This window comes from Phascolarctos cinereus, unplaced genomic scaffold (genome assembly GCF_003287225.1).
Source record: "Phascolarctos cinereus isolate Bilbo 61053 unplaced genomic scaffold, phaCin_HiC Scaffold_1;HRSCAF=81, whole genome shotgun sequence".
NCBI classification, from domain to species: domain Eukaryota; kingdom Metazoa; phylum Chordata; class Mammalia; order Diprotodontia; family Phascolarctidae; genus Phascolarctos; species Phascolarctos cinereus.
Genome location: NW_027555514.1, coordinates 139,683,602 through 139,755,690, shown reverse-complemented (window position 1 = coordinate 139,755,690; position 72,089 = coordinate 139,683,602). Strand labels below are relative to the sequence as shown.

Below are 72,089 nucleotides of genomic sequence, written 5' to 3'. Positions count from 1 at the left end.
TCACAAAAAAAGATGAAGAACCCCTATTTTAAAGGATTGCAAGTTTCATAGCCTAGCACTCTTGCAGATACGTGATGCTTTTTTTTAAAATACTGCATGAGCATAAAATTTAGAGTTGGGAGGAAAATTAGAGATTATTTAGGCCAACACTCTTATTATATGATTAAGAGAAACTAAGCCTCTGAAATGACTTGCCCAAGATTATACAAAGTGTAAGTAGCAAAGCCAAAATTTGAACCCAGGTTCTCAAACTCCAAATCCATACATATCAATGAAAACTATTCTTTAGAATTATGAGCAAACTAGCTATATGCATTTACAAAGGTCATGAAACATTTTTGAAAATAAGCAAATAGCTAGCTTACCATAGAAAGCATGCTAATTGAATAAATGTGTGACATTAAAGCTAATTTTTTGCTTTTATTACAAAATATAATGCAATCTCTTTAATCAGTCAAAAAAGTTACCAAAATCATGAAAGGCATTTCTTTTAATTGACCCTTTCTGCATATACAGATAAGTGTTCGCTTTCTATATTAAGCAAAAAATGGTGTCTTAGGTTACATTGCTTCTTCATTTTTTACCTTTGAGTCAGATCTATGCATTCTTCACATAGTTCAAAGTAAAGAACAGGAAGGTGAGTGGAGGTTCAATGGCATGGTAAGATGAATAAGGATTTAGTGTATTCTCATAGAAAATGTAGGTTCATTCAGAAATATCAAAATATCATCACCTGCAGCTTATAGTAATGAGGTAATCATGCAATAGTGGTAAGAAATTTCCTGGTCTTCAATGTCCTTTAATTCCACCAAAATTCTTAGTTTGTGAGGGCTTGACTTGACTTGCTGAAAGCAAAGCATTGTGACTGAATTTAATCTCTAATAGGAAGAATTATACTTCTTACTTACAAATCCATTTTATAAACATAGAATTGTTCAAAATGAAAGTATGGGCAATATCACAAAATGGAACGAAAGACAAGCCAATGGTATTTGCAAAGTTCATATAACAATGGTCATGTGGTGTAGGCCCAGACCAAAGAGAAAGAGAAGAAAAATATTGTTATAATGGGTAGAAGGATGACTTTGGCTTAAGGAATACCTGGGTTCATGCCCTATCTCTGACACATTACTTTCTGACCATGGGTAAATATGAACAGAGATAGTATGGTGTAGTAGAAAGAATTCTGAGTTTCAGTCAGAGAACTTGCATTTGAATCCTAGTTCTTCCACTTACTGCCTATATTACTTGGGAGAAATCCCTTAACTTCCCCTTGCCTCAGTTTCTCATCTGTGAAACAAGAGTATTGGATTAGATGATCTTTAAATTCTCTTCTAACTCTTTATCTGTGATCCTATGCTCCTAAGCCACTCAATTTCTCAGTACCCTAGATAACCAAGTGTTTCCTCTGTGGATGGAGGGGATTTTCATAAAAAGAAACCTCCATACTAATAAAAATCATTTAGTCCATAACAAAACAAAATTAAAATTTGTCTAAGGCAAGGGCATAAATCATTCTTTTGTGTGTGTGCATTACATTTTGAGTTCCAAGCTATCTCTTTCCCTCCCTCCCAACCCCACACTAGAGAAGGACAACATTTGACACATATATACACACACGAAGCCGTACAATACAGATCAGTTCTTTCTCTGGAGGTAGATAGCGTCTTCCTTCATAAGTTCTTTGTAGTTGATTTGAATGATCATGCTACTCAGACCAGTTTAGTCATTCACAGTTATTCTTCAAACAACATTGCTGTTACTATATACAACGTTCTCTTGGTTATGCTTGTTTCACTTTGCATTTTATTTCATTCAAGTTTTTCCATATTATTCTAAAATCAACCTGCTCATCATTTCTTACAGCACAATAGTATTCCATCACAGTCATATACCACAACTTATTCCGCCATTCTCCAGTTAATGGGCATCTCAATTTCCAGTTCTTTGCCACCACAAAGAAAGCTGCTATAAATATTTTAGAAAACATAGGTTCTTTTCCTTTTTCTCTGATTACCTTGGGAAATAGATTTAATAATGATATTACTGGGTCAAGGGCTATACACAGTTTTATAACAATTTGGGCATAATTCCAGATTGCTCTCCAAAATGGTTAGATCAGTTCACAGTCCCACCAACAGTGTATTACTGTCCCAATTTTTCCACATCCCCTTCACATTTGTCATTTTCCCCTTCTATCATTTTAGCGTGTGAGATGGTATCTCAAAGTTGTTCTATTTTGCATTTCTCTAATAAATAATGATTTAGAGCATTTTTTCACATGACTATATATAGCTATGATTTCTTCTTCCAAAAACTGCCTGTTCATATCCTTTGCTCATTTATACACTGGGGAATGACTCATATTCTTATAAATTTGATAACGTTTTCTACATATTTGAGATATGAGGCCTTTATCCAAGAAACTGTCTATAATTTTTCCCCAAAATTTTCTGCTTTCCTATTTTTCAATTTCTCTTTTACTTTCTAGTTCTAAAACTTCAGGGAAATTTTCCTTAATAATCTTTGAAGTATAGTATCTAGACTGTTTTGGGGTGTGTGTGTGTGTGTGTGTGTGTGTGTGTGTGTGTGTGTGTGTGTGTGTTACCATAACTTTCAAGTAGTCCAACAATTCTTATACTGCCTCTGCTCAATCTGCTTTCCAGGTCAGTTGTTTTTCTAAGGATATATTTCATGTTTTCTTCTTTTTTTTTCATTCTTTTGATTTTGTTTGATCATTTCTTGATGAATTAGGAAGTCATTAGCTTCCTTTTGCCCAATTCTAATTCTTAAGGAGTTATTTTCTTCTGTAAGTTTTTGGATCTCTTGTTCTAATTGGTTGGCTTTCTTTTCATGATTTTCTTGCATTACTCTTTTTTTCCTCTAATTTTTCCTCATCTTCTCTTATTTGATTTTTAAAGTCCTCTTTAAGCTCTTCTAAGAACTTTTTTTGGGCTGAGACCATTTTGTATTTTTCTTTGAAGCTTTTCAAATAGCTGTTTTGACTTCATTGTTTTCCTCTGAGTTTGAACCCTGATCTTCTTTATCATCATAACTATGGTTGGGTTTTTTTCTCTGTTGCTTACTCACTTTTTTTAAATGGCCTATTTCTTGCCTAACTTTATGTTAGGGTAGGCTCTGTTCTAAGGGCATGGGAGCTAATGTCTCACTCAAGCTTCAGGTTTTTCCTACTGTTGTTTTCTGTACTCTATCTGGTGGCCTTTGACCTCTTGGTTCTTCCAGTGTTCTATGACCCAAGGCCAGGGGTGGTCACTGCTCCTCCAGCTCAGGCCTTGGTCTATGAGTGACTTCAGGTACTCTTCTCTGCCCCTGAGCCTCAACTAGGACCCCCAGCACCACTGCCACCCCAAATGTTCTTGTTCCCTGTTGTCCCTCCAGGATCCTGGGCCACAAATGTCAGTCCACTCCTTTGTCCTGGTACTGAAACCAGGGACTCTGCTCTCACTCTCTCCTGCTCTCACAATCAGCAGGGCCACCCACCCCAAACCTCTGCCATCACATTCACCAGTGTGTGCTCACTCCTCCTTACCTGCAGCCATAGGCTGGGACTGTGTCTGGTCAACATGCATAGATTCCATGTCCAGTGCCAACCAAGGGCCAGCTGCCATCTTCCTCTGGTCAGCTCACATAGTCTGTGGAGGGGAAAGTTTCCAAGGCTATTGCAGGTGCAGACACAGCTGCCCCCAGGGCTTGCTGTTTATTGACTCAACAGAACCTAGAACTTCACCAGACCACCACCCTGGGAGGTCAGATCTTCCCTATCCCAAGTTGTCTTAGGTTGGACAACTGCTTTATCCTGACGTGTAATTATTCCTGCAGCTTTAAATTTTACTTTGCAACATTTTTTTAAGTTATTGGGGGGCTAGGATTTGGGAGAATCAGATAATTTTCTGTCTTATTCTGCCATCTTCCCACAATCCCAGAAATCCACTTTTGGGTATAAATCATTCTCAATTGTAAATGTTATGCTTTTGGTTTGATTTAGTCAAGAGCTTTAATTAAGACTTTCTTTTCTTAATGGAAAGTGGGAATGATTTGAATTGGCTCCACTAACTTTTTTTTCCTGAGACTTCTTTTTTCTTGACTTCAGTTGCTTGAATTACTGCCAGAAAGCCATTTCTGTCTCATGATTTTGCCCTTTCAGAATTGCCAAAAACAAGAGTGGGAACATTCTCTTTTATTTGGGAATCTAAATTTTTACCTAAACTGAAAAATTCAGTAATTTAAATTTATTTTTAAAATATAGAAATGAGAACCAAAAATAATGTGAAAGAGAAACCTCCACTAAGATCTTCCAAACCTTCATTGGGGCATTGAAGTGTCCTTGGGTCCCCCAAAGCTATGCCAGCACAGCATAAGTTCTGGCAGATTTCAAGATGGAAAGGATTTAAATACTGGTACGGTACTTGGTTGAATGACCTTTGTCTAAAGATTGACCTCATTGACAACTCATGAATTTCTGGGGGTTTTTCCACTCCTAGAAACTTATGTAGAAGACTGGAAAGGTAGGAAGGGATCAGGTTATAAAAAGGCTTTACAAGCCAAACAGAGGATTTTTTTAAAAATCCTGGAGTAATAGGAAGCCACTGGAATTTATTGAATGGGTGGTGGGAGTGTTATGGTCAGATCTGAGCTTTAGGAAAATCACTTTGCCAGCTGAATGGAGGATGGAGTAGAATGGAGAGAGACATGAGGCAAAAAGACCAATCAGAAGGCTATTGCAACAGTACAGGTGTAAAGTGATCAGGGCCTGAACAGGGGTGGTGGTAGAATTAGAGGAAAGAAGGAAATGTAAACAAGATATGTTACAAGGATAGAATCAACAGGACCTAGAAACAGATTGGCTAGGGGTGAGGAGAGGAAAGAATTAAGGATGACACCTAGGTTGTGAGTATGGGAGACTGAGAAAATGGTGATGACCTCAACAGTAATAGGAAAGTTAAAAAGGGGGAGGTTTGGGAGAAAGTTCAGTTTTGGACATGTTAACCTTAAGATTTCAACAGGGCATCTAGTCTGATATGTCCCAAAGGCAGTTGGAGATGTGAGACTAGAGTTCAGGAGAAAGTTTGGGGTTGGATAAATAGACCTGAGAATCATCTGGATATAGATGACAATTGAATCCATGTGAGCTGAGATTACCAAGAGAAATAGCATAGAGAAAGAAGAGAAGAGCCAGTACAAAGCCTTAGAGAACACCAATGGGTTAGCAGGCAGAACCCGGATAAAGATGTGGCAAAGAAGACTGAGTAGGACTGGCTGAAGAGATAGGAGGAGAACCAGCAGTATCACAAAAACCTGAAGTGATGAGAGAATCAAATACAGGATGATCAATAGTGTCAAAGGCTGCAGGCAGGTAAAGAGGGATAAGGACTGAAAAGAGGCCAGATCATGAAATAAAAGAGCTTGACTCGTCTCTCTAGATGCCAGGCTCCTCCAGCACTGAACTTTATCTGCATGCCTGGGTCCAGAGCTGAAAGAGAGGCCCTTAGCAGAAAGCTTAAGGGCAAGCACTCCCATACCTAATTGCAATTTTTATTGCTACACTACAAACACCTACATGCATACCACAATCTGTAGTCTTCCATTGCTGACTTACTAATTGGAGTATTTCTCTATTGGAGAAGAAATGAGTCCTCTCTACCTGATAACATTCCAGAAAAAGAAGGCTTTCCTTGTAATCCTCATGATTATTAAGCCATTGAGATTTCCAGCTTGTTGGCTAGTTGCTTTTAGGGAATTTCACAGAGTATTGCTTTGAGAACATAAATTCATTTTTATTTGCACCATGGAACCTCCTTAACTTCCATGAAGTTGAAATGTGCAAGTGCATGTGCAAAGCTTACATTGATTACAGATAAGATTGAGTCTGCATAAATTATTTCTTTTTCTAATACAAGTCAACAATATAGTCTACACTGCATCTTTATCAAAGGAATGATCCTTATTAATTAGCATTTTGGAGTGCTATACAGTATTTCTACTTGTATGACTTGTATAGAAGTTAGAATAGAATGAACAAAGTAAACAGTGTGACTTCTGGGACACATTTATCAAATGCTTGGGCAACTACATAAAACAGTAATTCTAGGAGCATCTGTCGGCTTCTGAATCTATTTTGGATGGTGGTCAACTTCTTCCAGGAAGAGAACAAAATGTTTTAAGTGAAATCCCCCTCCCTCCGATCTCCTAGCCTGAAAAAAATAAATGGCATAGATAGTCTCCAAAATATTCAGATGAAATTAATTACTCAGTTGTACTTGAATTTGGCAAATAAGGGAGACAAGAATAAGCAATAAGCAAGGAGGGCAAATTTTTTCTTTCAAGATGGATTTGAATTTTTATTCAATGGCTATTATATTCTAATATTGATGAAACCTGACTTCACATTCCATATGCAAGTTTACATAAGGATGTAGAGAAAGAAATGATAGTGAAAGGGAGGAAAGCTTCCAGTACATTGGGCTCACCCATATACAGAACATATAGAAGAATAAGGGCAAGGATAAGAGTACTATAGGACAAGGAGGCATGGATGGGTTGTGACCTGCATCACTGGAGGAAACATCCTCATTAAGGAGATCACTGAGCCATTTGAGTACCTGAGGATCTAGATCACTCTAAAACATCTTTTACTGAGGAACTTTATGTTGGTACTTTGCTTTTCAAAATCCATTTTGAAGGTCACTGATGAGGCAGCTAGGTGGCGCAGTGGATAGAGCACTGGCCCTGGATTCAGGAGGACCTGAGTTCAAATCTGCCCTCAGACACATAACACTTACTAGCTGTGTGACCCTGTGCAAGTCACTTAACCCCATTGCCTATCCAAAAAAAAAATGAAGGTCACTAAAAGGATCTGTGATGATGCATGCCCTATTGTTTCAAGAGCTTCATTAATTTGATTGGTGCTGATTCTCCTAGTGATGCAATTCAATTCAATAAATGTTTAAGAGATTACTTAGTTGCAACCCCTTTGCAGTTTCACGACCCACTATGGCCAAAATAAATTGATCGCCTGTTGGTCATTGCTGGGTAATGAGCCTCTCTGACCTTAGCTAGGCAAATCCTCAGACAATAGATCACTGCTGAGCTGGCACGTGCAGCCTTTAGACTGGATATGATCTTTCCAGAGCTTATACCCTCCTGGCACAATCTTTGAAAACCTAGCATCATTTCTATTCCATGATGATGCAACAGTGGGTTGGAACTTTAGTGGAGCCAATAATTGAACTATTTTGTTTTTTTCACAAGATATGTTAGATTAGATAAATTGATAGAGCATTTATTAAGAGCTTATTATGTTTCAGGCACTGTGTTAAGTGCTGAGGTTAGAAATACAAGCAAACAAGACAGTTTTTATCTTCATGGAGCTTAAATTCTAGCTGGGGAAGAGAACACACAAAAAGGTGTTAGAAATGGTGGAGAAATGTCATGAAGGGGAGATTGAAGGAAGGTACAGTGATATAGAAGCATTCTTCCCAGAAAGATAAGATATTTATGGATGATGGAGAGTCAGGACTGGGGAGAAGAGAGCCAGGGATGGAGTCCAAGCTTCCGCTGGGGTAGAGATATTGCAATAAAGTCCTAATATCAATGCTAAGCAGCTCTATTAAATTAAGAGATATTTCATAGGAGGTAGAGCTGGAAGAAACTTTAGAGATCATCTAGTAAAGTTCAGCCTCTTCATTTTTACACCTAAGGAAACTATAGCCCAAGAGAATTTAAATAATTTTCCCAGTGTCACTAGGGTTCTTTACCCACATGGCTCCCTTATCCATCATTAAGCCCAAGTGTATTCAAGAAGAACCATTCCTAGGAATGAGAGTAACCTTCAATGTAGCCACCAACACTGAGCAAATGGCAACACCAGCCGTGGAAGTACACAGGAACACAAATACTCTTATTTTTCTTGCTTTCTAAAAATGCAGGGGAACAAGAAAATATCTATATATGACTTGATAAATTCTTCAGGCTTAGTTACAAAGCTGTGCTATTAGGGATTATCTTCCATGTCTATTATGGTCTTATAAAAAATTATCTTTTTTTAAAAATTTGAAATGTGGATTTATTAGCGCACGGCTGCAAGGGGTATGCACACCCAAATCAAGCCAAAAATTATCTTAAAGAAGAAAAAAGACATCATTGGTTTTGCTCTATCTGTATTAATAACTAGTTAGGCTAACAGTAGACACATTGGACATGACTGTCCTATTGTATTCATTGTATATTAAAAACAAGATCTAGAATGAAATTATTGTGAGGGAATTCAGATTTGAAGAAAAAAATGCCCTGTTAGAATTTAGGAAGGGCAGTTAAGAATTTATTGTAGTAATACGAGTATGAGATGACGAGGGCCTGGATTAGGGTGGTGGCTATGGAAATTCAGAGAATATGGTAAATGAGTACTGCCTTTTAACCAGGGGTTCTTCAAAGTACAGTAAACCTTAAGTGTACACAATTTTCAAAAATGAAAAAAAAAAGCAATTGGTTAACTAAGCCAGATTTCATTTCTTGACACAGATAAACATTAATTTATCTAAATGTGGGAGTTTTAAAAGGGAGAAAGGAAATAGTTATTAGGATCCTACTACATGCCACTCACTCTGCTAATTGGGGCAGCTAGGTGGTGCAGTAGATAGAGCACTGACTCAGATACTTAATAGCTGTGTGACCCTGGGCAAGTCTCTTAACTCTGTTTGCCTTAGTTCCTCTTCTGTAAGATGAGTTGGAGAAGAAAATGGCAAAACCATTCCAGTATCTTTGCCAAGAAAGTGCCAAATGGGGTCCCGAAGAATCAGACGTGACTGACTTACAAATATTATCTCATTGGATCCTCAAAACAACTGTGGGAGGTAGGTACCGTTATTATCTCTATTTTACAGTTGAGGAAACTGTGACAGAGGTTAAATGACTTGTATGGGGTCACACAGCTAGTAAATTTCTGAGGCTAGATCTGAATTTAGGTCTTCCTGACTACATCTACCATGCCAGCTAGCTGCCTAAAATATGAGCTCTTTGTCATTTCTCAAAAAAAAAAATCCTTAAATAACAAGAAGGACATTCCCTTAAATTCATTATTGCAATATGAATGGATAAGAGAAGCCAATATTCCATCAGGAAATTTTGTTGGTAACATTTAGAGAGAGTTGGTGTGAAAACTGAACTGAAAAATTACCAGAAATAATTTTTAATAGTAAGAAGGGATTTAGTACTGCCTTTTTGGTCCACCATGAACATCCATTCTAATTTCTTCTTTGATTAAGATTTGAATTACATACATAGAATTACCATCATCAAATTTTCAAGAGGATGGGAATTTAAAGAGAATTTTAAAGTTAAGTAAACCAAGGTTAAATTACTTGGCCAAGGTCACACAGTTAATATGACCAAGCTGGAATTTTAGAAACCAAGGTTTCTGACTCTTAGTCCAGTACTACAATCCACCTCTAACGTGATTACTATAAGATTGTGAATTTAAATGTAGAAGGAGGACTTAAAAGTCATCTAGTCCAACCTCTTCATTTTCCATATGAAGAAACTGAGGCCCAACATGGTTAAGTGACTTGCTCCAGGTCCTCTGATTCCAAATCTGGTGGGTGTCCTTTCCATGGCAACACACAATAGTTGATAGTTCTGTCATGCTTTAAATTTTACCAAGTGCTCCCTTCACAACATTTTGAGGTGGGTAGGGTATTATTAGCTCCATTTTACAGATGTAGAAACTAAGTTCATTTGCCCACAGTCATCTTGCTAAAAGTTGCAGGGCCAGGACTCAATTCCAGATCTCCTGACCAAATCCATTGTTCTTTTCAGGCCTAAGCTACCTCTCGTCACCTGCTCTACATGTGCTATCATAGAAAAGTAGGGCTGGAAGGAACCCTCAACAATTCATTTGTACATCATGCCAAATTATCTCACATACAGGAAAACCTAGCCTACTTTTAATGACTCCAAAAAAGAATCCATAAACTAACTCAGAGTTTAACAATGACCCTCTCTCAGAAAGGCTTCTTTTTATCTGCCTCTTCCTGAGAGGAAATCTTACCTGCTCCTGGACAAAGGATAGGATTGGCCTCATTATAAAATTAGAGACACTTCAGCTTAATTCTCTAGTTCTTTAAACAGCCAACTCCAAATTACAGATGACGACAAGACAGAAAATCAGCACTCTGCACAAATCTCTACATTCACATAAATTGTTTCTCCACGCAAAAGAAGAGTTGCCATATTCTTTGCTATGCACTTTTACCCTATGATTATATAATGGAATCTTCTAACTCTGGTGTTTGGGACAGTGCTCACACCCTTCTCATAGGTTATGTGGTATCACACTTTTATGGCTTGTGGTTATATACTAGGAAACATGTTTTTACTAGAGTATATCCTTTATTAGCTGCGTGACCCTGGGCAAGTCACTTAACCTCAGTTTGCCTCAGTTTCCTCATCTATAGAATGAGGATAATAATAGCACCTACCTCCCAGGGTTGTTGTGAAGATAAAATGAGATATTTGAAAAATGCTTAACACAGCAACTGGCACTTAATAAACATTGTTTTCTTCCTTCCTAACACATCAATTAAACATTCAGCAAGCATTACCTATTTACTGTGCACTAACCATTGTGCTAGGCAACAGAGATATAAAGACCAAAATGAAATAAGCCTTTTCTTACATTCTGTCAGAGGAGCTATATAATGAGCATTGTTAAGTTCTACTGCAGTTATCTATTAAATTCAGACTGCTAGACTTCCAAATATAGCAATATGACTTTTGCTAATATTTGTTCCAAATACACATATTGTTTTGTAGAATTGCCTATCTTCTAAACATTTAGCAAAACAGAAGGGAAAGCTAGGTATGGTTCGCACTTATAATCCCTTCCACTGGAGAGGCTGAGGTTGGTGGGTCCCTAGAATTTGGGAGTTCTGAGTTGCCATAGGGCTAAAGCTGATCAGGTTTCTGAACTGAGTCCAGAACCAACATGGTGAGCTCCTATAATGGAGGGGGTGGGCACCAAGATGCCTAAAGAGTCAGAAATGGACACGGAATAGGGCCAAGCTTCTTTGAGGATTAGCAGTGGGATTGGCTGGTCTGAGGCTGCTGTATTTCCAGCCTGGATGAGATAGGGAAACTCAGCCTCAAAAACAAATACATAAGCAAATAAATAAAACCAAAAGGAAAGGCAACACTTATCAAAAATATTATACATTACTCATATATGAAACCATCTATATTTTCTACAATTGACCTCCTACCATGAGACTCTTTAAAAAAATCCAAACTGCTGACATATCAAGTTTTTGCAATTGGCATTCTATTTCTCAGAAGAATTTTGGAAGAAGCAAAGTCCCACTTTCTACAGGAAGCCTTCTCCAATCCCTCTAAATTCCAGTGCCTTCCCTCTGTTAATTAAATCCTTCTTATCCTGTACATAGCTTGCTTTGTATAGATTTGTTTGCATGTTGTCTCCTCCATTAGATTGCAAGGTCCTTGCGGGCAGAGACTGCCTTTTGCCTCTTTTTGATTCTCAGTGCTTAGTACAGTGGCCGACACATAGTAGAGACTTAATGTTGAATGACTGATTGATTGAAAAGAGCTTTGGTCTTCAGTTTTCTCATCTGTTAAACAAGAGGCTTGTGATAAATTATCTTTAAGCTATTTTCCAACTTTAAAATTTTGAGTCTATGATTCCAAGATTTTCCTTTATTGTGCAAGTGGCTTGTAAGGGTAATAAGAAATTCATATTCTCATTTCCTATTACAGTGCCTGGCACTTAGCAGAAGCTAAGAAAATACTTATTGATCAACTAACTGACTATTTTCTGGATGCTTTACCCACTTATATTGTATTTCAAAGGGCCCTAAATGAGATGGTATAGGACTTAATATAATTGAATATATTTAATGGGCTATGCCCTAGAGAAGGAAGTTAAAATAACTTGAGAAAACTTTCTTCCTTCTTTTTAGATCTCCCTACAATTTGTGATGTTTTCTTTCAGTTTTCAATATAGTTTTGAAAGTGTAGAAGGGGACAACTTCCTGTATGCTTATATAAAATTCTGGGCCTGTACAGATGAGGTGAGGAGTCACAGCCATTTTAGACTTGAGGGTAAAATAAACTGTGGATCTGATTTGGAGGCAGAGGAGAAGGAAGGGCAGGAGAGCGATGCAGCAAAGGCCCTACTAATAACTGAAGAGGAAGCCAGTTTCAAGCAGGAAGCAGAAAAGGGAGTATATCAATCAGGACAAAGGTATGTCCTAATGTCTCCAAAAAAGTGGTTTTCATCTTAATTTAGTAATAACTTAGTTTATTATGCAGGGAGGCACAGAATTCAATGAACTAGACTGTAAAGAAATATATAGAAAGCCCATATTCTCTCATAGAATGTGCCCACTACTATGGTACATTACCATTTATGTTCCTTTTCCCCATGGACTACTGTTTGAGAAAAGACTTGGCATATTAGTATTGGTGTCAGCTGGGCCCAGAACATCTTTATCACATGTACTCTATTGAAATACAAGTTAGTGGTTCCTTGCTTTAATCCAATCATATGATACTGCCTTTTACTTTAAAAATACAGATCAGTTAAGAAAAGCAGGAGAAAAATGGAATTTCTCACTGGAAAAAAATGAAAAACTCCCTCTTCTCTTCTCGAATTCTTTCTTCATTGAAGTCTTTGGTGAAGAGACAGCTCTTCTCTTTACAAAGGGCAAGCACTCTACATACACCCTAGATCCCATCCCCTCCTAAGTTGTTCCCACTATTATCCTCTCTAATCTTCAGTCTCTTTTTTACTGACTCCTTACCCACTGACTGCAAACATGTGCATATCTCATCTATCTTAACCCTTACCTTGACTAGATCTTAACATCTCCAATCGTTTTCAATTTATATCCTTCATCTTTTATCTCTCTTCCTCTTAGCCAAACTCCTGGAAAAAGCCATCTCCATTCATCAGTACCTCTATTTCCTCTTTTTTTTTGGGGGGGGGGTTGGCAGTGGGGTTAAGTGACTTGCCCAGGGTCACACAGCTAGTGTCAAGTTTCTGAGGCTGGATTTTGAACTCAGGTCCTCCTGACTCCAGGGCTGGTGCTCTATCCACTGTGCCTACTTCCTCTTCTTTTGCTCACTTCTAAACCCATTGCAATCTGACTTCCAACTTTATCATTCACTTAAAAGTCTTTTCTGCAGCTACCATTGATCTCTTAATTGTCAAATCCAACGACCTTTTCTCAGTCTTCATCCTTCTCGATCTGTTTGCAGCGTTTCATGCTGCTGGATCTCCTTCTGGGTATTCTCTTCTTTCTAGGTTCTATGACATTGTTCTCTCTTGCTTCTCTTCCTGTCTCATCATTCCTCAGGCAGCTTGGCTGGATCTTCATCCAAGGGTAACAATGTCTTCCGCCATCTTCTCTTTATTCTATATCACTTAGGGATCTCATCGGCTCCCATGGATTCAATTGCCTTCTATGATGGTTATTCCTAGATCTCTATATATAGCCCTTCTCTCTCTCCTGAGTTCCAATCCTGCACCATCATTAGATGTTTAAGACTGGGTGTCTCAGAGGCATTTCAAATTCAACATGTCCAAAAGAGAATACCCCCCCCAAAACAAAACAAACCCCTTACCTTACCACTTATCTATGTCCTGTTGTATGTATGGACTTTTTTATTTTTTATTTAAGGGCTGCTAGGTGGCACAGTGTGATAAGAGTGCTGGGCCAGGATGCAGGAAGACTCATGTTTGTGAGTTCAAATCTGGCCTCAGACACTTACTAGCTATGTGTCCCTGGATCAGTCCCTTAACCCTGTTTGCCTCAGCTTCCTCATCTGTCAAATGAGCTGCAGAAGGAAATGGCAAACCACTCCAGTATCTTTGCCAAAAAGAGTTAGCCATGATTGAAACGACATAACAAAAGCTGTATTTTTATTTTGTTAAATTATTTATTTAATTAGTTAAGTATTTCCTAATTATATTTTAATCTGGTTAGGAGTACTAGGCATGTGATAGGGACTATTGCAGAATAACCCATGTATTTGAACCCCTCTTATCTAAAGGTCCTTATCATCCTAGATCAAACATATTTCCTACACATAAAATATGGGATAGCCAAAGTTTTCAGTCTAATTAACACGAAGAGTCCTAGTAATTAGAACACAGCCCATCAAAGTATACAGCATTTTGCTTTTACAGCCATTTCCTTGCCTCTGTTGATGCAGCAAAAGTTATACTGATCTAGCATTTTTTGACAGATTCAGAATCTGGCATAAAGCTAATGAATAAACTGTCAAAAATGTCATGTGTTAAGCTATTTTACAAAGTCAAGTTTTAATTCAGGGATATCTATTGATGCTGTAAACAAGAGGAAAAATATTGCTCTAACTTAAATATAATGGAACAAGTGATTGATTCACATTCTGTATTCAATCAAAGGCCAGACTACTCAGAAGTCACAATAAAAAAGCTGCCATTTTGAGAAAGGCTTATTTCTAAAATATTGATATTTTCTAAAAATATGAACTCATATTAGAAAACATTGCATGTTTCCTTGAAACATTGAATAATTATATCCAAATTGATTTAATTTTGGCTTTATACAATATTCCTTAGCAAAAGTATGCCTTTGCTTAATGGAAATATGGTCTCTATCATTGCTGAAGACACAACTGACTATGGACATTATGAACAAATGCCATCGTAATGCATTATTTTGACAAAACACAGTCCAGTTGAACATTCTGTATCTCCTCAGAGACGAACAATTTATTACTAATAATTTTGACCAGTTCAGTGACATTCTTAAAATTGGTCATTAGTGACATCTGTTTTGATGGTGCATCTACTAAGTCTGATGGTACCATAGGAGTTAAGTCAGATTGATAGTGTGTAAAATACTCTATGTCGCAACACACATTGTTTGAATCTCATAATACATGCACAGACTTCAATATGTGTGTGTGTGTGTGTGTGTATTTAGACAATTAACATTTTTGTGGAGGGGAGTAAAGCTTTATAAAACTCAGAATATTGGCAATTTCACAAAAAAGAAGGATCCCAGTTGAAGATGTTGAGGTCACTGTCAAACCCAAACAGGATTGGTCGATTCCATAAAACCAAATTATTACATTATTCTGTGAGCTTTATAAGAGATTGCCATAAGAACTTGCTTTGCTGATGATAAAATCCAGACATCTTATGCAAGAACTAAATTCATTCAAGTTCATCTCTCCTACTGATATGATGCAAAGCTAATTTTGAGCCGGTGGTGAAAGCAGGTAGGTAGGAATTTTTAAGCTCTAGACCTAAACTTAACTGCAGTAACAACGGGGTGAAAAGCTCATATGTTTCTTTGGTTGGGATAAGAAGTGACCTATAATATTTTCAACGACAGTGTGAAAATATGTATAGGGAAAGCTCTATTGATTCTGCCACTTACAAGGAAAACAACCACTTGTATTAGTGATGTACTTCAGTTCCAGCACTGCTTTGATAACAGAGAAAAGAGGCTAACTTTATTGTACCTACTCCTAGGTACAGTGATTACAAGAACAAAGCAGTGATTTTTAATAGTCTCATAAAATTGAAAGGGCAATGTAAAAACTGGCTGAGCTTATACATTGGCAGACATGATGTAAGAATCAATGTTAACAAATTTAAAGTGTCCTTAGATGAGTTGAAAAGTTGGGGGAAATTGTTTCAGGGTTATGATAGCTCTGTTCCTAATGACAAGTACTACAAAAGTCAGCAGAGTTGCTTAAGTGGCTAAAGTAATCAGATAAGGTGCTTTAACAAATCTACTCAATGCTTTACAGTTTTATCATGCTTAACATTTATTTTATATTATATTACAGTCTTATCAATGCTTAACAGTTGAAAGCTGTTCATGTGAGAGAACCTTTTGGAAACTAGCAACATGTAAAAAACAAAGTGATAAAACTGTCCTAAAATCACCTCCACTCACTGATTTTATACATTGAACACAAATCACCTTGTCAGATGTGATTAAATTATTTCACATCTACTGAAAGGTCTCATTCTCCAGGACAGGAATATGAATAAACTTTAATCAGTCTAAAATGAATGGTCAGTTTAAGGTAAAAAGATATCAATTATTATTGTATATGTTTGGTGTAGATGGTAAAAACTTGGTGTCATGTATCTCATTTTTTAGTTTGTATTTTTTGAGTAAAGTTTAGCTTAAAAGTTTTTTTTTAAATTAAGTATGTTTTAACTTTAGTTTGACAAATAAAATTGTCTTTTATGAGGTAAGTGGTCATTCATATTTTTTAAAAAAAAATTTGATTTCTAGTTTCATACTTCAGTGAGCTGTGTTGGGGTTAGGTTCTTGAAAAAACTATGGGTTAAGGTTCTTAAAATAAGTGCCATTGAGTAGAAGGGACTAATTTCTAATGCCCTTCTTTCACACCCTTCAGGCTATGTTGCCTTATTGTAATATCTTTTTCCCTTCAAGGATGCCCTTGATTTTATTTTGACATGATTTTAACAGGACAAAAATGAATAGGAGAGCACAGGACTATATGATTTGCTCAAGCTCACTGCCATCTGGGGACATTTCTATGATACTGTATTTAACATTTTATTAACCAGAGAGAATAGGCTCTGTATATAAAGAAAAGAATTACCAACCATATCAATGAATAATTTATTAAGAATTCTCAGGGCAGCTAGGTGACACAGCGAATAGAGCACCAGCCCTGAAGTCAGGAGGACCTGAGTTCAAATTTGGCCTCAGACACTATAACACTCACTAGCTGTGTGACTCTGGGCAAGTTACTTAACCCCAATTGCCTCACCAAAAAAAAAAAAAGAATGCTGAAATATCTACATTCATGTTTTTGAGCATCATAAATGTTTTTATTCTCAATATATTTTTACAAATCTTACCAAAAAACCCTCCAATTTTCCCAGAATAGCTTTTATACTTCTCTGCTTCTTATAGGTGGAAACTCATTTGTAATTCGTTTTTGTGTATAACAAATTTAAGACATCATAGTTCTACCTCCAAATTTTTCACTCCTACTTCTCAGAATTTGTTTTCCATATCACCATGTTCTAGGCATTTTAGAGCTGGACCAACACCTTTATTTTGTTGATTTTTTAAAAAGCTGAAGCCTAGAGAGTACAAGTGACTTTTTCAAAGTCACACAATTATGTTGAGGCCCAGCTTGAGTCAGGACCAGAATACAGGGTACTTTGAGGTGCTGGACTTTCTTCACAACACCACAATGCTACTTGGAAAACTGAAATCATTGCACTGGAACAAAGGATAGGCCTCACAGGTGGAAAATTCCAAGTTCTGAGAGGGCATTAAATGCAAGTGATTCAAAGTCATTGCTCCTTTCCCCCAGTAATGCCAAAGTCTTTAGAAATAGTGTCAAGTACTTTCTTTTTTCTGTAAATAATTACACAATGAATAGAATTCAGCTTAAAATTTATTAATACTTGCTGAGTATGTGGCACTGTGAATCATATAAAGGTGAAAAAAATGACACAGACCCTATCAGTATCCCATATGTTCTTGGCCACTGAAGGAACTAAGATACATTCATACACATAAACTGAACATAAGGTAGTGTGTGATACAGATGTGGACAGAACTAGGCAAAAGTGCTGTAGAAAAATTTTAGGAAGGAGAGGACATTCTCAGCAAGGCACATCATAGAGGAGAAGGCACCTCAGCTGAGTTGTGAAAAGAGAGTATTTCACATGGCAGCAATGAGAAGCTAGTGCATTCTAAGCCTCCTGAGGATGCAATGAGATGAGCCGGGATCAGGCAAAGATTTGGCTGGAATATGGAGTACCTGATGGAAGGCTGGAAGGGTAGGCTGGAGCCATATTGATGAAAACTATAAAATGCCAGGGCAAGACATGTGAATTTTGTTGTAGGGTAATTAATTTTGGTATCTGTGTGAAAGACGTATTAGAGAAAGGAAAGACTGGAGTACGTAAAACAGGAGGATACGGTAGAATAGACATGAGGTGATGAGGAATTGAGCTGAAGTGGTAGCAGTATGAGAAGAGAGAAAGGGACACATGCAAGAGATGTGAAAGAAGAATCAAGATGAGGGCCTTATGCCAAATTGGGTGGGGCTACCAAGGGAGGGAATAAGTAGCCATAGGACCATACATCTAGAGCTGGAAGGAACCTCAGACACCATCTAGTACAATTTCTTCCTTTTTTATTTCTTTCTTTCTTTTTTTTTTTTTTTACAGATAAGAAAACTGAGGTAGAGAGAGGCTGATTTGTCCAGGTTCACACAGGTACTAAATATCAGAGACAAATTCTGACTCTAGCGTCAATACTCTCTTCACGGTACCACCTGCTCCCAAAGATGACTGAAGTTTTAGTTTGGCCTGGCCCATGCGACTTGGGAGGAAGATAATGCCATCAATGGAGAGGAGGTGGAAGGACAGGCATGTTTTTCAGGGAAAGATAATGGAATCAAAAATATATAATTTACACCTGTTTGGGAGGGGAGAGTGAAGACTGTAGTAGGGAAGATATGTGCTTTTAGCTAACAAAAATAATACCTGACATGGTATTTGCTGACATTCACTGAATATGCCATTATTGCCTGACCTTCAACACTTCTCTATTTCATAGGTACTTTGGTACATAAATCCCTGAATTATTTCCCCAAAAGCACTCAGTCTATGTTGATAATTTAGCACTATTTGCCCTCAAAATCTTAGTAGTCATCTAGTCCAACTCTTTGCTACATGGACAAATTCCCCTTAAAAGCCTGGCTGACATAAGTTTTCCAGTCTCTGCCTTAAACAGTAATGGTGATGAAGAACTTATTAGATTCACAGAGCAGTCTGGAAATGAAATCAGCTACAATTAAGAGGTTCCTGGTTGTACTGAGCTGAACTTTCCCTCTCTATAAACAAACACTACATTATCACTTAGATAGCTTTGCAGGAAAGTGAAAGAGATGTGGATCCTGGCCAGAGGAAGTACACACCACCACCATTAGTTAAGTGCTGTTCACTCTGAAAGTGCTAGGATTTGCTTTGTTTTAGATTATTCTCGTGGTCTGGTGAAACTGGCCCAGCAGTCTACACAAAATACCAGTGAAACTCAGGAGGTGGCCTGGGGCTCCACATGCAGCTAAGTAGAACAATCAAGTTACCCTTCCTGAATTTTCCCTGGGGCATGCTTTCCAAACCAATGTAAACTTTCCAAGGCAAATTTTGAGAAAAACAGAGATGTTTTTGATCAGCAATAAAGATATCTTAAGTTTCAGTCAGCTGTATCATTGATTCTGGGTAAAATATGGACCTGGGTCAAATCCTACCTCTGACATTGATTACTTATCATTTGCAGTATCTCAGAGATCCATTTTCTTTATCTCTAAAATGAAGATCAAATCCTATATTGGCTATCTTAAAAGGCTGTTCTGAAGTTTTTTGGATATGACGCATGTAAACTTTGCACATCTTGAAAGTGCTACATCAATGTTATTCATTTAATAAATGATGTGAATTCTCTCTTTCTTTGAAACATTCAATCAGTTCAACTTCTACAAAACATTTGAATATTGCTAACATTGAAAAAATAACACTAGCCTTTCTGGAACAGATTACTTCAGGAATTTATTTTGTTATACTGATAGGAATATTTTCTTCAACCAATTCAAAGGATTAATTCTCAAACAATGAAGGGCTAAAGCTAGAGCTGATCTAGAAAAAAGATAGCATACCACTAGTATGTTGAAATCTCAGAAAAGCAGTGGTAAACTGGTGATATATTTCTTGAACCAAACTCTCTGATGATGGAAGTAAATTTTAGGAGATAAAATTATGTATTTAAAGTTTTTTTATTTTTTGTGAAAGGACTCTAACTAAATGTCCATTTTCATACATCCATTAAGAGAATTATTAAACTGAAATGTAAAAATGCACTAGAACAGATTCTTAGGAAAAATTTTGATTTTCCACAAAAAACCCCCCAAAACCACAACACAACATTCAAATAAATTCAACACGATCACGGTACCTTAAAGCAAAAATACAGTGTTTGAATAATTTCCAGTGTCTTGTTTGGCACAAATATTAACACACCTCAAAACTTCACAATAACAAAAACAGCACTGTGTTTACTAAAACCAAGTAGTACAATGGGTAAGTTCCTAAAGCTTATATAATTATTAACAACATAAAAACCTAATTCCAATATAAATTCTGAACTGTTCATGCTGGTCTGAGTAGTTTTTTTCCAGCACATTCTACAATTAACAAATATCACAGAGTTAATTTGTATGCTTATATGCATCAATTTTTCATAGAATTGGATAGCTCTTTAGAATAGATTTCACACTTAAGATGGTGCATGCAATTTCTTTTTCACAATTTAGATATAAATGGAAGACCTTCATACATATCTGATTTTAATTTCAGCCAATCAGAAAGTTTCTGTAGAGTTGTTTTTTCTTGGGTTAATATTTTTGCAAGCTTTTTCATTTTTTCTTCATTTCGCTCTAAATACTGAATCCCTTCCAACTGTAAGAAGTCAAGTTTTTCATTTCGACTTTCATCCAGAGGTATGTTTTCATGCATTACAGGGTTGATTCTAAAATAAGTATCAGGAGGTAAAAAGCCATCAAGCATTACATGGACTTCTGTTTAAAAACAAAAAGAAATAACAAGTTAAAAATGAAACCTTCTAAATGATTACCTACTAATTTTACCTTTACTTTTTGATGTATAAAGTTCTGCTTACTTCACCACTCATATTTTAATCACCAACGCAGTAAAAAAAATCTAAATACAATATATACCATTAGAAAGGACTCTTAATATTTTCCTTTTTCAAATGGCAACTATTTTGAATTATGTATAAAATGAATTTAGGAAGGCAAAGAGCAGAGTGATTAAATGAGCTAGGCTACAAACTGGAAATTCATGACGTTTTATTTCCAGTTTGCTCTATCACATTATTAAATTACCTGTCCTTCACATCCAAGATAAATTCCTACCTCAGAACTCTCATCTTTCTTCAAAGCTCAGCTCAACTGCTGACTCTCACAGCCCCTGTGCAACCAAACCTTTCCCAATTTCCCAATCAATCAACTAGTGTTTGTTAAACGCCTACTATGTGCCAGGCACTGTGCTACAGCACTAGTGATACAAATATAACAAATGAAACAAACACTACTCTCAAGGAGCTTATACTGTCTGTTAGGTGAGACAGTATGTGCATATGTTAGTGGTTGTGGACCAGGACACTAGTGAAACTGGGGGTGCTACTTTGAGCCAAGAGTAAACCTGGGAGTTGGAGTTAACTTTGCCCTAGAGTTGACTGATCTGGGCCACAGATGGCTCTAGGACTCTAGAAGGGAGCTTCTAAGATTCCAGTTAAACTTCTTTGTGGGCTGCTTTTATTTCCTTGCAGGTTTCTTTTATCTGCTTTTACTGTCTTATAGAATGCTTTTACCTGGGGCTTACTGAATATATTTTTATTAAAGAAAGTGAATCAACCGTCTGGCTCTGAGTGGCCCATCACATTAAATATGGAAATATGCCTAGGAAATAAGTATATATAGAACGCAAAATAAATAAAAGATGTTTAAATAAAAGTAGTTAGGGATAGCATTAGCAGCTGGAAACACCAGGAAAGGCTTTATCAGTGTAGCGGCTGGAGGAATTATATGAGGTAGCAGTGAAGGAGGGCATTCCAGGCAAAGGGGCTGGCCAGTAAAAGACAGAGATGTGACATGAAGTGTTGTGTGTGATCCAAACACAAAAGACCAGATAGGCTGGATTGTAGAGTGCAGGAAGGGAAGCAATGTATAATGAGGCTGGAAAGGAAGACTGCAGGGGGCAGCTAGGTGGCACCGTGGGTAGAGCACTGGCCCTGGATTCAGGAGGACCTGAGTTCAAATCCAGCCTCAGACACATAACACTTACTAGCTGTGTGACCCTGGGCAAGTCACTTAACCCCACTGCCTAGACAAAAAAATTAAAAATTTTTTTTTAAAAAAAGAAAGATTACGGAAAGGTTGTCAAAGGTTTTAAAAGCTAAACAGAGAAGTTTACATTTGATTCTAGAGGTAAAAGACACTAGAATTTACTGAGAGTGGGAGTGACAAGGTCAGATCTGCATTTAAGGAAAATCATTTGGGCAACTGTGTGCAGAATGCATTGGAGTGGGGAGAGACCAATTACTTGGCCATTGCAATCGTGTGAGAGGTCATGAAGGCCTTAACTAAGGTGGTGGTTGTGTGAGCAGAGAACACAAGGCAGATGAGAAAGAGGTGTAGACATGCAGAACTAAGGATAATGCTGAGGTTATGAACCTGGGGACCTAGAAGAATGCCAGTAAAGTTGACAGAAACAAAAACATTTGGGGGAAAAAAAGTAGAAATGCCTAGGACAGAAAGCCTTTTTATTAGTCATGATTTTTCTTCTTCAAATATCCCTCCAGCTCTTTGACTTTTCCTATGCCCCCTCTTCCCTTTCAACTTCGCATTTGATTTTAGATTTTCTTATTGAGCCTTGTGATATCATCAGCTTGGGGAACTCTTCCTACAGAAACTCCCCCCACTGATGTAGATGGTTGAATTGTTTCTAAGTTACAGTCTACAGAATGAGCTAGGTCACTGAGAGATTGACTTACTTATGATCATACAGCTAGTATATGTCAGAATCAGACACGAGCAAAAGAAGCACAGAAAACTTTAAGCACTAACCTTCTGTATCAGTAGCACTGCTGATAACAGTTGACAGTTTACTTCTCAGGCTTGTCGATGTTAAATTGCTCCTCACATCACCTTCATAACGTCCAGTGCCCAAGGATACTATACACTGTAATGGGGTATCTGGCCAAAGACACTTACACTCATGCATTGCTAAAGCTGTAGGATTATTCAGAAGCAAACCTCCATCCTGAAAGTTAATAATTTAAAACAAAACATGTTGAGAAAATAAAATTTATTTACAAGTGAAATAATTAAAAAGCATGAAAACAAAAATATCTTTTAAATATTCTGATAAAAGACTAAGAGCAGCCTGCTAAATTACAGATGGAGCCTAAAAAGTATAGTGTTTTAAAGGAAAAATTATTTAACATAATTATATCTAAGGAGAATTTCTCTGTTGGTTCCTCTTCTTTTTGAAAAGCTACAGATGTAATGGAAAGATAAGTGATGCAAAAATTTATTGGCCTGATGAGTAAGTTTCTTATTAAGCTTTCATTTCTATTTACAAAAGCCCTTTGAACTCTTCCTGGAGCACTCTCAATATTTTGCTCAAACTACAGAAATGAAAAGAATTACTTTTTAAAGGCACATTTTAATGGTTGTTTTAGATTCCATACAAGACTAACAGAAAAGTACAGTCATCCTAACAAATACAGCAGTTTTCCTCATAAAACTGCTTCTAAATGATCTTGGATTTTATTCATTGCATATTTTCAATTTATCATATCTAATGCTGCATAACAACTTGCAAATAGGCAAAAGCATTTCATTTCAAATTATTTATTAAGCACTGAAATTTAAGTGGCAAAAAGACAAAAAATTGAATATATTTTTATGGTGGATTTTTTCCTTTTTTCTTTTTGGCTGGACTTATGATTTCACTGGTCTAGAGAGCTTCCTGGTAAAGAAACTCCTTCTACCAATGGAAACTTTTTCAATTTCTTCAATGAACTCATTCCCTATATTTTTATATAAGGTATTCATCTCAGTGGCTTAGTAAAGACAGCAAAAAATCATAAATCTGAATCACACTATATCAGTCTGTCAATAAACATTTATTAAGCACCTACTATATGCCAAGCACTGTGCCAAGTGCTGGGAATACAAGTAAAGGAAAAACAAAACAAAACAAAAACCCCCCATAATAATCCTTGCTCTCAAGGTGCTCAGTCTAATAGGGGAGATATGTAAACAACTATGGACAAACAAGCTACATACGAGATAAATTGGAATTAATCAAGAGATGGAAGGTTCTAGAATTAAGGGAAAATCAGAAAAGGCTTCTTATAGAAGGTGTGAGTTTAGCTGGGACTTAAAGGAAGTCAGGGAAGGAAGAGATAAAGAATACTTCAGGATGGAGGATAGCCAATGAAAATACTCAAATTTGGAAGATGAGAATGTTTTGTTCTAGGAATAGCCAGTGGATCAAGTAAGATGTAAGAAGGCTGGTAAGGGCCAGGTTCTGAAAGGCTCTAGAGGCCAAACAGGATTTCATCTATGCTCCTGAGGTGGTACGGAACCACTGGAGTTGATACAGTTTGGTGACATAGTTGTGGATAATTGCCTGGGGACACTGAGAAGTTAGATGACTTTCTCAGTCAAACAATCAATGTGTCTTAATTCCAAAGCCAGATCTCAGTCCATTGTACCATAGTGATGTGAAACAAATGAGAAAGGATATCATGCAATGAAAGAATGCTGTAGCACTGCTTCATTTTATTTTTGTGATCCCACTGCCCAGCATTTAAATGTTTGCAGATTGACTAATTCATAAACTCAAAGATCCTTAGAGCAAATCACTCATCTAACCAAATCTTGCTCCTTTTACCAATGAGGAAACTGAAGAAAAGAAGTAAAGGAGAATTTGATCAAGGCCACATAGATAGCAGATGGCACAGCCAGAATCCAAACCAACTCTCTTAATTTTAGACAGGATAGAGCAATGAGCCAAATCTAGTAAGATAAAATAAACATCAAGTACTACACTTTAAAAAAAATTAACTTCATGTGACAGAAAAGGGGTGGCTAGACAATGATTTTCATCCAAAAAAGAGTTTGAGGTTTAAATGGCTCACAAGCTAAATATGAGTCACCAATCTGACATGAAAGCTAATAAACTACTGTGATCTTAGGCTATATTAAAAGAGAGGCATGGTACTAGGAACAGTGTCTAGGGAAAAGACCACTCAAGATGTATGTAATAAAAACAGCTAGTCCTTTTAAGATTTCCTAAGCTGTGCATTTTATCTCATATTATCCTCAAAAACCACCCTTTTAGAGTGTTATTATCCCCATTTTACAGATGAGGAGACTGAGGTAATCTTGAAATGACATCTTTCAAGTAGTAATTTAGCTTTTGCTCATAAATGGACACTTTATATCTCTTAAGGTAATCTGTTCCCCTTTAGAAAGTTCTAAATGTTTTCCTTACATCCAGACGAAATCTGTCTCTGCAATTTCTATTCATTACTTCTAATCATATTCTGTGGGGGCCAGAGATAACAAGTCTAGTACTAAACATTCTCAGTTTTTTCAACTTTATATGCTATGAACCCAAGATGCTTCATCATCCTGGACATTCTTTCCTAGGCACTCTCTATCAATGTCTTTCTTAAAATGGGGCATCCAGAATTCAATACAGTCACCCAGATGTGCTCTTACCAGGATAATCATCTCCCATGTTCTGGTCACTTCCTTTATTATTTAAATGAAGCTATCGTGTAATCCTTCACTTTGTCCTCTTGTGAAATTGTACCCACCTTTCTATCAGATTGTATTGTTTACTTGGGGAATGAGGAAAAAGAACTCACACTTTCAAGAATATATGCTAAATTGTCTCAAACATCTGTATTGTTGCCTCTTTTCACCATCACTTGTTTCACGTGTCTTTCCTTGTGAGCTTGTAACCATTCTTCTGTTTTCCTTTCAGATTTTTCCTTCTGCTTTTAAAAGCTGCCTCCTTCAAATTTCCTCATTTTATTAGATTTTCTTCTTTGTCCTGCTTCCACTAGGTAGCTTCTCCTCCATTACTTTCTATATAGGAGTGATGTCTTTTGTTTATACACACACACACACACACACACACCACACACACGCGTCTGCTTTCTGCCTCACGTTTCACTGCTTGAAGTGTCAATTTGCTGGAAGTGTTACTTTTCTGAGATCTCAATTTTAAAAAGTAGAATTCCATGAATTTAGTAAGCTTTACTTTGCTGCAAGCAAGAAAGTGGCACAGCATGGGATGGCACACAGGTAAGTCAAGAATCCTGAAGGATTTACCCAATAGGCAAGTAGAACATCCTTTCTTCAAAAGTATTCCTCTTCCTTATTCCCAATTTGTGAGCTGGTAATATTTCAAAATTTAAAATGAAAATATTCCAAATTATTTACTAAATGCTATTACAGAGATAGAAGGAGGTATAACTCAACCAGAATACCACATGTTTATTGAAACCATGCTACTCTGGTTATATATAATGCTTTTCCCCCTCCAAAAAACCTAAACATTTTCACTTATCTCATAATATCTAAATCATCTTTTTACTAGCTAAAAAAGACCAAAAGATTATGAGTATGACATGACTAAAATAAAGACAAACAATTTTAGTGGCTAAAAATGCATCTAGACTGGAGGCCCCTTGATTTCTAATACATGTGATTACAGGATAATGTGGCCCAGTGGGACGAGCACATGACAGGGAGTTAACACAACCTGAGCTTTAGTTCCAGTTCTGTCTCTAATTAGCTATATGAAACTCAGGAAATCACTTAAAACTCACTAGAGTGAAGTTTCCTCATCTCTAAAAAGTTCCTTCTCCTTTGGAAAGTGGTATAGAGGGAAGAGAATAGGACTAGGAATTAGGAGAATTAGTTGTAACTCAGAAAGTAACTCATTATATGGCTTTGGGGAAGTCACTTTACCTCTACAAGTCTTATCCCTTCTAGCTCCAAGATTCTGTAGTTTCATGCTTCTTCCCCTGGATTATGCTTCTTTCTCAAAGTTATTCTTTTCTGCCATGCTTCTGCTTTTACCCTTAACCAATTCTGTACTTTAACACTCAAATGTGGAACAACTTTAGCATGAAGTCAAAAGATGAAAACTGTCTAAGTAGGGACAATATAAAAATCAACGGAATATAACAATGCTAGCTAGCTGCTGGCAGATGAAACTCTAGGCAGGGTTTTAGCCATAGGGAGTCTCACAACAGGTCTTGTAGCCCCAAGGACTAAAGCAGGGGTTCATCTCAAAGCCCTCACATTTGAAGTAGATAGCAAAAAAGTTCAGACAGTTTTCTATTAATTCTTTTGATGCAAATGAGGTGAATTCGACTCCCGCCCCCCCCCCCCCCAAAAAGCCTACATGCTGGTACACTGCACTGGCTGGGAAAATCCATCAGTGACACCCAAGGGAAGTAATAGTATTGTTGAAAGAAGACCTTTTTTGATTTTTTTAGTTAGCTTATACGCCTTTTGGGTTTTCTATTTCCCTTCCTTTGTCTTTTCTACTTGTCATGATTTTACTATCAATTCAGAATACATTTTTTCATATTAGTAGCTAGCCACGGCTTTTTATGCTCAAAATTAAGACAATAGGTACTGAAATAATTCCTAGTTGAAAAGTAATGGATATTCAACTCCTAAATTAACAGCACCATTTTACAAAAGAGGGAAAAAAGCCAAAAGATTAAGTTAAACATCTTCTTAAAAAGAACTTCAGAATAAAACTTAAATTATATTTACCTACAAAGGAATTCAATGTTTTCTTTTTGTCTGGGGTTCTAATTTCATTAGTGTGGTGACTTTCCCAAGAGGAAATGCCCCCCTCAATGCTAATCAACAATTCTCCTGTAACTTAGAATCGTTAAAAATAATTTCAAGTAAAAACTTGCTTTCAGCACCAAACTTTAATGCATAACAAAGAGGGCACTGGATACATCTCACAGATTAAGAATCAATACTATTTAAAACTAGATAAAAATGTTTATTTTTAAAGGCCATTTTTTTTACCAGATTTTATAGCTTCTAACACTGTAAAATGCCAGTAATTCAGATAAATCAAAATACATAATATGTATAATAAATAATTTTATTAGTTACTTTGACTTTCTAGAAGTTATCTAGGTTTAAAAAGTGTTTCCTAGTAAAGGGCCATAAGAGACCCTTTGAGAATATATAAGACTGATTCACAAATCGTTATTGCTCATTTTTAAAGTGCTTGAAGGAACTTATTTTATTTGGTAAAAATGCATTACTACCACCTACATTTTGTCTACTTGTTCAATATGTTTGTGACACAAGCTAAGGCCCTTTCCAAATAATAAGAAATTCTAAATTACTGGAATATGGATCAGTGAGATTTTCTTACACTTTAGTATTTTATTTTCTAACTACTTCAATCAAACTATGATATTAAATAACATAACCATATAACTAAGGAAGCTAAACTGTAAAATCAGTTTCTTATCCAGGAAGTTTTTGAAATAACTTTAACAAATAAACTTTAAAAAATAAATAAATGTCAAGTGTGAAATTGCTTCAGTTAAAACAAACAATAGAAAAAAATCAGTCTAGCATTCATGTGACAACCTATTTTAGTAAGTTATTCTTTTAAAATATATGAATACAAAAATGTATTAAATATTAGCAAGTCTCAGAAAAAACATCAAATTCAATTAAAATAATCTTTTTCAAAGAGAATAATTTCTTTTAAAAGAATTAAAATATGAAATTAACTTGAAAAATTGATTAGATTCACTTTTTTCCCCTTAAAATAATGGCATGTTTATACAATGTTACAATGGATAACTGATGTACATCATTATTCTCAAGCACATAATTTATGCTAAAAATTCATAGGAAAGATTTCCTTGAAATGTAAGCTATTGTTATTAATAATTGCTCTTAATGTATATTTAGATGATTACAGCAATAGTTATCAGAGCCTTCCTAAGGATTAATAATCACACAGGGTTAATAGATCTTGACTTTCTTAGACTATCACTTATTTCCAGATGGTCATTAATCTGAGAAAAAAATGTCCTGATTCATTCACTCATCTTCAGTTAGAGATTGGGATGACACTGAAAAATAAATTTGCCATATGAAAACATTTAAAGTCACATACTTCCAGACTATAATACTATTTTAAAATGCAAATTATTTTTAAAGCTTTATAGTAAAACACGAAATTTGTCAGATGTTAGTATTTTTAAAACTGTATATTTTAAGAGTGCTCATTTCCCTTATAAGAATGAAAAAATAAATTAAGAAAGCCACCTTTGCATGGTAAAATGAATCAAAAGGGGAGACTAAAGATCTGTTGGCCGAATCCATCAAAAAACAATGAAAAGCAAAATTCGTATTTCTACATCACAGACCTTTGTCTATAGCAGGAATTATTTGGTCCAATTCTTATTTTACACATGATGAAACTGAGACCTCGAAGAATTCAATGAATTGCCAAAGGCCTCACAGTTAGCAGCAGACTCAGGTCTCCTAAGTCCTAGTGCAGGGCTCTTTCCATCATACACCACAGCTGTCTCTCCTGGCCATCAGTATGGTTTGGTGTTATCACACATACAGCTGTTTATTAGAAGTTTTCTTTAGGCCTCAGGAAATATAACTGCAAGAAAATTTAAATACTATCGCTACTAAAAACAAAAACATCAACCATTTCCATAAAAAAACACCCCAAAATCTGCCTCTATAATGACTCACTTTCAAAGCCAGTATCTTAAGATATGTCAATGCTACTATTTTGAAAAGGTCAAATCATTGAGGGTATCTAAAATACGTAATCAATGATAGTATTATTCTATTTTTCCAGAACTCTCTCAATTTTAATTGGGTTAATCAATATGTTGGGCTAATCATTAACTAGAGATAGGAGATGAATAACCTGAAAGCTGCAGAAATATTAAAAGAAGAGAAAGGACTTCAGGGCATGGGGTAGACCTTCTGTAGAGAACTTATGGGAGGAAATGTATAAAAATCAAGAAGGTGAAAGCATTGGATGGACTGCAACTTCTAGCAATGAAAGGAGTTAATGGACCAATCTATGCATCAAAAAGTCAATATTAAAATCAGAGCTTCATTTTCTGAAGCCACAAATTCTGAGTACCCCAATTTTGAACTTACACTTATCTATATTTACATTTATTTACATTTAATCACCTAGGTCAGCTTATCAATGCCCTTCCTAGAGTGGAGCAGTCAGAACTGAACACAGATTCCAGATGTGGTTTGATCTGTAGGTCAAAATATAGTAGAACTATCATGCCCCAAATGCTGGACACTATGCTTCACAATGCAGCTTAAGATAGCAGCTTTTTTGGCTTCCATTTCACTGCTGACTCTTATTGAGCTTGTAGTCCATTAAAACATCAAGATCTTCTTTCAGAAGGGATGTTGTCTAGCCACAACTCTATTTTTTAAACGCTGATTTTTTTAACCCAAATTTCAGACTTCACGTTTATTCTTATTAAAAGCCATTTTTATTAAATTTGGCTTCTAGGCTATTGAGACCTTTTTGGATCTTGCTTCTGTTACCTAATATGTTAACTAGCCCCAACTAGCTGTGTGCCATCTAAGAATATAAAAACAATTTATGTCTTTATCCAAGTCACTGATAAAAATGTAAACAGCAGTTTAATTTAAATAGATCCCTGAGGTACTCCACTAGAGATCACAATCCAAGCTGACATTGAACCAATTACCACTCTCTGGATTTGGCCATCAAACTAGTTCCAAATCTACCTAACTGTATCACTGTGTATTCCACATCTCTTCACCTTTCCATAAGAATAGTATGAGAGATTTTGTCAAATGTTTTGCTAAAATCAAACTAAACTGTGGCTACAGATTCCTTAAATCTGTTTGCCTGGTAACCCTATTAAAAAAGGAAATGAATTTAGTCTGCTATGGCCTGTACTTAAAGCTATGCTGGCTCTTCAGAATCACTATGTCTGTTTTTAGATAAGACACTAAGATCCCTTTTAATAATCCATCTTAGAATTTTCCAGTCAAATTAGAATCAAAACCAAGTATCAGTGGTCTATGATTTGCAGATTCCATTCTCTTCCCTCTTCTGAGAATCTGGACATTTGTCCTACTCTGGTACTGTGGCATATGCTAAATAATCGTTGAAAGATCAGCAATTACATTCGTTAGTTCATTCAGTACCCTGGGATGTAGTTCATCTGGGCTTGGTTACTTGAATATAAGAAGGACAGCCAAGTGTTAACTTACTGTCTCCCTATTTATCTTGGGTTTCAGCTAGCTTTTAATCATTTTTGTTCTGTCCTTTTTAGTCTAAAGCTGGTTCTTCTCAGCAGAGAAAACAGAAGAAAAATAAGAACAAAGAAGCTCCATCTTCTCTCTTTTGTTCATTGTCATCATTCCAACCACCCTACACAATGGTCCCAACCCCATGCTCTGATACCCCACCCCTTTCCCTTAATTTATCTATTTTTCCCCATTTTAAAGAATAAAATAACAATTGCCGTTATTACTTCCTCTTGCTTTTGAAGGAATCACTACATCAAATCAAGAATCATTATTTGCTCTGTATTTAGCAAAAGAGATATTCTGATGGTTGTCTAGTTAACTGAAATCTACTATCATTATTGTATAAGATACTTTAGTGCTACATTTGTTAACTATTTTCATATTCAAATCTCTTTCTCCTATCCAGATAATCTGTAGTATTTTCTGCTGATGATATCCCTTTTGTTTCTTCATCTATCAATCTTTACCCAAATTGTTCTCCACTACGCATCATCTTTATATACAACACTGCTCTGCCTATACCCACTCCTTTTATCTATTCTTTTATATTCTAATCATAGATCTCATTCCATAAATTCCTTATAATACTAAGATCAAATATGCTTCTTTAATATTAGGATTTCTCATTCACATTATTTCTTATCTTTATTTTGTGCATTTGTATATCAATATCCACGGAAATCAGTTTTATTACTAATATTAAATTTTATTTCCAGTGAATTTCTGTGTGTTTCTACTGCTAGTTTTCTTACATTATACTTATTCTCTATATAGTACCTACCTTGGGGGCCATAAGAAGACAGATTTTCCACTTCCCTTCATTTTCAGTTTAAAGTCCTTTTGATTAGCTTTGCAAAACTCTGGGCAAATGGATTTTGTATTACACTCTTCTCAGGAACACTCCATCACTGGCCCAAATCCTTTTTTTAATCTGGGGTCTAGAAATCCAAAACCTATTGCTAAACATGTATCTTCTTAATTAAATATTTTCAATCCTGCCTTTCTTTTTTGAAGCCCTTCCTTGTGATCAGCTACACGATGAAACTGATACCTATACTCCTAATATTTATTTCACTAACATGCCTTAGAGCACAGATTTCTAAATATCCTCACTGCTTAAGGGGAGTTAGGGGGCAGATAATGGTGCTAAAATTAGTGGACATTTTCCAGCATAATTCCAAATTATAATATCTACTTTATATCAAATAAGAACAACATTCAAATCAGTAAACAAAAACAAGACTAACACTGAGAATTTGCTCCAAATGACAATGAATGTACCTCAACTATTTAATACAGCATGTGCACATAAGGTCAAATTTGAATTGATGTATACCAAATGTCAATTTGGGTATGACATACCACCATTACTTTCAGTAACATGACATACAAATTGTGCCATCCAACTGCTGCAAGCACTTGGATAGGAAATACGCAAACTTGATATTAAATGATCTTTGTATGGAAGTTAAATGCACCCTCCATACCTGTTAAAATTCTAAGCAGAATTAATTTTAGTTAAGTCCAATATAAAAAGCTAGTTTCCAAAAAACATCCACAGCTTTTAAAATTTTGAAATAACTAGAAAATGGTTACAGTTCAAAATTTATTAAAAATCAATGGCTTAAAATGTTATTGCTTAATTTTTGAAGTGACTTTTTTTTTGCATAGATTGTCCTATAAAAAGTGAAAGGGCATGACTTTTTTTGTTCATGAAAAAAAGTAGGGAGAGAGTTGCAGTGCTTAGAAAGTACTGCCCTACAGCATCAGTTTCACTTCCTTTTCCTTTCTTATCAATTAGCAATCTTGGCAATATCATTTGTGTTCATGAGTACTACAAGAAGTAAACAGCAGCCCTTCAAATTTTACAATTCTTGGGAGGTTCTTCGTTATGTCTTGGATATGTGCAAGAGTTTATAATACCCACAGGATAAAGGAAGATTGGGGTCAGCATGAATCAAAATAAAGGAAACTAAACCTACTATTTTCCATATAGAAAAATACTTCTTGTAATAATTATTTTATGTATATCTAATTTTACATTTAATCACCAGCAAAGAATCTTTTTCCCAGAACCAAAAGCATTTTCCCACTAAATTTGAAAAGTGAACTGGCAACCATATTAAATGTATTACTTGTATAATTTATTCCATTTTAGTAGCTAAAATTTGGAGTTGAGGTAGGATTTTATGCAGGAAAATTACTTCTACTTGCAGCTCCTACCTAGGTGAACCAAGAAAACTTCTCAAGATTCAGCTTTTGACAACAGGCATGAGCATGTTTATCCAGGTGGCATTTCTTGGTAAGAACAGCTGAAGAAATGTGAACAAAGCTTAAGTACTCTTTTTTTTATTTTTAGAAATCAAGTTGCTACAGACTTCAAAATGTATTGAAGTATAATTACCAAGGTTTCAAATTAAATTTGTAGCAAAATTCTATTAATAAAATTCACAGAAATTGTCTCCTCAAACTGTGAAAGGTGGGAAAGTATATATGAAGAGGAAAATATCCAAGTAACAACTGTAAGATTTCTCACACATCGTACAAATCTTTTCCCACAATAATGTATTCTACATATTAATATAGACTATATTACAATTAAGTGCTTCAATTTTTAAGTCACTTAATTGTCCTAAGTTATATGTGCTGTGCATATATAAAGATCATATTAAAACTTCATTTTCATCTAATAAAGCTCAGAATGGATTTTGGATTTCAAAGGTTATGACTAAATTCACCAAAGTGGTCAACTATGAAATGAAACCCTAAAAACAATTAATTAGGATATTAAAGCAAGAGCAATAATGAGATATGTTGATTACTGAAAACCATTAGATATTTTCTAAGGGAATAGTTAAACTAGAGTGTGAAACTGGACTGAGAGAAGGTAGATTTGGGTTCTAATCCTCACTCTCCTATTAATTTGCTATGCATTCTTAAAGAACAACAAAACTGGACCAAATGATCTGTAAGATCTGTTCCAGCACTACGATTCAAAAATGCTATGATTCTGTGACACAGTGAAATTAAATAAATTCTTAGCACAATAATTAAACTCAGACATAGGTTACCAAAAGAGACTTCCAAGTTGTACACTGCAGTGTACATCTTGGAGTAAATTTAGCTCTTAGATATAATTTCTCATCATTCTAGACTTTCATAAACAGTTTAGCATAAGTAAAAACTGATTATAGGAACACCATATTTTAGATTTCATAACCCAAAGAGTTATGAATGAACTTATATATAATTTTGATATTAAGTATACTATATTTCATTTTAAGATTAATAAATATCTGTATTGCCTCTTCTGATAAAATGCAAAACTATTAAAGGTTTTAGGAATTATTCCAAATAAAATTCTTCCTTCTGGTATTACAAACATTCAAGAAATGTAATCTACAAAGGATGGCACATTATATGAATGATTTAATTTTGAAGACTATAACAGGACTCTTTCCACACCACCTCCTTGTCCCCCAAGTTGGGGTATTCTAAAAACATGCAAGTAAAGATTTCGTGGTATATATTTTTGTAATCAAAACATTTTAACATGTTAAATTCCAACCAATCTTACATAGACATTTATTTTCTTTTAAAAGCCAAGCTTACAAAGGATGCTAAGTATAAAGGATTATCCCATAGAAACTTGCAACTTTAAAAAATCTTATAAACACTTTGCATACTTTAGACAGTATAATTTCAAGACTATTTGAGCATTATATATAAGAAGCATTACAGCACCCAATCTCTTAAGTTAAAGGCTTTGAGTAAAAATGATTAAGTTTAACATAGACAGAATAATGGCTTTTTGATAAGTTTTAAGCAATGCTACTTAATGATATGCTTCTATTCAAACAAATGTATTATATAATTCTTTCTGATATTCCATAAATATTATGATCAACGGAAACTGTAAGCTGCTTACTACTATTTAAGTGAAAAGGCTATTTTAAGTAATCTTAGCAAAAAAATCCATGCTAGAAATAAATGCCTAGAGAGTTAATGCTCCCAATGGAGGAGGTGGAGGAAAGAAGAAAGGGAAGTGACTTGTATAACTCAACAATGACTGATACATTAAACTAAGAAATGATTGAGGTACACTGTAGAGATAAATGGAATCTTATTTAGTTCTCTCACTAAAAGGAGCATATCAGTCTCAAGAAGACAAAGATATGAAGTAAAGGAAATATCTTTCTCAGATGATACCTTTTAAAGGTATCTTTAGATGTGGAAATAAAGTACTTTAAGAGATGAGGAGAATGTGATACTTAGCTATAACAAGAGTACTTCTTCAATGTTAGTAGAATTCATGACAAGAATTGGCAAAGGCGTCACATATTAACATGGCTTAATGTTAATCAGTTTTCTTTTGGATCGCTTTTGAATTCTACAGAAGCAAGAAAAAATGCTTCAGTTATACGTGAGGCCTCTTTTTTTAAAAAAAATTTTCTCATTTTAGGCAACTGGGGTTAAGTGACTTGTCCAGGGTCACACAGCTAGTAAGTGTCATGTTGTGAGGCCTCATTTAAAGCTACTCTGAATTCAATAAAATATCTCAATGTTCTACAGAAAAAAGGTTGTTTTTAAAAAATTAAGTTTTTTTAAACATCAGAAAGCTCAAATATTTTACTGACTTTACCTTGATTTTCTACAACGAGATGTTAACATGTTTATGTTACAAAGGGGAAAAATGATAGAAAGAAGAAGCTTTTTATGGTATAGAATAAGACTACCAAAAAAAAACCCTTCTATTTTTAAGAGCATTTTTCATTTTATGTAACCATTCAACCTTAATTTAGTATAACAAATTATTTGGTGTTTAAATTTATAGGTTTATTAAGTTGAATTGTTTATTGAAACAAAGAGAACAAGGAGTGCCAATTAATCAATCAAAACTCAACAATTAAGAATCCACTATGTGCCCGTTATCTGTGCTGGATGTCAAGAAATCGAATTCACTATAAATCTTTACCCCATGTACAAAGTCAAACACTCATCATCACTTCATATTTTTTTATCATTTTTTTTTACTGTTGAGCATTAATCAGTTCTAAATAAAATAATGTGTGAAGCTCACAAGTTTATTAAAACAAATGAATGTTTTAGTTATTTGGCCATTACATAGTCTTACAAAAAACTTTATAAAGCCCTATGAAAGCTATAGTGACTCTCTTCCATTCCCCTTCCCCAATGTTTTGGGTTTAAGTTCAGTAATTTCCTTAGTTTTTAAAATTAACATATATAATTATTCAAGTTAAAACTTACCTGATGAAGGTCATTTCCTAATACACATTCTGCAAAGTAACCAGGTGCAGCAGATGATGCTCGAATAGCTTGCCATATTTTGTGATGACATCCTCCTAAATAGTGTGAAGTGACTCCAGGAAAATGACCATAGTTTCTGAACACAAACGCTTTTGGTGTTACTCCTCTGTTTACAAGAGTACTTACTGCTGCCACCTATTAAAAATTTAAAAAGAAAAATAGCTATTACCTATCCAAAGGCTCTAATTGTCTAGGGACTGAGATAAAGATACTTCTTCTGGGGAATTAACTTTATAAGATAGAAAACTTTTGAGTTTTATCTAACATATGCTTGTATATAGAGAAATAAAACAATACTTCTGAGAAAGTGGCTATAAGAAATACAAGCAAAGAATTGTTTTGCCCATACGAAAATGATACTTAAGAAACACACACTAATACACATTTCTAAAACTTTTTAATAATAATTCAGTTATTAGTAGTAATAAACACTTTTTAAAAATCAGTGCATAATTGATTTTTAAAAGGGAATATAACTATACTCAGAATAGCATTTTATAAAGTAGTCTTTATGATCTTTGACATGAACTATATTATAAACTCATTTCTTTAAGACTATATTCATTAGGAATATGGTGAATCAACAATAATTGTAAAAGAAAAGAAAAATTGTGTGACTGATAACACTAGCTTTTAGAAATAAGGAATTATGACAAAAAGTTGTAAATTAAGTTGGTAAAACATTTAAAAAACTATTTAATATGCTGATTATCTGCAATATAGTTGCAGATTTTTTTTTCCAAATACCAATTTGCTTTCCTGTACTCCTTAACTCTTCAATTCTTACCTGCTTTTCACAAACTACCATTTGTGTATCATTGGTTATAAAATGAACCTAGTGAAAAAGACTTGATGAATCAAGTTAAAACCAAACCTGCTCCTAGAAGAATATTTCAAAGTTGTATTCATCTTACTGATAGTGAGTCCAAAAAGTCATTTTCTTTTATAAGGGGGAATATATTATAAAAAATAATCTACATTGTTTGCCTCTGATCACATGTCTATATAAAAAACAAAAGTTATGCTGGTGGTAAGACATCATTTTTGGCTAAATGAAATAACTTCACGGAATCTTCTCCCTATAAACCACAATTTCTGACCTAAACTTTATTAATGAAACAAGCACAAGGCCTGTTTTCTGGACATTCCTTTCCTCTGCTGCTTCTAGCTTTTTTTTTTTTAAGCTCAAATCCTGGACTAAGAATCTCTATTTTCAGAATGACAAAGTCCCAGTATCTCAGAGTTGGAAGGGATATCAGAGGCCATTCAATCTAACACATACCTAAACAAGAATCCTTTGTACAGCTTAACTGACATGATCATTTAGCTTCCCCTTAAGACACAGAAAGGAGGAACTCCCTCTTTGAGTTGCAAATTTCCTTTTTTGCATAGATCTTATTAAAAGTTTTGACTTCAACCTATAAATCTCTCTCTTTGTACAACTTCTACCCATTCAGGTCTACTCCTTTTCTAAAAAAGAATCCTTCAAATATGTAAAGACAACTATCCTATCACTCATAAATCTTCCTAACTCAAGGTCAAATATTTGTTGAACTATTCCTCAAGTGACATAATATCAAGGCCTTTCACCTTCCTAGTTGCCCTCCTACAGGTTCTCAATGTCCTTTCTAAAGAGTGGCACTTATAACTAAAGACAACAACTCGGATACTTAAGACGGCAGAGAAAAGGTAGGGACTTGCCTAGGCTCCCCCAAATTCCCTTCCGAGCAACTTTAATAATGTTTCAAAATGAATTCTGAAATGGCAGAACTAACAAAAGGATGAGGTTAAACAATTTTCCAGCCCAAGACAACTTAGAAGGTCAGCAGAAAAGATCTGTCTCACTGAAATGAGAGTGGAGCACAGCCCAGCACAGGCTGTGCCCCAGCAAGCCTGTAGCAAGGCTTGGGGGTGACTGAATCAGCAGCAGGCAGCTTCCGTAACTCTTAACGTATGGATAGTAAGGGGACCTTTTGCTGGCACTGGGTGCAGGACTCTGTTTCACTGCCCATGCATGGCTCCTTGTCACAGTCCCAGGGCAAGGTGGAGCACTAGTACACTAGAGCGTGTGGCTGCAGGGGAGCTGGGACCCTGATCACAGTTCTAGCGTAGAAAAGAGTGCTTGTGGTCATTCACAGATCAGACCACAGGCCAGGAGAGCAGTGACCACACCTCTCCTTAGATCATACCACCTTGGAAGAACTAAAAACTTACAGACCCCCAGAACTAGCTCTGAAAATAGCAACACCAAAAACCTGAAGCTTGGGACAGTGCCTTCTCCATGCCGGGAGCATAGCCCAACTTTAACATAAAGTTGAAAGTCAAGAAATAGGCTGGAAAAATGAGCAACAAGAAAAGAACATGACCACAGAAAGTTACTATGGTGACAATGATGATCAAAACACAAACTCAGAAGACAACAAAGTCAAAACAGCTTCATCCAAAGCCTCAAAGAAAAATGTGAATTGGTCTCAGCCCTTGTGCTGTGCCCACCAAAAATTCCTAGAAGAGTTCAAAAACAATTTTAAAAAATCATGAAGACAGAGGAAAAATTGGGAAAAGATATGAGAGTGATGGAAGAAAATCATGAAAAAAGAGTTAACAGCTGATTAAAAGAGGCACAAAAAAAAATACTGAAGAAAGTAACACTTTAAAAAACAGAATAGACCAAATGGTGAAAGAGGCACAAAAATCCAATGAAGAGAAAAAACTCTTAAAAAGCAGAACTGGTCAAATGGAAAAAGATATACAAAAATCTCCTGAAGAGAAGACCTCCTTAAAAAACAGAATTGGTCAAATGGAAAAAGAGGTACAAAAATTCACTGAAGAAAAGAACTCCTTAAAAAGCAGAACTGGCCAAATGGAAAAAGAGGTACAAAAACTCAACAAAGAAAATAATTTCTTAAATATTAGAATCAGGCAAGTGGAAGTTAATAGCTCCAAGAGACACCAAGAAACAATAAAACAAAACCAAAAGAATGAAAAAAAAATAGAAGAAAATGTGAAATAACAACTGACCTGAAAATTATATTGAGGAGAGATAACTTAAGAATGATTGGACTACTTGAAAGCGGTGATCAAAGAAAAAGCCTAACCATTATATTTCAAGAAATTATCAAGAAAAACTGCCCCATTAGCTTAGATCCAGGGGGTAAAATGGAAACTGAAATAATATACTGATCACTTCCTAAAACAAATACCATAATAAAAGCTCCCAGGAATATTAGAGCCAAATTCCAGAGCCTCCTGGTCAAGGAGAAAATATTACAAGTGGCGAAAAAGAAACAATTCAAATGTCATGGAGCCACAGTCAGGATAACACAAGCAGCATCTACATTTAATGAAGGGAGGGCTTGGAATATGATATTCTAGAAGGCAAAGGAGCTAGGATTACAATGATCACCTACCCAGCAAAACTGAGTATAATCCTTCAGGGGAAAAGAATGAGTACTTAATGAAATAGAAGACTTTCAAGTATTCCTGATGAAAAGATCAGAGCTAAATGGAAAATCTGACTTTCAAATACAAGACTCAAGAGAAGCATAAAAAGATAAACAAGAAAGAGAATCGTAAGAGATTCAATAAGGTTAAACTGATTACACTCCTACATGGGAAGATGATACTTGTAGCCTAAGAACTTTAACTTTATTCGGGCAATTGTAAGGAGTGAACATGGATAAAGGGCACAGGTGTGAGCTATGATGGGATGATATCTAAAAAAAAAAAATTAAGGGGCAAGAAAGAGGGATGCACTGGGAGAAGGGGGAAGGTAGAATGGGGTAAATTATCTCATATAAAAGAGACATTAAAGAGCTTTCACAGTGGAGGGGAAGAGGGTGGTGGTGGCAGACAACACTCGAACCTTACTCTCACTGGAAATGGCTCAAAGAGGGAATAACATACACACTCAATTGGTCATAGAAATCTATTTTACCTGACAAGAAAGTAGGAGAGGAAGGGGAGAAGAGAAAGAGAGAGGGATTGATAGAAGAGAGGACAAATTGGGGGAGGCAGTGGTCAGAAGCATAACACTTTTGAGGTGGGACAGGGTGAAAGGAGAGAGAGAAGGCTAAATGGGGAAAATAGGATGAAAGGAAATGCACAGTAATCCTAAGTGTGAAAAATTTTTTACAGCAAGTTTCTCTGATAAAGGCCTCATTTCTCAAAAATACAGAGAATGCAGTCAAATTTATAAGAATACAAGACATTTCCTAACTGATAAATGGTCAAAGACTATGAACAGGCAGTTTTCAGATGAAGAAATGAAAGCTTACTATAGTCATATGAAAAAATGCTCCAAATCACTGATGAGAGAAATGAAAATTAAAACAACTATGAGGTATACCTATGAGATTGGCTAATATAACAGAAAATGAAAATGACAACTATTAGAGGGGATGTGGAAAAACTGGGACACAAAAGTACTGTTGGTGGAGTTGTGAACTGATCCAATCATTTCGGAGAGCAGTTTGGAACTATGGGCTATACAATGGCTAACATATATAACATATGGATTGAGAAAAGTCCACCAGATTTGGCAATTGAGAAATCACTAGTAACTTTGGAAAGAGCAGTTTCTTGATGTTGATGTCAGAAGCCAGACTATAGAGTTAAGAGAGTGTGAACAAATGAAGATGAAGCATTGACTGTAGTTTACCTAAGAAAGGGAAAAGAGATATGAGGCAATATCTAGTGGAGATGTGACTGTTCTCTGAGGACAGGAGAGACACAGGCATATTTGAAGGCAGTAGGAAAGCAGCTAGTAGATAGGGAAAGATGGACAATAAATAAAAGACTGGAGATGACAGAGGAAGCAACCTGCTGGAGAAGAAGTGATGGAACAGGATCACTTGTGCATGTAGAGGTGTTTGCCTTGGTAAGGAGAAAGGCTACTTCTTCATGTAAGATAGGTGAGGGAGGAGGTAGCAGCAAAAAATCATCTGAATCATGTGAGATATGAGAAGAGAGCTCTTGGTAAATGCCCTCATTTTTTTTTTAGTGAAATATGAGACAAAGTTCTCAGCTGAGAGGGTGGAGAGGGGCACTATGGGAGGTTTGAGGAAGGATGCAAAGGTTTCAGAAAGTTTGTTCAGTGAGTGGGCCAGAAAATCAATTAGCGATAAGTCAATCAATCAGTCAATAATCAATCATAATCAAAAGTGAAAGGATTCAAATACTTTGCTAAAATTTAGGTAAATTATATCTATTGCAACCCCTCGATCTACTAAAAAAGGAACTGAGGTTGGCCTGGAATGTAATGCTTTTTCTGTTACACCACTCTAGACCAACATAAAGTTTACCACTTTATACTGTTTTTTTAAAATCACACATTTACAAAGCCTAGTTAGAACTGGGATTCAGAAGAAAGTGTTATTCTGAAGAACTCTGTTATTTCTTTCCTTTAAAAAGTACTTATAAATAATAAAATATTTTCTTATAGTTTCACAGTCATATGACTCTACACTTACCTTAGGAGATTTGGAATTTCTTGCTGTTTCAATCATTAGATCAGATCCCATTCTATCCCTTTATAAAATAACAAATAGTAAATTATATCCAAGTGATTTCATTTAAAAAATGTAAGTGACATAAAAATCTATTTTAAAATGCATTTAAAAAGCGATTACATTTTAAACTATCACATATGAACAAGTATTTGCTAAACAATATGTTTGTACCCCCAAAATATGAAGACATAACAAAAATAGCTATGTCTCTTTATAAAGCTTAAAATTTAATAAGCGAGATAGGACTAAAATACATGAAACAATTCTTTATGCCCCAAGTATTTCTGTCTAGAGGGAGGATGAATGTTGAGTTGCTAAAAAGAAAAAGCTACTTCATTTAAGGATTCCCATAGTCACGTACATAAAAGATACCGAGTAGATGCTTCTTAGTTGAATAATCTAGAGAATCTGGTAAGCAAAGTATTCATTTAATTAATTGAGGTTAGTTTTAAAATTTGCCTTCTATCACATTTAATATTATCCTACATTATGGAAATGTGAGCCATCTGATTAAATTTCAGGAAAAGAAAGGCTTTAGAAGATAAAATAAGTGAATGGGAACTTGGGGGGGAAAGAGTAATCAACTTATTAGTGGCAGATTTTAAAAGTAATTTTTTTAAAGACCAAGAATTGAGCATAAAACTTTGTACTGTATATTAATATATTTTAGTACCAGTGCACATCTGAATAATCTGTGTGCTGTTTTGGCATTTTTTTCCCAAGCCTCTTATATAGAAATCTTATATTAGTTTAAATGTAAAAGAGACTTTGAAAAGGACCTGAGTTCACTTATACTGGGCTTGGCATCACGCCCTGGAGTTCATTAGGTTGGGCCTTTGTGATCAGTAATAAATTGGACATTCTTTTAATGGAGAACTCCTTTTCTCTGGTTTCTTCAGTATGCAAATCCGAGATAGTTAAGTGGCATACTTCAGCTCAGCTCATCTCTAATGGTGCTGGAGTAATTGCTCTCTAAGAAAAATATGACTTAAGCAATAAAGGGCTTTGAAAGTGTTTGTCTTAGTGTGCATAAAGAATTCTACTGAACTAAAAACCCTCATTTGGATAGTATAATTAATGAAGGCAGTGAGGTATAATTAGAACAGCAGCTGGATTGAGCTCAGGAAAAATATGAGTTCAAATTCTACCTCTGACACTGTACTAGTTGTGTGACCCACTGGCATAGTCACTCTCAGCCTTAGTTTCCTCATCTGTAAACACAAGGATAATAATTGTATAGCTACTTCACAACCCTTTTACAAGAATCAAATGAGACAATACATGTAAAATGCTTTGCAAAATTTCCAACTACTATACTATATAGAATTTTTTATATAAATGTCTATCAGATAAACATTCAGGAATCAGGTTTCACTATTAACTCGAAAATAATAAAATCAACAAACCACTATAATGAGGAGTTAGGCAAACATTTTAGTTTACTTTGCTTCAGTCTCAATGGGATTATAGAAATTAACCCAAAATTTTATTATTTCTTTGCTATTTTTATATGAAGTAGCTTATTACAGGTCTCCAGTGTACTCCTTAATACCTGTTTTTCTAGTTTTTAGTTTTCACACTTGCTTATTTTTAGTATTTGATCAGGATGAGAAAATGTGGCTGCTAAGATTAATCCTAAATTAACATGGTAGGTTTAAAAGTAAGCATACCTCTAATTCCAAGTAGTATGAAATAATAATAAACTTTTTTAAAGTTCTAAACAGGAAACCTTCAAAGAGTTTTTTTTTCTGTTTACGTTTTAGGGCAATGGGCTTGACTTTATGTGACTTAAGCATGCATCCTGGCTCTGCCACTTATAAATTATATTAGCCAGGCAAATCACTTCACTGCTCTGGATCATAGTGTTTATTTACCTGTAAATAGGGATGAGGATCTGTTCACTATATAACTTTACAAGGGTGTTATGAGGAAAATACTTCTTAAACTTTAATGTGTTACGATATGTGACCTATTATCATTTTAAAAGAAACTGACTGCTAGCAAAGTTAAACTATGTATAACCAAAAATATTAGCAAATCTTATGAGGAAAAGAAGACTAATTTGTGCAGTTAGAGGGCACAGAGAAAAATTAATTTTTCTTCTAGAAACAATTTTATACTACTTTTACACACTTCATAACTTCTTAGAAAACAATATCAACATCATTTTGAAAACCATGTAGATTAACATCTATTAAATAAAAATCATCACTAGCAAATTCTAAAAGTAGTTTCTAATGCTCTTAAATATTACTTAAAAGGGAAAAATCATTGCAAATGATTCAAACTATACTTATCAGGACAACTGCAGTGAAAATTACATGACATTCTGTGGATAATTATAAATTAAAATCAGTCCACCAAAATTCAACTTTCTCTGAAGATATTTTATTACTACATTAAGAGCCAGTCATAATCACCTTTTCTAAAAGATAACAAACATGAATCCATTTTGAGTACTTCAAATAAAAATTTACTAAAATGACATATGGAAATGACAACTTACTTAAGTATTCTTTCCCAGGTTTCACTGTTATAAAATGCATGGCTCCACCCCATTTTGACTGTTCCAACAATAAGATTCTGGGTAAATACATCTGTTCCTAACTTCCGATAAAGTTCCTCACATTCATCCAGTTGTAAATGAAATAATCCCAACATGAAAGCTAATATGGCACCTAAAACAAAGAATGTCAATATATAAAATCTGTGAGTTTTTCAAGAAAAAGAAAATGAACCAAGTTTTAATCAAAAGAGAAAAACTATACACATAATAGTTTCTATTTCCCATCAAGGGGACACACGAGAAATTTACGGTAATATGCAACTTTACTGGAATGAAATGACCACAAAGCTTTGATAGCTGAATTTGTCATCTGACAAACCTACCAATTCATTATTCCTTTGAACTAGTCCAGGGAAGTTTTGCAGGTACATGGAACATTTTTCTAAAAAGCTAATTTACAATTTCTAGCAAGCAAATACTGCCACCTAGTGTGTGTTAAATTAGATTGAGCCTAAGCTAACAAAAAATTTTAAAAAGGAGTAAGAAAAATATTTTAAATTGTCACTGAATAACCTGGGATAGTAATAATTGGGATACAACTCAGAGAAAATGAGTAAAATACTGTGAAAATATTTTTCTAAATATATACACTATGTTATATCATGTCACCATAACTAACATAATAAGGTCAAATTTTCTCTGAACTGTTATTATATTCCGAAAGTAGTTATAACTATGACACACTATCATTAACTTAGAGAAACTGTGTCACTTTCATTGTTACTGGTAATACAGGAAAGAAAAAACAAACAAACATCCTTACTTAAACTACTAATTGTTACCATATAAATCTAAGTTTTAAACTAATGTATTCATTAAGTTGCCAAAAATGAGAAAAATACAATTAAAAAAATAAAGAAGTCTTAAATGTACAAATAAAGAAGAAAAATGATCTAAAGAGGCAGAGGAGAATATTAACCTATATCAGAAGGACAAAGGGTAGAAAACATGAAGGAAGGGGAAATGAGGAGAAAGACCACAGGGGCTAAGTAATTCTCAAAAAGGAGGGAGCAAGGCCCACTGATGATAAAGTAGCTGCTTGTGGTACAATGAATGATGATTCAGACATATATGTGACATCAAGTGAAAAAACATCCAATAAGTCAGAGAAAGAAGAGAAAAGTAATAGTGGTCATGGTACAATGGAAAAAACCATGGATTTGCAGTCAGAGGAGATGAATGAATTTTGGGCAAGTCTCTTTAACCGTCTGGGCCTTGGCTTCCTCTTTTGTATGACGGTGTTGAATCAGATGAACTCTGAAGTCCAGCCCATCTCTAGGTTTAGACCAATACTGTACAGAAGAAATTCAAAATGAATATATGATCGAATATTAAAGATCATACTACAAAAAAACTGAAAGAGAAATGGATCCTTCACAGCTATGGCTAGTGAGTGAATTTTTAACCAAATGAGATCAAGGGAAGGACAAAAGATAAACTAGATCACTTCGATTACATACAGCTGAAAAGTTTTGCAAAAAATAAAATTAATCCAACTGGGAGAAGAACAGAATCAGTCAACTAGGAAAAAAATCTTTTTTAATAAAATATCTGATAAGAGTCTGATATTAAAGAGATATACATATATTTTATTTATATATGTATGTATATGTGTGTGTATATATATACATATGTATACACACACACACACACACACACACACACACACACACACACACACACACACACATATATGTATGGAACTATTACGTAAGACCAAAAATCATTCCTCAGTAGATAAGTGGTCAATGGATACGACCAGTTCTCAAAAGAATTTCAAATTATTAACAACAACCATACTGAACCAATGTTCTGTTTCATGACTATGAGAACTGCAAATAAAAATCCTGAGGTTTCACGTCACATCCAGCAAATTAACGATTCTGATCTTTTGTCATCTTTGCCAAGATTGGAGAGGCCATACAAAGGTGGGCATGTACTGCATTGTTGATGAACTTTTCAACTAGTCCAACTACTGGATACAATGGTTTTATCCAATACAAGTTGAAATTATGTGAAGAGTAGCTAAAATGTCTATACCCTTTGATTTGAGAGATTCTACTGTTAGCCATATCCTCCAAGGTCAATGACAAAAAGAAAGACCTCATATAAATAAAAATATTTATAACAACACTTTTTGTGCTAGTAAAGGACTAGAAACAAAATAGATGCTATTAAGATTAAATTATGTTACATGAATGTAACAAAATATTAGTATGCTCTATGAGACAATGAACATGATGAATTCACAGATGCATGGAAAGATATTAACTGATGCAGAATGAAATACATGAAACCAGGAAAACAATATATTCAAAGACTATAATAATGTAAATGGAAAGAACAACAACAAAACAATCCACATTGGATGCTTTAAAATTATAATTAATAAGCCTGGACCCAAAGCAAAGATATGCAGAGGTGGAGGAGTCCATGGGTGTGGAACAATGAATTAATATGTTAATTTTGCTAATTTTTTTCTTCCTCCTTTTTATTTTTGATTTTAAGGGATAGCTCTCTGGAAGGGTACAGGGGAAATAGTTGGAAATATAGACGAAAAAACAAAAGATATCAAACTTTTTAAAAAAGAAACAAAGAATATGAAGAACACAGAGAAGCATGAGAAAACATACGAACTGATACAGAGTTAAGTACACAGAACCAGGAAAACCATAACTACAACAATGTAGATGGAAAGAACTAAAAATATGAGATTAAAAGTCAATGATTTCAGGCTGGTGAGGAAAGCTAAGGAAATGAAACCAGGGTTATTGGGGTTTTTTTAAAAGCTGTATTCGGGGAAAATGAAGATAAAAAGAACAACGGAAGGAGATAAGGCAGAATTTATCAACTCTTAATTTGCTTCTGTTTTCTCTTTTAAGAAGTATTTTGACACTGGCCAAAGGAAATCAAAAAGTCTTACAGGGAGCTGATTCCAAAGACAGAGGAAAAGAACACCTGGATGGCTTTGATGAATGCATGTCATTAAGTACTGATGAACTATATCTTAGGATACTAAAAAAAAACACTGGTGGCTCTGCTGAGCTAGTGTTAGTGATCTCTCAAAAACCACAGAGAGGTGCCACAGAAAGGAAAGAAGGAAAATGTTTCAATTTTCAAAAATGAGAAGAGAATGGAATTGACAAACTATAGCTATAAAGAAGCTTCACTTTGATTCCTGGAAAAATTTAAAGAAGCCTTATTAAAGGAATAGTTAGTAAGCAATTTAGAAAAGGAAGCAGTAATCACAAAGAGCCAGAATGACATCATCAAGAAACAGGCATGCCAGACTAACTTCATTTTCTAGAACTACTAGATTGGAAGATCAAGGAAACTATAGCTATAGTTGACCTAGATTTTAGCAAAGTGCTTACAAAATTTCATACCCTATTCTTGTAGAAAAAATGGATATGTGGACTACATGATAGTTCTGAAGCTGTTTGAATGGTCAGACACAACTAGTAGTCATGAATCGACTTGGAAAGAGGCCTCTGACAGAGTGCCCTAGGGATATGTGTTTGGCTTCCTGCTATTTAACATTTTTTATGAACTACCTGGATAAAAGTACAGTGGGCATGCTTATCAAATTTATAAACACAAAAGCAGAAGAGCCAGTAAACATGTTAAAGGATACAAAAAAGTTAGACCATTAAGCTGAATCTAATAAGAGGTTGGGAAAATTTTCCTTACGTCAAACCCAAATTTGTTACTTTCCAACTCCTACCACTTAAGTTTTAGTTCTGCCCTCTAGGGCCAAGCAGAACAAATTTAATCCCTATTTCACGTGAAAGCCACTCAGATACTTGAAGAAAGCTGTCATGTCTACCACCTTCCTCTCCTGTCCTTTCCTCCCTCCTCACCAAATCATTGCTTCTCCAGGCTAAAAACTCAGAATCTTTCAGTATGATCTGAAGGCCTTCACTAATCCTAATCTCCCTTCTCTGAATAGCCTCCCTTTTATCCATGACCTTTATTCCTAAAATATGATACCCAAAATTGAACACAAGATTTAAGATTTGGTCTAAGAAAGAGTATGGTGGAAGTATCAAACCCAAAAATAAGGTACTTAATCAAGGTGATCAATCTAATTAGCCCTGAACATCACCTGTGAGGTTAAGTGATATCTGTGGGTATCACTGGTAGATCTGGGGATAAAGAAAAGAAGGAAAAGAATGACAGCAGAGTACAAAAAAAAAAAAGGAAAAGAGAAAAATAAGTCAAAAATAATAACAACAATAATAGCTAACATTTATATAATACCTCCTGTGTGCCAGGCACCATGCTTAGCAGTTTACAAATATTATTTCATTATTGTCACAAAAATTCTGGGAGGTAGGTGCTATTATTATCCCTATTTTAAAGATGAGAAAACTGAAGTGACAGAGGTTAAGTGACTTGCCCAGGCTCACATAGCTAATAAGTGTCTAAAGCCCAATTTGAACTGAAGTCTTCTTGACTCTAGGTCCTGTGCCCTATCTACCGTACTACTTAGCTGCCTATGTGGTAAAGAACAGAAGTAAATCATAAAGCTACTTAATAGTAAGAATGTTCCCTACCTGAGGTATTACAAAAAAAACCCTATGATTCCATCCAACTGCAACTTAAAAATTATAAGACAGATGCTTAATATTGACTATGAAATGTATTCCCCATAACCCCAAAGCAAAGCCTTCCATTTCTCAATCTAGATCTCAAGTGCAAGTTTTCTCCTCACTGTATAAGAAACAATCCCTAACAGAACACACAAGGTAATTCTGAATGAGTCTTATCTACCTCTAATTTCCTGTTAACATGATGTTGATATTCCCAAATATACTTAAGTATTTTAAAAGGACTCTGATATAGACTGCCATTTTGCCAGTCTTAAAAAAAAAATGAAATTAGAACACAGTTGCAATGTAAATCAAGGAAAAGAAGGAAAGGAACCCTGAAAAATATACTAGATTGGGGTAAGGGGACGCAGAGAGAATCCAATTTTACATTTGTATAGTTTAACCACAATGCAATTTCAGATAAGCAAGAGCTGATTATAAAATTAAATCCTAGTATTTTTTTGCACTGTTAACTCAACTTTGCACTTAAGCACATTTTTAACATTTGCCTATTTAAAAACCTAATTAAAAAGGTAAATTGATTATCAAATGAATTATGTAATGCTCAGAGAAGAAAAAGATGCTTTTGGATTATCTGCTTTTTTTGGTTATTCACAATTTTTTAATGCTACCCTCAATTAACATAGATTAATATGCACCACTTTGATTTGAACCATGCTATATTGCAACCAAATAGTTTGTTCTTTAATCACAGTGCTTTACTTTTTTTAGCAAGTGAATATAGCACAATATAGTAATTCATATTTTACAGTGAGAAATACATTTCAATAATAAGGATTTCTGAAATTTTACAAAATATCCAAAGAATGCCCTCTTAAGTCATATTCAATAACATTCAATATTTGACTGAGAGATTAATTCTCTGCAAAACAGCAAGAATATTTAAATTTGAAACCTGAAAGTTGAGAAAAATAGCAGTTATCAAATGGATTTCTCTTCAAAAACTATTTATTTTATTATTCTCTTCAAATGGATTAATGCCATATATCATTTGCAATATCAATTACCTGTGCTTACACCACAAATATAGTCAAAAAGTTGATGAACTGGCTGTTGAGTAAGTTCAACTATTTTTCGAAGACTCTGAAGAGCAACCATACCTCTGTAACAAAGTTTAGAGAAAAATATAATTAAAAAGTTTGCTTTACAGAAAAAGGACTTAAATTGAATAAAAACTCTATACAACTTACATGTCTTTCAGTTCAAGTTTCCCAGAAAAGCATTTCCAATTTATTCTAACATGTTAATCATAACATAATAATATGTAAACGAGCAGAAGTACATTTTTCAAGGATGTGTAATTCAGCATTTGTAACAAGTTATTCCTTTTTAAATCTCATAGAAGCTACTAAAATAATCCAATTTTTAATAGCTAAATTTGTAGAAAAACCTGCTATACAGTTAGCATTCAGTGGCTGGGTCCGCAATCCTATCACCTTGTGCTTGGATACTGATATAATTTCCTGCTTGGGTCTCCTCATAATTCCAATTTATCCTCTATTATGCTATCATAGCAGGATTTGGGCAGCAACAGACCAGGATGAGGCCAGAACCAGAAGTTTAACTAGGCAGAAGGGACATTACCAAGCACCATAAATGGGGGTGGGTGAGAGATGGGGGGGGGTGGGGTAGAAAGGGGGTTTGACCAAGTATAAAGAAGAAAGTTAAGGTAGGAAAGAATAAGCAGTTACTAAAGACACAGGAAGACAAGTAGTTAAATCCAGGAAAACAAAGCAGCAAGAATTAGGAATCTAGAACAGGAGACAAAAGAATAAAGGTTCTCTAATCAGGAAGTTTGTATAACAAAGATCATCAATTCAGGATGAATAGTCTAAGCAATAAGTCACGATCTAAAGGAGTAAAATAATGGGCACAAGGCATCAGAACCAATTATCTTCTAACATAGGGACTATTTATTTCAGTTCAGGGCCAGAACCACTCTCTGATAATGTACAAGCCTGACCTATAGGTGATCAGATATATCTGTCTAGAAGACAGGAGGACTGAGAGTACAAGAAAAGAGGCAGTTCATGACAATCTAATTTTTAAAATACATCTTTCAATGTATTCAATTCAATCTTTCAATACATCCCTTTCGTTTAAAAAAATCCTCCAATGATTCCTTACTTCCAACTACATTAAGTTCAAACTTCTGCTTAGACTTCAGTAACTTTCATCTTTTAAGTCTCATCTTACTTACACCACCTTATTTCCTAAGACGTTATAACATGTGCTTCCATTCTCCAGTGAGGTCAGCGCCCTTACTTATTCCAAAAATATAAAAACCCTAACATTCAAACATCTATGCATTTATTCATACTGTTCTCTACTGTAATATCCTCCATCCTTTCTCTCCACCTATATAAAACTTACTCATCCCTTGAGGTCCATGAAGTCTTCCTTGACAAGTTCAGCCCTCACTGATCTATCTAATATGCTCCAACAACAATAACCAATAAGTAATCTCTCTGTATTACACAATTCCAAACTTTAATAGTCCCGATTGCTTAGCATTGTTACTCATATGTTAGTATTATGTCTAAAAATATCTTCAGGAAGCTTCTGTATCTTCCATAGCACCTAACATGGGACTACACACACATTGGGTACTCACTACTTGATTGACTGATGTGAAGGATTAAAACAGAACAAATATGCTACAATGTTAAAAGATTTTCAAGAATTTCAAGATTCTTATGTTTGACAGATTCATGTAATATATTACAAAGAAAATTAACTTCATTAAAATCTGAATATTAAGGGATAATGAATACATTACGCCATTTTTGTACGGAACAGTTTTTAGTTTTGGAAAGGGCAGAAAAAGTACTTTTATTAAAGTATATAAGATATTGCCCCTCTTACAAATGAACATTTTCATGCCTGAAATAATTGGGGAAGGGACTTTTGTTTAATTAAAATTGCTAAAAATAAGTGAATGAAAAAACAGTTTTCAGGAGGGATTTGAAACGTTTTAAACAAACAAAAAAGAACTGTTAAATAAAGACTTAAGTCACTTTATGAAAGATATCAGATAATGCCTTGCTTACATGTGAACAGTTAGAAGATTTGAAGGAACAGAAAAACAACTTTCATGTATGAAAAACTGGAAATATCAAAGTTTGAAGAAACGGTTCAAGAATAAAAAATATGTTGTTGGACCAAATGAGACCTCTAGACCCTACAGAGCATTATGATAACTTGGCTCATCTGCACATAACTATTTTACTACTTATGAGGGTAAAATTTTAAAAGTGGGGAATCATAAATATTTAGAGACTGCAGTATGATTTAAGAAGGACTATTTATTTCAAAGGGGAAGTCAATGAGAGTCAGGAGGTTCTGATTTAAGGCATCAGAATATAAAATATGCTAAAGCTTAAGACTGAAGAGTCTGATAGAAAAGAAAATAATAGCTGGGAGTTGGAAAAGCAGTTCCATCAGACCTGTGTGTGTGAAGAGATAACCAAGGGAAGCAGGAAGCAGTCAGCTGAAAGAAGGCTTCAATTTCATGATTTCATGATGGCTGAATGAAGCCAGACTGTTCAGGTATTGATCTTCAAGTACCTTGAGTGGTAAAGCTCCTCAGAATTGCATGTTGCCCTTTTTTGCACCCCTTCCCCTCTCCCGGTTCAAGAGGGAAAAGCAGAAAGTTATACTTTGCTGTATAAGATGAGTTGGCTAGGCTAGTTTTGCCTTGCCTAGAGAATCAACCTGAGCTCTGTTCTGACTGGACAACAAAGCAACCTGGTAAGTGAAGATTTGGGTGGGCTGTTCTATGTTGTATAACACTTTCTAAACCTCTTTTAAGGGAGCTTGTGATATGACAGAACTTAAAAATGCACATTCCAGCATAAAAGAGAGAAGGATTTGCCCAGTTAAAGAGCAGTGAGGGTTGAAAGACAAAGTATTGAGTAGTTTTCATGTAATGCAGCTATTCCTGAACTGACCAATAACACTGAAGCCTGTGGTCAGGAGTCACCTTGAGCCCATGAAGGTTTTCTTCTTTCATGTGTCTACCTTCCAGGTTCTTTGTGTTTGTCTAGCTATCACAGTCAATGACTGCACTAATGGGAGATTGTTAGGCAGGTTTATGTGTGGATTGTGGCTTACTATTTGTGCACTTGCTTGTTATATTGCTTAAAGTGCTATATAAATGCTAGTTATCATTATATGAGAATCTATGATTTTTTAAAAAATGTATTGCTAAGTAAATAATCTTATTTATGATCTAAAAGTGTCATCCTGATGAATGACTAGTTTGTGTAAATAGAAACACATTGATGGGGAGATGAGAAAAATAATTGCCATCATTCTTATTAATAAAAATAGCTATCATTTATATAGTGTTTTAATGTTTACAAAGCACTTTTCACATTATCACATTTGATCCTTACTGCTACCCTGAAACAGGTATTACTATACCCATTTTACAGAGGAGGAAACTGAGACTGAGAGGGTAAGTGACTTGCCCAAAGTTACAAAGACAGTAAGGTAGGATTCAAATTTAAGTTTTCCTGACTCCAAGTCCAACATTCTATCCACTACACCAACTACCTGATGAGCTAGAGTGGTGAGTCAGGGGAGCATATTTCCCCACAACAGGGTTACACATAGGACCTTGAGAGAATTTGAAGATAACCTCGTGGTAATCTATGGGAACCTAGATCTGCTGTGTAAGGGCAGGACAGAATGAGTAAGACAACTCGGAGAGCAAGTAGACAGCACGTGTCCAAGTGAGAGGTGTGAGGTTCCAACAAAAAGAATGTGGATGATCCATCCCACCTGTGTTTTAAATAAATCTTAGTTTTGTGCCAAAGTATCTTTTAAAATAAGAAACAAAGAATTTAAGCAAAAATTGATTTCCTTTATGAAAAACTATTTTAGTAAGATCACAAACCTGAGTTTGATTTTATAACAATGTAATGCAATTATGTTTGATTTTTCTAACTAAAGAATCAGGTAGTTCAATTTCCATGAAGTTAAGTTGAACTCTAAACTAATGCATTAAATTTTTTCCCAGTCCTACCTTATTCCTCCACCATCAATTGTGAGAATACGAATTCCTCTTCCTTTCACTGGATCTGTATAGCCAATTAAAGCCAAATTTTCCCTAATAGTAGCTTGAAGAGCTTCATCCTTAACTTGTCTTAGTCGTAGTAAGTATGGAACAAGTTTTTCCTGTAGAGAAGATATGTTTCATGAATTTTAAAATGCAAGAGTGAAAAGTTTGTATCATGTTTTCAAGAATCTCGTATCAATATTTTGTTTAAAAATTATATCACTTACATAATCTTTATAAAGCTCACATCAACCTCAAGTAAAAACTTTTCTTTGTTAGGTTAAAGAAAATGCAGGGACCTAAAATAGATTATATAAAATCTTCCCAGAAGAATTATGACAAAATCTTAACAGAACATTATCTGTTTAATTTAATAGCCACCTATAAAAGTCCCTACAATGTGAATTGCTAAGTGAAAGAAAAAGTAAAAAATAGTCCTTGTGCATTTAACTAGTTCTTTGCAATAATCGCTATCAGAGGAAAAAAGACAAATACTGCTTCAAAATAATACTCAGGAATAAAATATTAATTGCTTTTAAATGTAGAAATAAAACTACAAGATCTATATTTGTAACAGTCTAGGAGATTTAATAATGAATTTCTGATCAGACCAAATGAAAAAAATTTTGTTAACAAATTAAGAAAATCTCAGAAAAGCAGAATGTAAGATGGTTCAGTTTAGAGTTCAGAGGTTTAAATTCACTTTGGGATTTAAGATTCTGAAATCTTTTTTCACTGCTATTCAGTAACTCAAGTTTACATTCTCAGACCTGTAAATAAAACTGCGTAAGGCAGAGGTTTCAAAAACCCAGAGAGGCCCATAATACTCCTAGGTAAGGCCCAAACCAGATTAAAATGTAATTGTGACATATTTAACAAAATAAATAAAAATACAGTAAAACACAGATAATGCTAACGTGGTTTTCTAAGTCAATATGCATCTGCAGGGATCTTTATGTACAGTTTAGTGGTCTCCATTTTTATTTGAATTTGATACTACTAGTATAAAAGGCTGCAAGATGGTACAGTGGATGGGGTGCCAAGCCTGAAGTCAGGAAGACTCACCTTTGTGAGCTTAAATCTGGCCTCAGATACTTATTAGCTATATGACCCTGGGAAAGTCACTTAACCCTGTTTGCCTCAGTTCCTCATCTGTAAAAAGAGCTGAAGAAGGAAATGGCAAACAAGTCCAGTACCTTTCCAAAGAAAACCCTCAAAAGGGGTTATAAAGAGTCAGACATGACTAAAGAAATGAACAATCACCAAACTAATGGTATAGGGAATACAGTAGCCTCCCCAAACCACTAAATGAAGAAACAGCCTTTGTGATAACTAAGTATTAAAACCTAATGAAAAATAAGCTTCTTTTAATAATAAGAACTTGAATACTTGCATAAGAATAAATAACATCCAATGAGGCAGTTGCCATCTAAAACAGAATGTACCTGAATCCTGGTAACATTAGGTAAGACTGAGAATGCCCAAATCACTGTTCATCTTCAACTTCAGTTTCACAAACTGATGAAAATACTAACCAACACGCTTGTTGTAATTTTAACAAAAACTCTGCTTAGGAAATATATGACACATATCACAAAATGTTATTATAATGATAAAGATTCAATTGTTCCATTTTGTATATATAGAATACTTCATACAGCAGACCAATCCACTTAGATTTATCCACATTATTCTCATTTTACAGTTGAGAAAGCCGAAAAAAACAATGGAATGTTGAAAAACCCCAGAGAAGAAAGCTGAGTGACTCTACCAGATTAAGATCAGCAATGCTGATAGAGCTGTAGGGAGACAGACACTCTAAGACAGTGTTGATGGGATTGCAGACCACTCAAAATATTTTAATTCAGTGATTTCATTGTTAGGTTCTATCCCAAAAGTATAACTGAAATATCTGTCTATTGAACAATATTCATAGCTGCTCTATCTGTAATAATAGGAAAAGAAATGGAAACAGCCTATATTCAAACAACTGACAAATAGCTAAATAAATTATGGTATGTTAATGGAACAATATTATGCTACCAGAAAAAATAAATATAAAATAAGGAAATACGGAATATTTGTATGAAGGTGATGAAAAGTCTGAAGAACTAGAACTGTCCATACACTGAGAGTAAAAGAAAGGAGGAAGGTAACTAGGCCCAAAAGTCACAGAATTTTGGACAGGCAAGGAAAAGAACATAGAACAAAAACATTTTATCTACCTGTTAATTCTTTTGGCTTTGCCTCATTAAAAGAAGTGGGGGAGGGGGAGGCTTTCATTTTGCCTCTTATTTTTTATGTTTATTTGATAATTTTTGTTGATAAATTTATGATTTTTTTAATGTTCTAAAGAATAAAATGTTAAGTATTGGGTAAGCCAACCAACAGATGTCAAGAAAAACCTTTCACTTTTTATGTGTAAAGCTTATTTAGTACCAATAAGGTAACATTTATCAATAAATGGATAGAGTAACTTTGCAATTAATATGTAGTACTTAAAGTAATGAGAAGGGAATTATAATTTTCATCTTAATTGATATATGTGTAATGAATATATACTAATAATTTAGTGTTCTCAAGAGCTGCTTCTTGGCTCGGGAGTCAGAGCTCACAATCCAAAAAAATGAGAATCCCACTCTTTGAGAGCTTGTATTAAAAAAAAAAAACTCACCTTGACAGCTAGTGCTTTTGCTTCAGGAAATGCTAGGAGATGAAAAGTTATTTCTTCAATCCTGGTAATACAGAGTTTATGGTCAGTCGTTCTTCTTAATGCTTGAACTAAAGCCCGGGTTCTGTTATCTATACTCACCCTTTCAATAATCTATAAAATATATAGAAAGAGAAATCAATAACTCTGGCAAGATGGAAAAATATTAAATCTTAAGAAAAACCAGGAAAATAGAGAAAATCCCAAGTCAGACAAATATCAAAAAAAGTTAAAGCTAACTACAAGGAAGCCTTGCCTTTTTCTCGTTGAAGATATAACCGTCTTTTCTCTTCATCTTGTTTTTCTTTCTTGTGAGTCTCCTCAGCTGGGTCGCCTCCTTGAAATTCTTCCGAATGATGTTTCGAATCAGCCTTTAATTTGGGTACAAGTCCAACAATGTAACCACCCACAAGTGCTTGTACACTGTCAGTAGGTCGTGCAAGAAATTTGGCAAAGCTCTGTTTAACAGAAACTGGAAGAGCATCAGATGCCCCAGTGAGTTCCTCAGGGTGACCTACAGTAGCTGAAAGAAACTGTGAATCCGTCCCCTTCTCTTTAAGTTGAACTACTTCCTTAGGAGGACTCTGTCTAATTTCAGCTTCATTCTTTCCCACTTTCATCTCTGTATCCTGCTGCATACGGTTATTTTCACTTCTTTCAGTCACATTTGTAAAGTATGAATTTATATAACTTGATAAAAAATATAATGATTCTTCAAATTTTGTAATTATATAGTTTGTATAATAAATGTTTTTTTTATTGTCTTCTAGATCTTTCTCTAAAACTGGGTCGATTTTTGCTGGGCTTTCCAAAGAAGGGTCTGAGATTTTGCCTTCTGGAAAAGGGCTCTTTATTTTATTGCCACTGGAATCATTCAGAGTGTTAGTACCAGAAGCTTGTTTAACACTTTTCTGGTTTACTATGTCATCTTCTGATTTTTTCCTCAATATTCCTGGTTTGAATCTAGAGAAACGTGAAAACATTTCATTCTGATTGCCAAAAACAGCTTTTGAAACAGAGTCCAAGGTGTTTTTAATACGGGACATATGAATATTCACTTTTGTTAGTCCCTTGGGTGCAGAAGTTCTAAGTTTTAAAACTCCAATGTGTAAATCATGGTTGTATGGATTATGACAGTGTTTACTACAAACAAATGTGTGACTTTTGGTACATTTATATCTTGTTTTGCTTGTATGGAAACTTCTTTGCTGACTGATGTAGCTTATCTTCCAATAATATTTAGGTATGCACAAGAGATATAGTGGCTTACTTCTGTTTCTCACAAAGGCTTCTTGCATTACTAAGGAGATAAATATGTATATCTAAAGTCAAATGAATGGACATTACTTAAGAGATTTTTATTTCCCATATGTTATGGCTTTCTTTCACTTCACTCCTGAATGCTTCATTTAAAAAACGCCACAATTCATAGTCTTACCTGAAATGGCAACACACACAAAAAAAATAGAAGGTAAGTTAAAATTTTAAGAATGAGAATGATAAAAAAAAATACAGTCTTTGAATTAAATTCAGGCAATCTGCCTCAAGGAAACGGAATAAAAAATGTTTATTGTGGCTCACGCAGCCTTTTAGCTTACGGGAATGAATCCAGCAGTCAGGACAGTGAAGCTCAGTACAAGTTCAACTAGACAAAAACTTTTGGGAGCTTTTCAACAGATTAGTTCTCCTAGCCCACATAATTTAATATATAAGTAGATGCTGCTATCTCACACATGATAGTTTTATCCCTTTAACTACATTGTAAACTTTTTAACAGTAGAACTTTTATCTTAGATTTTTGTATCCAAAGCTTAACACAGAGTAGGGACTAAGTAAAATACCTAGACAACTGGGAAAATCCCTTCTAGTTTTTGTGTTGTTTTTAAAGATAAGCTTATCTTCATTCTACTAAACATTTAAAAAGCAAGTGTATAACTTATTCATTTAGATCTGTTCAACAATGCCCTCTCCCCATGGTTTGTAAGAATGGGAGAAGAGAAATGGGAGAAAGGAAGATAACCTGAAGCCAGGATTACAAAGTTTGAGCCATTTTAGCTCTCTGCCTGGATGTGGTAATGAAAATTAGTATTTATTGAGCCTCTACCACGTGCTTCACAGTGCTGTGGGTTTTACAGAGGAAACAAGAGACATGAGTTCTTGTTTAGAATCTTGTTAGGTGGACAACACTGACATACATGAAACAACTGAAGAATAATTAAGTACCAAATTGTGTACCATATGCTGTAGTTGTAAGGAAAGTTCAGAAAACAAATCGGGATAACCTTGACAAGTTAGAGAATGTTTCATAGATACTTTGAAGCTAGGTCATGAAGAACTTGTAGGGTTTATACAGGCAGAATGGAGGGTATTTTGTGTATAGTCAATCAACCAATTCTAAATCACTGGATCATATATAATAGCTTTTGAACTGGAAGGGACTTCAAAGGAGGAGAGTGAGGCAGAGGGAGATTAACAGACTGGTTCATGGTTATATGACATTGTTTCAGAGATAAGATTTGAACTCAGGTCCTCTGATTTCAATGAGTACTCTTTCCACTCCAATACTGTTGCTATTTAGCCTACTTCTCTCCATCTTGTCCACAACAACACCATGAAAGCCTTTGCTAAATGCTTTGCCAAAAGGTCAATGAATTATTCATACTCTTTAATCCAACAAATGTCCCACAAGGCTGGACAAGATGTCTGCTAAAGTCTCTCCCATTTTCAATCTATGATCCTATGATTTGAACCAAGGTTCCATGACTCCAAACACAGGACTCTTTGCACTAAACTATGTTGCCTCTCAAAAAATGAACTCAGTATGTCATAACCAATTCTTAATGAAGTCATGCTGTCTTTAAGTAATCATTACTTCCTTTCTTAAATGCTCATTAACCATCCCTGCAATAAAGAATTTTAATGGAATGGAAAAGAAATGGCTTATCCAGAGTTGTTCTGAAGAAACACTTAGTGTATACAGAGGATAAAAGAGTGAGATGTGATAAAGATAATCCCAAGGTTTCTAGTCAGGGACAGTGAAAGAACTGCATTACTACTGTCGGAGACAAGTTAGGAAAGGAGGTCAATTTGAAGAATAGAAAGAGAAATGACGTTTAATTTTGGATACACTTATTAAGATACAAGTGTATCTTTCAACCTACTAATTCATAAGGGTACTGTGAAGAATGTGCTTTGTATAACATAAAATGCCATACAAATGTGGAAGAAAAAGAAGGAGGTGTTTTGTAGTCAGTACCACATAAAGCTGAGAATAAGAAATAAGGGCTAGATGTGTACATTTGGGTCTCATCCACAAAGAAGTAATGACTTAAAGTCATCAACTTACAATGGAATGAATACAGACATAAAGAAAGACAGAGAACCGTGCATCCACAGGAATACAAAGGGAGAAAGAAGAAAGTCAGAGGCAAGAAAATCTAGAAAAAGCATTGTAACAAAAACAAAAGTAGGGAAATTCAAGGAATGAGTGTTGTTGTTTAGTCCTGTCTGACTCTTTGTGACCCTATCTGGGGTTTTCTTGGCAAAGACACTAAAGTGGCTTGCCATTTCCTTCTCCAGCTCATTTTACAGATGAGGAAACTGCGGCAAACAGAGTTAAGTGACTTATCCAGGGGTTACACAGCTAAGTAAGAAACTGAGGATGGATCTGAGTGCAGGAAGATGAGTCTTCCTGACTCCAGGCCTAGAATGCTATCCATTGCGCCCCCTACCTGCCCTTCATGGAATAAGAAAATGAAATCAATGAAAGTAGAGCAGGATTAAGGCCCACCACCAGCACCAAGATGTGCTGTCACAAGTTGAAAAATAGATGGATCAGTATAAATTTTCCTACAATTCCAGAAAAAAGAACTCAAAGTGCATGTCAGTTGTATCGTCTTTATATATGAAAGCGTTTGTCATTAGGCTGTAGCTTCTACTGAAGTTCACAATTCCATTTAACCCTGTTGAAGAAAAAGCAGTAATCTACAGGGTGTTTAATCTGGCATTTCATACACCATAAAGATATTAAAACTATTTAGGGTTAGAAGCAGCAGAGTTCAGTAGAGAGAGCACTGTATTTGGAATCAGAGAACTTGGGTTCCAAAATGACTCTGTTACTTAATACTTTTCTGACCTTGGTCTTCACAATAACTCTGTGATCCAGAGAAGTTTCCATATGTATAAAGTGAAGAGGTTAGACCAGATGAGTAAACTCTGATGTCCCTTCCAGTTCTAAATCTTATGATATTCTTAAGACAAAAAATGACCATACTGCAAGTATAAGTTGTTTTCAAAAGCAAGGGACCACATGATTAGAAAAGGTGTAAATCAAGTGCCATGGGGAAATAAAGATTTTTTTTTATTACCTCAGTTCCTTACATACTTTCAAAAAGATTTCTAGTACAGCAGTAATGGCTAAAAATTACAAACTTCCATAGGTCCATAAGATCACAGATTTACAGAGAGAAGGGTCCTTAGATGAGATCTGCTCCAACCACTTCTTTTTAAAAATGAGAAAACTGAGGCCCAGAGAGGTTAATTAGCTTGCCTTCCTCATATAGGTGGCAAGTTTTAACATTTTTGTTTTTATATTCAATTATCTTTCTCCTTGTGTTTATCAACCAGAAGATAAAACATACACTATTTTAAGAATTACCAAGTAATAACGATATCATGTTCTACCCTCTGTTCTTCTGCAAACCTGTTCTACACCTCTTCATTGTTTTTTTTTTCCTTTTTCCTGGAAGTCACTTCTTTCTTTGGTTTAATGCCATCATCCTATTTCGATACTAGGTTACTTGCAGCAACAACTGATGATCATTCCCTCTCTCTGTCTCTCTCAAATCTTAGTCTCTCCACCACCTCCCCACCCCATGCCCTTCCAGCTCCTCTAGAGAATTCTCTATAGATCTATAGATATACACTGATACGAAGATCTACAAATCTCTTTAGACCTATAGATCTTAATATCGCTGTGTATACACTCACAAACACACGGTGTCACAAAAATTTTAGGGGGATTTTAAGCTCCTAAAACTGCATACACATATTAAAGACAGACAGAAAATCCTACAACTAGCACAATTTACACAAAAAAGCAAGAAGCAGAGCTTACTGGAACAGCAGCTGGGGGTGGGAGTTGAGGACAAGGAAGGAAGGACTCTGGGGACGAATATTACCTCGACACAGACACCAAGAAGTGTCTACACCACCAGATTAAAGGGCCCAACTATGCACCCTGGACCCGCGCAGGCTCAGGAAGAACGGAAACCTGGACCCCGGTGAACAGTTCAAGACTTGTCAGAGCTCAGGAAAGGGTAGGAAGAGGGTCGGAGGGAGGGAAGGGAGTGGGTGGAGACAGTAAAACCCAAACACAACCCAGGGCGGCGGGCGGGTAAGGAAGGGGGAGGGGGCCTCTGGACCACTCCAAATCTTTTCGGATCTTCAGGGTCCGAAGCGCTGTCACGAAAGCCTCAGAGCTGGGGGATGAACAGGCCCTGAGAGGCGAGGGAAGGGGAATGAGGCCGCTGGGCCCACTTACCCGGCTGCAGGCCGAAGGCAGCGAGCTCAACGTCTCATCTCGCCCTCCACCCGTCAGAGAGCAGTGACGTCAGCCCAGGCCCGGCCCCAAGCGCACCACCCGAATCAGCTGAGTAACCAACACAAACAAGCCGCCCAAACGTGAGCCGCTCAGAACACCCCGTCGCCCCGCCCCCGCCGGGCCCTACGGAAGTGAAGTCAAAGCGGCCGTAGCGTGGCTCAGCCAATCAGCGGGGCCGTAACGTGAGACGGGGCCTTCGGCTTCTAGTTTCCACTTCCTTCCCGTCCCGGTTCTGGAAGTCTCTCTGTTGTGGAGTGAAATGCGTGTGGCTCGAGGTGCTTGGGGGAGACTTGCCTCCCGGACGGCTGACGCGCGTGATGGGGCCGAGAGTGCCTTGACACTCCCCCGTTTAGTGAGCATCCGCCCTTCTCGGCTGCGGCTGCCCGGTCCCCTGGTGCCCGTGCCAGTTTTCAAGGCCGACCTTTCCTGTGTTTAGAGGAACTGTGTTGTAACCGGCCGGCCAGGACCGAAGGGAGCTCAGTCAGGCTGGTGGACCTGGAGCTCGTCCGGCCTAACCACGTCATTGTATAGCTGAGCAAACTGGGGCACAAGGAGGTCGGCATTTCTGGTCAGACAGATTTTAATATATAAAAATTACAAAAAGCAGTGCATCCAGTGTAAGAGGCAGAGGAACAGGCCAGGGGAAAGCATTTATGATAAAAGTCTGGCTAATAAAAATCTGTAAGGAATTGGCACTAATGTGTAAGATCCTTAGTCCTCCGCTTTGACCCAACTAAAACCCCACCTTCTACAGGAAGCCTTCCCCTGCCCTTTTTAATTCCAGTTCCTTCCTTCTGTTAATTGGGTCCTATTTATCCTGAATATCTTTTACTTTGTATATATTTGTTGACATGTTGTTCCCCTTCCCCATTAGATTACAGTTTGATGATTGTAAGCTGCTTGAGGGCAGGGACGGCCTTTTGCATCTCCAGGGCTTAGTCCGTTTCCTGGCACATTAGGCCCTTAATAAATGAGGATTGGTTAATTCAATAAGATAATCTCAAGAAAGAAATAATTAAGTTATCATTCCCCAAAGATCTATGAATAAGCTGTTCTCAAAGAAGAAATAATCAGGGTGTCTGTTCTTCCATGAAAAGCCAGAGACCTCACTTGTCAAAGGCTGAACTGCTGTTGTCTTGTATTTGGAAATAGGTATTTAACAGAATTTAAAAGGATCAAGTATCAATTGATGTAGTGCATTTTTTTTTCAATCCACAAGGCAAAGATAACAGGGATAGGGTGAAAAATTTTTTATTTCGAAGTAAAACAATTTTTTTGTGTCAGTTGACACACCAGGTCCTTATAGTGTTAACATTTACAGGGTATTCCAAAAGTCTTAGTGTGGTTTTAAGATGTCAAAACTATTTAACTTTACTTATCAGATTTAAGCTATTAAAGCTTAAAAATGCGGTAAGACCTTGGGGACATCCTAAACTTGCAAACAAGAAGAGTGCAAACTAGGGCTCTTTAATATACACGCCTGGCATCACTGTGTCAAAGGATACTGCACAGTTTGGTTACTTTAGTTTTAGTGAGTTCGGTTGAACCAGTTCATATCTCCACCAACAACATCAACAGGGCATTAGTGTTCCTGTCTCCCCACAGCCATCAACAATGGCTTGTCTTCGTTTGAAAACTGCCTGTTCATATCCTTTGCCCATTTATCTATTGGAGAATGGCTCTTGTTCTCATATATGTATATCAGTTCTCCATATATAGTATGTTAAACCTTTATCAGATAAATTTGCTGCAAAGATTTTTCCCAGTCAGCTCTTTCCCTCCGAATTCTTACTGCATGAATCTGAGTTATACAAAAGCTTTTCGTTTTTATTTAATCAAAATTGTCGATTTTAATCTTCAATGATCATTTCTACTTATTGTTTTATTAGGAATTCTCTATTCATATTTATGAAAAGTGTATATTTCATTTCTCTGATTTGTTTATCAGATAGCCCTTTTGTTCTGGGAGTCATCGTCCTAACTCCCATACTAAGGAGTCAGATCCTCCTCAACAAGCCTGCATTTCCCCTTTAGGGTAATAGGAATACCTCTGAGGGATTGAGAGGGGTCTTCTCTAATGTTTTATAAAGTCTCAAGTCTCCATTGTGATGTGGTCTTCCCAATTTTAACCAGCCAAGGTGGTTAGTATCCCAGGTCAATTAATATCAATCATCCCTCTACTGAATTAATAAATAAAGCTTTTTTGGTACAGATTTTTTTGGAAAAAAAATAGCTAAACCATTTTTTAAAAGGAAAGAAATACCAAATTGTTCAAAGATGCTTTGCAGCAACTGAAGAGGAAATAGAATAAATTATCAGAAATTCTTTTTGCCCAATCAAAACATAACTTAGAGGAAATAGAGGAATACTTAACAGAAATATAAAATATCAGATTAACAAAAAAAAAACCAATTTACATAACCCACTATCAGAAAAACAAATTTAATAAACTACAAGTGAACTCCCCCTAAAAAATTTCCAAGATGAGATTGATTTAAAAGTAAATTCTATCAAACATTCAAAAAACAATTTCAATATTACATAAATTTTGCAATAATAAGAAAAGAAGGCACCCTTCCAATCTTTCTATGTTACAAATATAGTCTTGATTAATAAGGAAGAGACAAAGCAGAGAAAGAAAATCACAGACTGATACCCCTAGTGAACACTGCAAAAATTTTAACCGAAGTATTAGCAGATTGGCTACAACAGCATATTAGAAATATTAATACGCTAGTTGGTTTTATACCAGGAATGCAGGGTTGGTTCAACATTGGAAAGGCTATAAATGTAATTAATTATGTTAATGATATATGTAAAAACCACATGATTATATCAATAAATGCTGAAAAGATTTGACAAAATCCAACATTCATTCCTGCTAAAAATTCTAGAAATCCCAGGAATATACCTGGAATACTGTCTTATCTCTGCCTTCTGGCATCCCTAGCTTCCCTTAAGTCTCACTTAAAATCCCATCTTTACAGGAAGCTTTTTCTTAATTCTAGTGTCATCCCCCTGTTATTTCCTACTTATCCTATATATAGCCTGTATATTTGTGTGTTGTCTTTCCCATTACATTGGGAGCTCCTTGAGGGCAGAGACTGTCTTTTGTCTCTTTTTGTATCCCCAGTACTTAACACAGTGCCTGGCACACAGTAAATGTTTATTGATTAATTGAATAAATGGACCTTTCCTTAATATAGTGAATAGTATTTTTCTAAATCTAATTACCCGATACATGGGTTATGAAAAAAAATTAGAGTCATTTCTAACAATATCAGGGGAAAAGCAAGAACGTCTATTATCACCACTACTATTTAACAGAATGATAGAAATGCTAGCTATAGTAATAAGACAAGGGGGGACAATGAAAGAATAAGCACAGGTAAAACTAACTTTTTTGCAGACAATATGGTGGTGTACTTAGAGAGCCCTCAAGTCAATTAAAAAATTAATTGAAATATCAACTAGCAAAGTTGCAAGATAGAAGATAAAAATACACATAAATAATCAACATTCCTGTATATAACCAATAAAATCCTACAGGAAGAGGCAGAAAGAAAAATGTCAATTATAAAATATTTGGGTGTGTATTTACCAAGATTTACCCAAGGACTTTATAAATTCAACAGTGCATTTCTTGTTTAGAAATCAAGGCAGACCTAAATAATTGGAAAAACGTCAATTGTTCATGGGTAAATAGAGTCAATATAATCAAAATGATAACATGGTCTAAATTAATTTACTTATTCAGTGTTGTACCAAACTCCAAAAAGAATTATTTTATAGACCTAGTAAAAAATAATGAAATTAATATGGAGGAATAGAAGATCAGGAGTCTTAAGGATAATAATGGAAAGTCATTTTGGTCAACGTCCATCTCTAAGAATGGTATTCTATCCTTGTAATGGGAACAATTCTGTGATGAAATATAGTGTCATCACTGATAGAGGTAAAGAAGAGTCAGATTATAACAAGTCTGGGTGCTTCCTACAAGGTCCTTGGATCAGGCATATTTGTGACCTAGACACAATAATAAATATCATGTCATACATAAATAACAATAAATAAATGTCATACATATGAATGACCACCCAGATTTCTTGGTGATGTCATGTAAGGTCCCAGATAAGTCCGTGTTGCTTGTCACAGTTGGCAGAAGCAAAACACCACTAATTTAGACTTTCTAGAAGGAATGTCCAGGTGTAATTGGGAAGTTCAGAGGCCTGTGAAAGAGTAATCCTCCTTTGGTTAAAAATCCTCCAGAACCTTTGAAGCTAGAAAGGTTATTCTCTGGCCAAAGTAGGGGTGAGGAGGAAGAATGAACTAAATAGTCTGAGGCCAAGGCCTCTCCCTCTTTCCCAAACAGTTTATCTTTAGGGGTTTTATTGGAAGTCAGATCTCTAGAATTATCCTAAAGCTAAACTAGCTTGATTTTTTTTCCCATTTTAATAAATATTTTATTTTTTCTCTCTCCAATAACATATAAAAACAATTTTAAACATTTGTTGTTGTTTATTAAACTTGAGTTCCAAATTTTATCCCTCCCTCTTTCCCCTCCCTTCTCTCTGAGATGGTAAGCAATCTGATATAGTTTATACATGTGCAATCATGTAAACCATTTCCATATTAATCATTTTGTTCAAGAAGTCTCAAACAAAAAAAGAAAGAAAGTGAAAAATACTGTCTGTTTTCAAATAACATCAGTTCTTTCTCTGGAGGTGGATAGCATTTTTAATCGAGTGCTTTGGGATTATCTTGGATCACTGTATTGTTGAGAATAGCTGTCATTCACAATTCTTCATCATACAATATTGCTGTTACTGTGTACAATGTTCTCCTGGTTTTGCTCACTTCGCTTTGTATCAGTTCATTTAAGTCTTTCAGGTTTTTCTGAAATCATCCTGCTTATCATTTCTTATAGCACATCGTTCCATTATAATCTACCACAACTTGTTCAGCCATTCCCCAACTAATGGGCATCCCTTCAATTTCTAATTCTTTGCTACCACAGAAAGAGCTACTATAAATATTTTTGTACAAATAGGTTCTTTTGTCTCTTTTTAAAAATCTCTTTGGAATATAGATCTTGCAGTGGTATTGCTGGATCAAAGGGTATGCACAATTTTATAGCCCTTTGAACATAGTTTCAAATTGCTCTCCAGAATGTTTGGATCAGTTCACAACCCCACCAACAATGTATTAGTGTCCCAGTATTCCCACATACCTACCAACATTTATCACTTTCCTTTTTTGTCTATTAGGCAATCTGATAGGTGTGAGGTAGTATATCAGAGTTGTTTTAATTTGCTTTTCTCTAATCAACAGTGATTTGGAGCATTTTTTCCTATGACTACAGATAGCTTTGATTTATTTGTCTGAAAACTGCTGTTCACATCCTTTGACTGTTTATCAATTGGGGAATGACTTGTCTTTTTATAAATTTGACTCAGTTTTCAATATAGTTTGAGAAATGAGACCTTTATCAGAGATATTTGCTATAAAATTTCCCCCTAATTTTCTGCTTTCCTTTTTGCATTGGTTTTGTTTGTGCAAAAACTTTTAAACTCCATGTAGTCAAAATTATCTGTTTTACATTTCATCTTGCTCTCTGAGCCATATTTGGTCCTAAATCCTTCCCTTATCCATAGACTTGACAGGCAAACTATTTCATGCTTTCCTAATTTGCTTATGGTATCGCATTTTATGTGTAAATCATATACCCATTTTGACTTTATCTTGGTATACAGTATGAGCTGTTGGCCTATACCTAGCTTCTGCCATACTGTTTTCCAGTTTTCCCAGCAGTTTTTGTCAAATAATGACTTTTGTCCCAAAAGCTTAGATCTTTGGATTTATTAAACACTAGATTACTTTGGTCATTTACTACAATGGATTGTGTACCTAATCTATTCCACTGATCTACCACTCTGTTTCTTAGCCAGTAGTAGGTTTTTTGATAATTATTACATTGTAATGCAGTTTGAGATCTGGTTACATATGGACTACCTTCCTTCGCATTTTTTTACATCAATTCTCTTCATATTCTTGATCTTTTGTTCTTCCAGATGAATTTTGTTATGATTTTTCCTAGCTACATAAAATAATTGTTGGTAGTTTGATTGGTATAGTCCTGAATAAACTAATTTAGGTAGAATTGTCCTCTTTGTTATATAGACTCACCTATCCGTGAGCAATTAATATTTTTCCAGTTGTTTAGATCTGACTTTATTTGTGTGAAAAGTGTTTTATAATTGTGTTCATATAGTTCCTGGGTTTGTTTTGGCAGATAGACTCCCTAGTATATTGCCTACAGTTATTTAGAATTTCTCTTTCTATTTCTTGCTGCTGGAATTCGTTGGTAATATATAGAAAAGCTAATGGTTTATTTGGGTTTATTTTGTATCCTGTAAATTTTGTTAATTATTTCAACTAATGTTTTATTGATTTGCTAGGATTCTCAAAGCAGGGTCATGTCCGCTGCAAAGAGTGATAGTTTTGTTTTCTCATTGCCTATTCAAATTCCTTCAATTTCTTTTTCTTTTCTTATTTCTGTAGCTAGTATTTCTAGGACATTCTAGTACAATACTGAATAATAGTGGTAATAATGGGCATCCTTGCTTAACCTGATTTTATTGGGAAGGCTTCTAGCTTATCCCCATTACAAATAATGCTTGCTGATGATTTTAGATAAATATTACTTATCAATTGAGGGCAAGCTCGATTTATTCCCATGTTCTCTAGTGTTTTTAATATGAATGGGTGCTGTATTTTGTCAAAGGCTTTTTCTGCATCTATTGAAACAATCATATTCTATTGGTTTTATTATTGATATGGTCAATTCTGCTGATAGTTTTTCTAATATTGAACCAGCCATACATTCCTGGTATAAATCCCACCTGGTCATAGTGTATGATCTTATGATGTATTGCTGTAATGTACTTGTTAATATTTTATTAAAATTTTTGCATCAATATTAATTCAGGAAATTAGTCTATAGTTACCTTTCTGTTTTAGCTCTTCCTGGTTCAGGTATCAGCACCATATTTGTATTATAAAAGGAATTTCATAGGGGTACTTTTTTGACAATTTCCAAATCATTTATATAGTATTGGGATTAGTTATTCTTTAAATGTTTGGTAGAATTCACTTGTGAATTTGTCTGAAATCCACCTGGCCTTAGGGATTTTTTCCTAGGGAATTCATTGACCTTGCTCAAGGTCTTTTTCTAAGATTGGATTATTTAAGTATTCTATTTCCTCATCTGTTAAACTGGGCAATTTATATTTTTGTAAATATTCATTCATTTCATTTAGATTGTCAGATTTATTGGCATATAGTTGAGCAAAATAGCTTCTAATCATTGTTTTAATTTCCTCTTTATTAGTGGCAAATTCACCCTTTTCATTTTTGATATTGGTAATTTGGTTTTCTTCTTTCCTTTTTAAAATAAAATTAACCAATGGTTTATTTATTTTATTGATTCTAGATTGATATTTGTGAGAAATGGACTCCATTTGGACTCCTACTTTATTCCAATCAGTATTAATCGGTTTGGTATTTTACATAAATTATACAGAAATAATTAGATAAGATAGGTTCTTATAGTATGCCTTTATAATGGGCCTCAAACTTTAGTGTAATGTTCACTACTTGTTTACCAGTTATGAAGCGCACTTGTGTAACCACAAGAATGTTAACAAAGATATCTCCATCCTGTTTTACTCAAATTCCATGACCAAACCCAGTATGGGTGGGATGCCTTGATTCTTTGGAAAGTCCCTTAACTTATTTTTGTACCCCCAGAACACTCTCTCTTGCCTAGCATGAGCAGGTGACCATCTTATGACACTTAGCAGAGATGCTTCATGCTTCACCCAACCTGTGACCCCTCTGCTAATATGTCATTTTTGGCCCTCAGTAACAAGGTCTGTCAACAAATGAGATTCTATATTTTACCATGCCTCTTTTGCAAATTTGGGTATCAAACCCTTATAAAAACAAGGTCGTGGGGACCAGGGGCATTTCAGATCATGAGGAAGCTCTGAGGTCTACTTCATTAGAGAGGACCATGGACCCTTTAATAAAGTGCCATTGGCTCAAAGCTCTGCCTTAGTGGTTTTTCTTGCAGATTGGGTAATTATAATCTCCACATATTTTGTAGGAAACAAGGTATGAACAAGTTTCTTCAGATAATTAGAACATGATTCCTATGCAATATCACTCCAGGTCCTAGGACTTTTCATACTTAGTCTCACCTATGTTTGATTTACTGACTGACTAAAATAATGACTGAGATCACTGAGATATCAGGGCATCTGATGACTTATTTTAAATGAGATTAGGTGACTTGATTGCTCTAATTCATCATCATCCCTCAGTATTGCAAATAATACCTTATATCTCCTCAAAGTATATGAAGCATTATATAAAATTTTCTCAATATGCTTCTTCCTTCTCCGTTACTTTTACTGGTACCCAAGATAAGGTTCAAACTATGCCACTGAATGCCGGTTCTCTAATAATTGAACATCTATTGTGACTAGGATTACAATATTCAGTGACAGTTTCACAATGACATTTCAATAATATGCAATGTAACAAGTGACATATTGTAAAAAAGCTATATAATTATTATATTAAAATAACAATTCTGGTTTGTAGAAACTCTTACTAGAAAAAGATGGCTTTACTAGATGTTAGCCTAGGAAAAAATACAAAATTTTAAAAGAACAATCTTTATTAGATCTCTGCAATGCATAACTTGGTGAATATAGTACTGGACTTGGGGTCAGGAAGACCTAGATTCAGATGCTGACTCAGATACTTATTAACTGTGCTACCATAGTTGAGTCACTTCACAAGTCACTTTTGGCCCCAGTTCCTGGTCTTTAAAATGAGCAGGTTGGACTAGACAGCCTCTGCCTACTGGGAACAAGAGTCTGATAATATGACCTGTGGCATCATGGTTATGGTAACAGTAAACCAGCTCCCATGGGAAAATTTACATGTACCCTTCCATGTGACCACAGGCCATCTCTTGGCACTAAGTATTCTTGTTCTTTTTCTGTATAGTATCTGGCCTGGTCTAAGTATGGTGTGTAGATCTACCAATGTTTTGCTACTACCAAAGACTGGCCTCATGAGTTTCTGCCAATAAAATATGAAAGAGGGGCATGGTCCTCTTGACAGCAGGACCATCCTTCTAGATGGTCAGTGTTGATACAATTGACGTAGTCAGCAGGATGGTCTGCCAACATACAGCTTCTAAGGTCCCTTCCAGCTCTAAATCTGTGACCCTCCAAAGCATGGATGTGAGAGCCTCTAACAAATTGGAATCCTGGATGAGGCACAACAATGTAGCTTAAATCCTACCTTGAAAATGGACTTTTCTGAAAACTACCCATTACCATAGTCACAAGCCCCTAGTTGGACTACTTTTATGAAACTAACTAACCAGAGAAGTTCAAAGCAAAATATATTTGCTGGAAATAAAAAGAAAGACAAATAATAACAGTATCTCTTTAGGAAGAGCACTGGTCTTGACTGCTGCCTCCACATTGCAGCAGCAATATATAAGAAATCTTTAACAGTTGTACTTTAGATTGATGTCTGCTGCAGCAGCATTGGGAATAATAGCTCTCCCTGGGAGAGATCTCAGGGCTTTTC

At 35.4% G+C, this 72,089-nt stretch overlaps 1 protein-coding gene across 1 annotated transcript; it reads right to left on the bottom strand.

The window, feature by feature from the left end:
* Positions 1 to 17,457: 17,457 nt before the first annotated feature.
* On the bottom strand, positions 17,458 to 62,503 carry PNPLA8 (patatin like domain 8, phospholipase A2). The gene is made up of 10 exons (XM_020984628.2): positions 62,358 to 62,503; positions 57,075 to 58,253; positions 56,780 to 56,931; positions 54,073 to 54,224; positions 50,051 to 50,145; positions 44,371 to 44,542; positions 41,826 to 41,883; positions 36,298 to 36,492; positions 22,735 to 22,930; positions 17,458 to 20,664 (listed from the first exon to the last, which is right to left on the bottom strand). Exons 2-10 carry the CDS (start codon positions 58,111 to 58,113, stop codon positions 20,390 to 20,392), a joined length of 2,334 nt encoding a protein of 777 aa, XP_020840287.1. The 5' UTR covers positions 58,114 to 58,253; positions 62,358 to 62,503; the 3' UTR covers positions 17,458 to 20,389.
* Between the last annotated feature and the right edge of the window lie 9,586 nt (positions 62,504 to 72,089).

Bases quoted from the DNA above. Each gene is read 5' to 3' on its own strand.
- PNPLA8 (XM_020984628.2), bottom strand. From the start codon at position 58,113: ATGCAAGAAGCCTTTGTGAGAAACAGAAGTAAGCCACTATATCTCTTG. The intron at 56,932-57,074 runs AAGGCAAGGCTT...TATATATTTTAT, and splicing joins GTTATATCTTCAACGAGAAA to AGATTATTGAAAGGGTGAGT. The intron at 41,884-44,370 runs GTAAGTTGTCAT...TATTTTATAAAG, and splicing joins ACCTGGGAAAGAATACTTAA to GGATAGAATGGGATCTGATC.